The sequence below is a fragment of the Tachypleus tridentatus genome, chromosome 6, assembly GCF_004210375.1.
Source record: "Tachypleus tridentatus isolate NWPU-2018 chromosome 6, ASM421037v1, whole genome shotgun sequence".
NCBI classification, from domain to species: domain Eukaryota; kingdom Metazoa; phylum Arthropoda; class Merostomata; order Xiphosura; family Limulidae; genus Tachypleus; species Tachypleus tridentatus.
In genome coordinates this window covers 3,440,865-3,512,953 of record NC_134830.1, presented here as the reverse complement: position 1 = coordinate 3,512,953, position 72,089 = coordinate 3,440,865, and the positions used below count along the sequence as shown (strand labels likewise).

General features: G+C 34.9%; 1 protein-coding gene and 2 long non-coding RNA genes across 4 annotated transcripts; 2 read left to right on the top strand and 1 right to left on the bottom strand.

The window, feature by feature from the left end:
- The first annotated feature begins 40,962 nt into the window (after positions 1 to 40,962).
- Positions 40,963 to 44,295, top strand: LOC143254471 (uncharacterized). Its single transcript, XR_013030210.1, has 2 exons — positions 40,963 to 41,145; positions 43,869 to 44,295. It is a non-coding gene; the product is annotated as an uncharacterized LOC143254471 (long non-coding RNA).
- Positions 44,296 to 46,578: 2,283 nt separating this feature from the next.
- LOC143251848 (uncharacterized) lies at positions 46,579 to 58,653 on the top strand. 2 transcript variants are annotated; one of them, XM_076503122.1, is made up of 4 exons: positions 46,579 to 46,913; positions 53,314 to 53,431; positions 54,408 to 55,010; positions 57,352 to 58,653. In XM_076503122.1, exons 1-4 carry the CDS (start codon positions 46,885 to 46,887, stop codon positions 57,370 to 57,372), a joined length of 771 nt encoding a protein of 256 aa, XP_076359237.1. In that variant the 5' UTR covers positions 46,579 to 46,884; the 3' UTR covers positions 57,373 to 58,653. The 2 variants fall into 2 exon arrangements, with proteins under 2 accessions (XP_076359237.1, XP_076359238.1); XM_076503123.1 differs by having other exon boundaries at positions 46,604 to 46,913; positions 54,408 to 54,575.
- On the bottom strand, positions 58,427 to 71,860 carry LOC143251849 (uncharacterized). Its single transcript, XR_013028669.1, has 3 exons — positions 71,632 to 71,860; positions 67,586 to 67,675; positions 58,427 to 58,564 (listed from the first exon to the last, which is right to left on the bottom strand). It is a non-coding gene; the product is annotated as an uncharacterized LOC143251849 (long non-coding RNA).
- Between the last annotated feature and the right edge of the window lie 229 nt (positions 71,861 to 72,089).

Here is a 72,089-nt window from a genome sequence, read left to right as displayed (position 1 = left end):
TTTAACATCAGGCTCTTCTGGTGCCATGAACTGTTCCGTTGAATCAGTTCCTGAGTTTTAGTTTTAACTGTTGGTTTTAACATCAGGCTCTTCTGGTGCCGTGAACTGTTCCGTTGAATCAGTTCCTGAGTTTTAGTTTTAACTGTTGTTTTGAGTATCAGGCTCTTCTGGTGCCATGAACTGTTCCGTTGAATCAGTTCCTCAGTTTTAGTTTTAACTGTTGTTTTAACATCAGGTTCTTCTGGTGCCATGAACTGTTCCGTTGAATCCGTTCCTCAGTTTTAGTTCTAACTGTTGTTTTAGTATCAGGCTCTTCTGGTACCATGAACTGTTACGTTGAATCAATTCCTCAGTTTTAGTTTTAACTGTTGTTTTTAACATCAGGCTCTTCTGGTGCCATGAACTGTTCCGTCGAATCAGTTCCTCAGTTTTAGTTTTAACTGTTGTTTTCAACATCAGGCTCTCTTGGTACCATGAACTGTTCCTTTGAATCAGTTCCTCAGTTTTAGTTTTAACTGTTGTTTTAACATCAGGCTCTTCTGGTGCCATGAACTGTTCCGTTGAATCAGTTCCTCAATTTTAGTTGTAACTGTTGTTTTCAACATCAGGCTCTTCTGGTACCATGAACTGTTCCTTTGAATCAGTTCCTCAGTTTTAGTTTTAACTGTTGTTTTTAACATCAGACTCTTCTGGTACCATGAACTGTTCCGTTAAATCAATTCCTCAGTTTTGGTTTTAACTGTTGTTTTTAACATGAGGCTCTTCTGGTGCCATGAACTGTTCTGTTGAATCAATTCCTCAGTTTTAGTTTTAACTGTTGTTTTGAACATCAGGCTCTTCTGGTGCCATGAACTGTTCCGTTGAATCAGTTTCTCAGTTTTAGTTTTACCTGTTGGTTTTAGTGTCAGGCTCTTCTGGTGCCATGAACCGTTCTGTTGAATCAGTTCCTCTGTTTTAGTTTTAACTGTTAGTTTTAATGTCAGACTCTTCTAGTACCATGAACTGTTCCGTTGAATCACTTCCTCAGTTTTAATTTTAACTGTTCGTTTTAATATCAGGCTCTTCTGGTGCCATGAACTGTTCCATTGAATCAGTTCCTCAGTTTTAGTTTTAACTGTTGTTTTTAACATCAGGCTCTTCTGGTGCCATGAACTGTCCCGTTGAATCAGTTCCTCAGTTTTAGTTTTAACTGTTGTTTTTAACATCAGGCTCTTCTGGTGCCATGAACTGTTCCGTTGAATCAGTTCCTCAGTTTTGGTTTTAACTGTTGTTTTTAACATCAGGCTCTTCTGGTGCCTTGAACTGTTCCGTTGAATCAGTTCCTCAGTTTTAGTTTTAACTGTTGTTTTTAACATCAGGCTTTTCTTGTGCCATGAACTGTTCCGTTGAATCAGTTCCTCAGTTTTAGTTTTAACTGTTCGTTTTAATATCAGGCTCTTCTGGTGCCATGAACTGTTCCATTGAATCAGTTCCTCAGTTTTAGTTTTAACAGTTGTTTTTTAACATCAGGCTCTTCTGGTGCCATGAACTGTCCCGTTGAATCAGTTCCTCAGTTTTAGTTTTAACTGTTGTTTTAACATCAGGCTCTTCTGGTGCCATGAACTGTTCCGTTGAATCAGTTCCTCAGTTTTGGTTTTAATTGTTGTTTTTTTTAACATCAGGCTCTTCTGGTGCCTTGAACTGTTCCGTTGAATCAGTTCCTCAGTTTTAGTTTTAACTGTTGTTTTAACATCAGGCTTTTCTTGTGCCATGAACTGTTCCGTTGAATCAGTTCCTCAGTTTTAGTTTTAACTGTTCGTTTTAATATCAGGCTCTTCTGGTGCCATGAACTGTTCCATTGAATCAGTTCCTCAGTTTTAGTTTTAACTGTTGTTTTTAACATCAGGCTCTTCTGGTGCCATGAACTGTCCTGTTGAATCAGTTCCTCAGTTTTAGTTTTAACTGTTGTTTTTTAACATCAGGCTCTTCTGGTGCCATGAACTGTTCCGTTGAATCAGTTCCTCAGTTTTGGTTTTAACTGTTGTTTTTTAACATCAGGCTCTTCTGGTGCCTTGAACTGTTCCGTTGAATCAGTTCCTCAGTTTTAGTTTTAACTGTTGTTTTAACATCAGGCTTTTCTTGTGCCATGAACTGTTCCGTTGAATCAGTTCCTCAGTTTTAGTTTTAACTGTTGTTTTTAACATCAGACTCTTCTGGTGCCATGAATTGTTCCGTTGAATCAGTTCCTCAGTTTTAGTTTTAACTGTTGGTTTTAACATCAGGCTCTTCTGGTGCCATGAACTATTCCGTTGAATCAGTTCCTCAGTTTTAGTTTTAACTGTTGTTTTTAACATCAGGCTCTTCTGGTGCCATGAACTGTCCCGTTGAATCAGTTCCTCAGTTTTAGTTTTAACTGTTGTTTTTAACATCAGGCTCTTCTGGTGCCATGAATTGTTCCGTTGAATCAGTTCCTCAGTTTTGGTTTTAACGGTTGTTTTTAACATCAGGCTCTTCTGGTGCCTTGAACTGTTCCGTTGAATCAGTTCCTCAGTTTTAGTTTTAACTGTTGTTTTAACATCAGGCTTTTCTTGTGCCATGAACTGTTCCGTTGAATCAGTTCCTCAGTTTTAGTTTTAACTGTTGTTTTTAACATCAGGCTCTTCTGGTGCCATGAACTGTTCCGTTGAATCAGTTCCTCAGTTTTAGTTTTAACTGTTGGTTTTAACATCAGGCTCTTCTGGTGCCATGAACTGTTCTGTTGAATCAGTTCCTGAGTTTTAGTTTTAACTGTTGTTTTTAGTATCAGGCTCTTCTAGTGCCATGAACTGTTCCGTTGAATCAGTTCCTCAGTTTTAGTTTTAACTGTTTGTTTTAATGTCAGGCTCTCCTGGTACCATGAACTGTTCCGTTGAATCAGTTCCTCAGTTTTAGTTTTAACAGTTCGTTTTAATATCAGACTCTACTGGTGCCATGAACTGTTCCGTTGAATCAGTTCCTCAGTTTTGGTTTTAACTGTTGTTTTTAACATCAGGCTCTTCTGGTGCCATGAACTGTTCCGTTGAATCAGTTCCTGAGTTTTAGTTTTAACTGTTGGTTTTAACATCAGGCTCTTCTGGTGCCGTGAACTGTTCCGTTGAATCAGTTCCTGAGTTTTAGTTTTAACTGTTGTTTTGAGTATCAGGCTCTTCTGGTGCCATGAACTGTTCCGTTGAATCAGTTCCTCAGTTTTAGTTTTAACTGTTGTTTTTAACATCAGGTTCTTCTGGTGCCATGAACTGTTCCGTTGAATCCGTTCCTCAGTTTTAGTTCTAACTGTTGTTTTTAGTATCAGGCTCTTCTGGTACCATGAACTGTTACGTTGAATCAATTCCTCAGTTTTAGTTTTAACTGTTGTTTTAACATCAGGCTCTTCTGGTGCCATGAACTGTTCCGTCGAATCAGTTCCTCAGTTTTAGTTTTAACTGTTGTTTTCAACATCAGGCTCTCTTGGTACCATGAACTGTTCCTTTGAATCAGTTCCTCAGTTTTAGTTTTAACTGTTGTTTTTAACATCAGGCTCTTCTGGTGCCATGAACTGTTCCGTTGAATCAGTTCCTCAATTTTAGTTGTAACTGTTGTTTTCAACATCAGGCTCTTCTGGTACCATGAACTGTTCCTTTGAATCAGTTCCTCAGTTTTAGTTTTAACTGTTGTTTTAACATCAGACTCTTCTGGTACCATGAACTGTTCCGTTAAATCAATTCCTCAGTTTTGGTTTTAACTGTTGTTTTTAACATGAGGCTCTTCTGGTGCCATGAACTGTTCTGTTGAATCAATTCCTCAGTTTTAGTTTTAACTGTTGTTTTGAACATCAGGCTCTTCTGGTGCCATGAACTGTTCCGTTGAATCAGTTTCTCAGTTTTAGTTTTACCTGTTGGTTTTAGTGTCAGGCTCTTCTGGTGCCATGAACCGTTCTGTTGAATCAGTTCCTCTGTTTTAGTTTTAACTGTTAGTTTTAATGTCAGACTCTTCTAGTACCATGAACTGTTCCGTTGAATCACTTCCTCAGTTTTAATTTTAACTGTTCGTTTTAATATCAGGCTCTTCTGGTGCCATGAACTGTTCCATTGAATCAGTTCCTCAGTTTTAGTTTTAACTGTTCGTTTTAATATCAGGCTCTTCTGGTGCCATGAACTGTTCCATTGAATCAGTTCCTCAGTTTTAGTTTTAACTGTTGTTTTAACATCAGGCTCTTCTGGTGCCATGAACTGTCCCGTTGAATCAGTTCCTCAGTTTTAGTTTTAACTGTTGTTTTTAACATCAGGCTCTTCTGGTGCCATGAACTGTTCCGTTGAATCAGTTCCTCAGTTTTGGTTTTAACTGTTGTTTTTAACATCAGGCTCTTCTGGTGCCTTGAACTGTTCCGTTGAATCAGTTCCTCAGTTTTAGTTTTAACTGTTGTTTTTAACATCAGGCTTTTCTTGTGCCATGAACTGTTCCGTTGAATCAGTTCCTCAGTTTTAGTTTTAACTGTTCGTTTTAATATCAGGCTCTTCTGGTGCCATGAACTGTTCCATTGAATCAGTTCCTCAGTTTTAGTTTTAACTGTTGTTTTAACATCAGGCTCTTCTGGTGCCATGAACTGTCCCGTTGAATCAGTTCCTCAGTTTTAGTTTTAACTGTTGTTTTTAACATCAGGCTCTTCTGGTGCCATGAACTGTTCCGTTGAATCAGTTCCTCAGTTTTAGTTTTAACAGTTCGTTTTAACATCAGGCTCTTCTGGTGCCTTGAACTGTTCCGTTGAATCAGTTCCTCAGTTTTAGTTTTAACTGTTGTTTTTAACATCAGGCTTTTCTTGTGCCATGAACTGTTCCGTTGAATCAGTTCCTCAGTTTTAGTTTTAACTGTTCGTTTTAATATCAGGCTCTTCTGGTGCCATGAACTGTTCCATTGAATCAGTTCCTCAGTTTTAGTTTTAACTGTTGTTTTTTAACATCAGGCTCTTCTGGTGCCATGAACTGTCCCGTTGAATCAGTTCCTCAGTTTTAGTTTTAACTGTTGTTTTTAACATCAGGCTCTTCTGGTGCCATGAACTGTTCCGTTGAATCAGTTCCTCAGTTTTGGTTTTAACTGTTGTTTTTAACATCAGGCTCTTCTGGTGCCATGAACTGTTCCATTGGATCAGTTCCTCAGTTTTAGTTTTAACTGTTCGTTTTAATATCAGGCTCTTCTGGTGCCATGAACTGTTCCATTGAATCAGTTCCTCAGTTTTAGTTTTAACTGTTGTTTTTAACATCAGGCTCTTCTGGTGCCATGAACTGTCCCGTTGAATCAGTTCCTCAGTTTTAGTTTTAACTGTTGTTTTTAACATCAGGCTCTTCTGGTGCCATGAACTGTTCCGTTGAATCAGTTCCTCAGTTTTGGTTTTAACTGTTGTTTTTAACATCAGGCTCTTCTGGTGCCTTGAACTGTTCCGTTGAATCAGTTCCTCAGTTTTAGTTTTAACTGTTGTTTTTAACATCAGGCTTTTCTTGTGCCATGAACTGTTCCGTTGAATCAGTTCCTCAGTTTTAGTTTTAACTGTTGTTTTAACATCAGACTCTTCTGGTGCCATGAATTGTTCCGTTGAATCAGTTCCTCAGTTTTAGTTTTAACTGTTGGTTTTAACATCAGGCTCTTCTGGTGCCATGAACTATTCCGTTGAATCAGTTCCTCAGTTTTAGTTTTAACTGTTGTTTTTAACATCAGGCTCTTCTGGTGCCATGAACTGTCCCGTTGAATCAGTTCCTCAGTTTTAGTTTTAACTGTTGTTTTTAACATCAGGCTCTTCTGGTGCCATGAATTGTTCCGTTGAATCAGTTCCTCAGTTTTGGTTTTAACGGTTGTTTTTAACATCAGGCTCTTCTGGTGCCTTGAACTGTTCCGTTGAATCAGTTCCTCAGTTTTAGTTTTAACTGTTGTTTTTAACATCAGGCTTTTCTTGTGCCATGAACTGTTCCGTTGAATCAGTTCCTCAGTTTTAGTTTTAACTGTTGTTTTTAACATCAGGCTCTTCTGGTGCCATGAACTGTTCCGTTGAATCAGTTCCTCAGTTTTAGTTTTAACTGTTGGTTTTAACATCAGGCTCTTCTGGTGCCATGAACTGTTCTGTTGAATCAGTTCCTGAGTTTTAGTTTTAACTGTTGTTTTTAGTATCAGGCTCTTCTAGTGCCATGAACTGTTCCGTTGAATCAGTTCCTCAGTTTTAGTTTTAACTGTTTGTTTTAATGTCAGGCTCTCCTGGTACCATGAACTGTTCCGTTGAATCAGTTCCTCAGTTTTAGTTTTAACAGTTCGTTTTAATATCAGACTCTACTGGTGCCATGAACTGTTCCGTTGAATCAGTTCCTCAGTTTTGGTTTTAACTGTTGTTTTTAACATCAGGCTCTTCTGGTGCCATGAACTGTTCCGTTGAATCAGTTCCTGAGTTTTAGTTTTAACTGTTGGTTTTAACATCAGGCTCTTCTGGTGCCGTGAACTGTTCCGTTGAATCAGTTCCTGAGTTTTAGTTTTAACTGTTGTTTTGAGTATCAGGCTCTTCTGGTGCCATGAACTGTTCCGTTGAATCAGTTCCTCAGTTTTAGTTTTAACTGTTGTTTTAACATCAGGTTCTTCTGGTGCCATGAACTGTTCCGTTGAATCCGTTCCTCAGTTTTAGTTCTAACTGTTGTTTTAGTATCAGGCTCTTCTGGTACCATGAACTGTTACGTTGAATCAATTCCTCAGTTTTAGTTTTAACTGTTGTTTTTAACATCAGGCTCTTCTGGTGCCATGAACTGTTCCGTCGAATCAGTTCCTCAGTTTTAGTTTTAACTGTTGTTTTCAACATCAGGCTCTCTTGGTACCATGAACTGTTCCTTTGAATCAGTTCCTCAGTTTTAGTTTTAACTGTTGTTTTAACATCAGGCTCTTCTGGTGCCATGAACTGTTCCGTTGAATCAGTTCCTCAATTTTAGTTGTAACTGTTGTTTTCAACATCAGGCTCTTCTGGTACCATGAACTGTTCCTTTGAATCAGTTCCTCAGTTTTAGTTTTAACTGTTGTTTTTTAACATCAGACTCTTCTGGTACCATGAACTGTTCCGTTAAATCAATTCCTCAGTTTTGGTTTTAACTGTTGTTTTTAACATGAGGCTCTTCTGGTGCCATGAACTGTTCTGTTGAATCAATTCCTCAGTTTTAGTTTTAACTGTTGTTTTGAACATCAGGCTCTTCTGGTGCCATGAACTGTTCCGTTGAATCAGTTTCTCAGTTTTAGTTTTACCTGTTGGTTTTAGTGTCAGGCTCTTCTGGTGCCATGAACCGTTCTGTTGAATCAGTTCCTCTGTTTTAGTTTTAACTGTTAGTTTTAATGTCAGACTCTTCTAGTACCATGAACTGTTCCGTTGAATCACTTCCTCAGTTTTAATTTTAACTGTTCGTTTTAATATCAGGCTCTTCTGGTGCCATGAACTGTTCCATTGAATCAGTTCCTCAGTTTTAGTTTTAACTGTTGTTTTTAACATCAGGCTCTTCTGGTGCCATGAACTGTCCCGTTGAATCAGTTCCTCAGTTTTAGTTTTAACTGTTGTTTTTAACATCAGGCTCTTCTGGTGCCATGAACTGTTCCGTTGAATCAGTTCCTCAGTTTTGGTTTTAACTGTTGTTTTTAACATCAGGCTCTTCTGGTGCCTTGAACTGTTCCGTTGAATCAGTTCCTCAGTTTTAGTTTTAACTGTTGTTTTTAACATCAGGCTTTTCTTGTGCCATGAACTGTTCCGTTGAATCAGTTCCTCAGTTTTAGTTTTAACTGTTCGTTTTAATATCAGGCTCTTCTGGTGCCATGAACTGTTCCATTGAATCAGTTCCTCAGTTTTAGTTTTAACTGTTGTTTTTAACATCAGGCTCTTCTGGTGCCATGAACTGTCCCGTTGAATCAGTTCCTCAGTTTTAGTTTTAACTGTTGTTTTTAACATCAGGCTCTTCTGGTGCCATGAACTGTTCCGTTGAATCAGTTCCTCAGTTTTGGTTTTAATTGTTGTTTTTAACATCAGGCTCTTCTGGTGCCTTGAACTGTTCCGTTGAATCAGTTCCTCAGTTTTAGTTTTAACTGTTGTTTTTAACATCAGGCTTTTCTTGTGCCATGAACTGTTCCGTTGAATCAGTTCCTCAGTTTTAGTTTTAACTGTTCGTTTTAATATCAGGCTCTTCTGGTGCCATGAACTGTTCCATTGAATCAGTTCCTCAGTTTTAGTTTTAACTGTTGTTTTTAACATCAGGCTCTTCTGGTGCCATGAACTGTCCCGTTGAATCAGTTCCTCAGTTTTAGTTTTAACTGTTGTTTTTAACATCAGGCTCTTCTGGTGCCATGAACTGTTCCGTTGAATCAGTTCCTCAGTTTTGGTTTTAACTGTTGTTTTTAACATCAGGCTCTTCTGGTGCCTTGAACTGTTCCGTTGAATCAGTTCCTCAGTTTTAGTTTTAACTGTTGTTTTTAACATCAGGCTTTTCTTGTGCCATGAACTGTTCCGTTGAATCAGTTCCTCAGTTTTAGTTTTAACTGTTGTTTTTAACATCAGACTCTTCTGGTGCCATGAATTGTTCCGTTGAATCAGTTCCTCAGTTTTAGTTTTAACTGTTGGTTTTAACATCAGGCTCTTCTGGTGCCATGAACTATTCCGTTGAATCAGTTCCTCAGTTTTAGTTTTAACTGTTGTTTTTAACATCAGGCTCTTCTGGTGCCATGAACTGTCCCGTTGAATCAGTTCCTCAGTTTTAGTTTTAACTGTTGTTTTTAACATCAGGCTCTTCTGGTGCCATGAATTGTTCCGTTGAATCAGTTCCTCAGTTTTGGTTTTAACGGTTGTTTTTAACATCAGGCTCTTCTGGTGCCTTGAACTGTTCCGTTGAATCAGTTCCTCAGTTTTAGTTTTAACTGTTGTTTTTAACATCAGGCTTTTCTTGTGCCATGAACTGTTCCGTTGAATCAGTTCCTCAGTTTTAGTTTTAACTGTTGTTTTTAACATCAGGCTCTTCTGGTGCCATGAACTGTTCCGTTGAATCAGTTCCTCAGTTTTAGTTTTAACTGTTGGTTTTAACATCAGGCTCTTCTGGTGCCATGAACTGTTCTGTTGAATCAGTTCCTGAGTTTTAGTTTTAACTGTTGTTTTTAGTATCAGGCTCTTCTAGTGCCATGAACTGTTCCGTTGAATCAGTTCCTCAGTTTTAGTTTTAACTGTTTGTTTTAATGTCAGGCTCTCCTGGTACCATGAACTGTTCCGTTGAATCAGTTCCTCAGTTTTAGTTTTAACAGTTCGTTTTAATATCAGACTCTACTGGTGCCATGAACTGTTCCGTTGAATCAGTTCCTCAGTTTTGGTTTTAACTGTTGTTTTTAACATCAGGCTCTTCTGGTGCCATGAACTGTTCCGTTGAATCAGTTCCTGAGTTTTAGTTTTAACTGTTGGTTTTAACATCAGGCTCTTCTGGTGCCGTGAACTGTTCCGTTGAATCAGTTCCTGAGTTTTAGTTTTAACTGTTGTTTTGAGTATCAGGCTCTTCTGGTGCCATGAACTGTTCCGTTGAATCAGTTCCTCAGTTTTAGTTTTAACTGTTGTTTTTAACATCAGGTTCTTCTTGTGCCATGAACTGTTCCGTTGAATCCGTTCCTCAGTTTTAGTTCTAACTGTTGTTTTTAGTATCAGGCTCTTCTGGTACCATGAACTGTTACGTTGAATCAATTCCTCAGTTTTAGTTTTAACTGTTGTTTTTAACATCAGGCTCTTCTGGTGCCATGAACTGTTCCGTCGAATCAGTTCCTCAGTTTTAGTTTTAACTGTTGTTTTCAACATCAGGCTCTCTTGGTACCATGAACTGTTCCTTTGAATCAGTTCCTCAGTTTTAGTTTTAACTGTTGTTTTTAACATCAGGCTCTTCTGGTGCCATGAACTGTTCCGTTGAATCAGTTCCTCAATTTTAGTTGTAACTGTTGTTTTCAACATCAGGCTCTTCTGGTACCATGAACTGTTCCTTTGAATCAGTTCCTCAGTTTTAGTTTTAACTGTTGTTTTTAACATCAGACTCTTCTGGTACCATGAACTGTTCCGTTAAATCAATTCCTCAGTTTTGGTTTTAACTGTTGTTTTTAACATGAGGCTCTTCTGGTGCCATGAACTGTTCTGTTGAATCAATTCCTCAGTTTTAGTTTTAACTGTTGTTTTGAACATCAGGCTCTTCTGGTGCCATGAACTGTTCCGTTGAATCAGTTTCTCAGTTTTAGTTTTACCTGTTGGTTTTAGTGTCAGGCTCTTCTGGTGCCATGAACCGTTCTGTTGAATCAGTTCCTCTGTTTTAGTTTTAACTGTTAGTTTTAATGTCAGACTCTTCTAGTACCATGAACTGTTCCGTTGAATCACTTCCTCAGTTTTAATTTTAACTGTTCGTTTTAATATCAGGCTCTTCTGGTGCCATGAACTGTTCCATTGAATCAGTTCCTCAGTTTTAGTTTTAACTGTTCGTTTTAATATCAGGCTCTTCTGGTGCCATGAACTGTTCCATTGAATCAGTTCCTCAGTTTTAGTTTTAACTGTTGTTTTTTAACATCAGGCTCTTCTGGTGCCATGAACTGTCCCGTTGAATCAGTTCCTCAGTTTTAGTTTTAACTGTTGTTTTTAACATCAGGCTCTTCTGGTGCCATGAACTGTTCCGTTGAATCAGTTCCTCAGTTTTGGTTTTAACTGTTGTTTTAACATCAGGCTCTTCTGGTGCCTTGAACTGTTCCGTTGAATCAGTTCCTCAGTTTTAGTTTTAACTGTTGTTTTTTAACATCAGGCTTTTCTTGTGCCATGAACTGTTCCGTTGAATCAGTTCCTCAGTTTTAGTTTTAACTGTTCGTTTTAATATCAGGCTCTTCTGGTGCCATGAACTGTTCCATTGAATCAGTTCCTCAGTTTTAGTTTTAACTGTTGTTTTAACATCAGGCTCTTCTGGTGCCATGAACTGTCCCGTTGAATCAGTTCCTCAGTTTTAGTTTTAACTGTTGTTTTTTTAACATCAGGCTCTTCTGGTGCCATGAACTGTTCCGTTGAATCAGTTCCTCAGTTTTGGTTTTAATTGTTGTTTTTTTTAACATCAGGCTCTTCTGGTGCCTTGAACTGTTCCGTTGAATCAGTTCCTCAGTTTTAGTTTTAACTGTTGTTTTTTAACATCAGGCTTTTCTTGTGCCATGAACTGTTCCGTTGAATCAGTTCCTCAGTTTTAGTTTTAACTGTTCGTTTTAATATCAGGCTCTTCTGGTGCCATGAACTGTTCCATTGAATCAGTTCCTCAGTTTTAGTTTTAACTGTTGTTTTAACATCAGGCTCTTCTGGTGCCATGAACTGTCCCGTTGAATCAGTTCCTCAGTTTTAGTTTTAACTGTTGTTTTTTAACATCAGGCTCTTCTGGTGCCATGAACTGTTCCGTTGAATCAGTTCCTCAGTTTTGGTTTTAACTGTTGTTTTTAACATCAGGCTCTTCTGGTGCCTTGAACTGTTCCGTTGAATCAGTTCCTCAGTTTTAGTTTTAACTGTTGTTTTTAACATCAGGCTTTTCTTGTGCCATGAACTGTTCCGTTGAATCAGTTACTCAGTTTTAGTTTTAACTGTTGTTTTTAACATCAGGCTCTTCTGGTGCCATGAATTGTTCCGTTGAATCAGTTCCTCAGTTTTAGTTTTAACTGTTGTTTTTAACATCAGACTCTTCTGGTGCCATGAACTGTTTCGTTAAATCAGTTCCTCAGTTTTGGTTTTAACTGTTGTTTTTAACATGAGGCTCTTCTGGTGCCATGAACTGTTCTGTTGAATCAATTCCTCAGTTTTAGTTTTAACTGTTGTTTTGAACATCAGGCTCTTCTGGTGCCATGAACTCTTCCGTTGAATCAGTTTCTCAGTTTTAGTTTTACCTGTTGGTTTTAGTGTCAGGCTCTTCTGGTGCCATGAACCGTTCTGTTGAATCAGTTCCTCTGTTTTAGTTTTAACTGTTGGTTTTAACATCAGGCTCTTCTGGTGCCATGAACTGTTCCGTTGAATCAGTTCCTCAGTTTTAGTTTTATCTGTTGTGTTTAACATCAGGCTCTTCTGGTGCCATGAACTGTTCCGTTGAATCAGTTCCTCAATTTTAGTTGTAACTGTTGTTTTCAACATCAGGCTCTTCTGGTACCATGAACTGTTCCTTTGAATCAGTTCCTCAGTTTTAGTTTTAACTGTTGTTTTTAACATCAGACTCTTCTGGTACCATGAACTGTTCCGTTAAATCAATTCCTCAGTTTTGGTTTTAACTGTTGTTTTTAACATGAGGCTCTTCTGGTGCCATGAACTGTTCTGTTGATTCAATTCCTCAGTTTTAGTTTTAACTGTTGTTTTGAACATCAGGCTCTTCTGGTGCCATGAACTGTTCCGTTGAATCAGTTTCTCAGTTTTAGTTTTACCTGTTGGTTTTAATGTCAGGCTCTTCTGGTGCCATGAACCGTTCTGTTGAATCAGTTCCTCTGTTTTAGTTTTAACTGTTAGTTTTAATGTCAGACTCTTCTAGTACCATGAACTGTTCCGTTGAATCACTTCCTCAGTTTTAATTTTAACTGTTTGTTTTAATATCAGGCTCTTCTGGTGCCATGAACTGTTCCATTGAATCAGTTCCTCAGTTTTAGTTTTAACTGTTCGTTTTAATATCAGGCTCTTCTGGTGCCATGAACTGTTCCATTGAATCAGTTCCTCAGTTTTAGTTTTAACTGTTGTTTTTAACATCAGGCTCTTCTGGTGCCAAGAACTGTCCCGTTGAATCAGTTCCTCAGTTTTAGTTTTAACTGTTGTTTTTAACATCAGGCTCTTCTGGTGCCATAAACTGTTCCGTTGAATCAGTTCCTCAGTTTTGGTTTTAACTGTTTGTTTTAACATCAGGCTCTTCTGGTGCCTTGAACTGTTCCGTTGAATCAGTTCCTCAGTTTTAGTTTTAACTGTTGTTTTTAACATCAGGCTTTTCTTGTGCCATGAACTGTCCCGTTGAATCAGTTCCTCAGTTTTAGTTTTAACTGTTGTTTTTAACATCAGGCTCTTCTGGTGCCATGAACTGTTCCGTTGAATCAGTTCCTCAGTTTTGGTTTTAACTGTTGTTTTTAACATCAGGCTCTTCTGGTGCCTTGAACTGTTCCGTTGAATCAGTTCCTCAGTTTTAGTTTTAACTGTTGTTTTTAACATCAGGCTTTTCTTGTGCCATGAACTGTTCCGTTGAATCAGTTCCTCAGTTTTAGTTTTAACTGTTGTTTTTAACATCAGACTCTTCTGGTGCCATGAACTGTTCCGTTAAATCAGTTCCTCAGTTTTGGTTTTAACTGTTGTTTTTAACATGAGGCTCTTCTGGTGCCATGAACTGTTCTGTTGAATCAATTCCTCAGTTTTAGTTTTAACTGTTGTTTTGAACATCAGGCTCTTCTGGTGCCATGAACTCTTCCGTTGAATCAGTTTCTCAGTTTTAGTTTTACCTGTTGGTTTTAGTGTCAGGTTCTTCTGGTGCCATGAACCGTTCTGTTGAATCAGTTCCTCTGTTTTAGTTTTAACTGTTGGTTTTAATGTCAGACTCTTCTAGTACCATGAACTGTTCCGTTGAATCACTTCCTCAGTTTTAGTTTTAACTGTTCGTTTTAATATTAGGCTCCTCTGGTGCCATGAACTGTTCCATTGGATCAGTTCCTCAGTTTTAGTTTTAACTGTTCGTTTTAATATCAGGCTCTTCTGGTGCCATGAACTGTTCCATTGAATCAGTTCCTCAGTTTTAGTTTTAACTGTTGTTTTTTTAACATCAGGCTCTTCTGGTGCCATGAACTGTCCGTTGAATCAGTTCCTCAGTTTTAGTTTTAACTGTTGTTTTAACATCAGGCTCTTCTGGTGCCATGAACTGTTCCGTTGAATCAGTTCCTCAGTTTTAGTTTTAACTGTTGTTTTTAACATCAGGCTCTTCTGGTGCCTTGAACTGTTCCGTTGAATCAGTTCCTCAGTTTTAGTTTTAACTGTTGTTTTTAACATCAGGCTTTTCTTGTGCCATGAACTGTTCCGTTGAATCAGTTCCTCAGTTTTAGTTTTAACTGTTGTTTTAACATCAGACTCTTCTGGTGCCATGAATTGTTCCGTTGAATCAGTTCCTCAGTTTTAGTTTTAACTGTTGGTTTTAACATCAGGCTCTTCTGGTGCCATGAACTGTTCCGTTGAATCAGTTCCTCAGTTTTAGTTTTAACTGTTGTTTTTAACATCAGGCTCTTCTGGTGCCATGAACTGTCCTGTTGAATCAGTTCCTCAGTTTTAGTTTTAACTGTTGTTTTTTAACATCAGGCTCTTCTGGTGCCATGAATTGTTCCGTTGAATCAGTTCCTCAGTTTTGGTTTTAACGGTTGTTTTTTTAACATCAGGCTCTTCTGGTGCCTTGAACTGTTCCGTTGAATCAGTTCCTCAGTTTTAGTTTTAACTGTTGTTTTTAACATCAGGCTTTTCTTGTGCCATGAACTGTTCCGTTGAATCAGTTCCTCAGTTTTAGTTTTAACTGTTGTTTTTAACATCAGGCTCTTCTGGTGCCATGAACTGTTCCGTTGAATCAGTTCCTCAGTTTTAGTTTTAACTGTTGGTTTTAACATCAGGCTCTTCTGGTGCCATGAACTGTTCCGTTGAATCAGTTCCTCAGTTTTAGTTTTAACTGTTCGTTTTAATATTAGGCTCTTCTGGTGCCATGAACTGTTCCATTGAATCAGTTCCTCAGTTTTAGTTTTAACTGTTGTTTTTAACATCAGGCTCTTCTGGTGCCATGAACTGTTCCGTTGAATCAGTTCCTCAGTTTTAGTTTTAACTGTTGTTTTTAATATCAAGCTTTTCTGGTTCCATGAACTGTTCCGTTGAATCAGTTCCTCAGTTTTAGTTTTAACTGTTGTTTTTAATATTAGGCTCTTCTGGTGCCATGAACTGTTTCATTGAATCAGTTCCTCAGTTTTAGTTTTAACTGTTGTTTTTAATATCAGGCTCTTCTAGTGCCATGAACTGTTCCGTTGAATCAGTTCCTCAGTTTTAGTTTTAACTGTTGGTTTTAATGTCAGGCTCTTCTTGTACCATGAACTGTTCCGTTGAATCAGTTCCTCAGTTTTAGTTTTAACTGTTCGTTTTAATATTAGGCTCTTCTGGTGCCATGAACTGTTCCATTGAATCAGTTCCTGAGTTTTAGTTTTAACTGTTGTTTTTAACATCAGGCTCTTCTGGTGCCATGAACTGTTCCGTTGAATCAGTTCCTCAGTTTTAGTTTTAACTGTTGTTTTTAATATCAGGCTCTTCTGGTTCCATGAACTGTTCCGTTGAATCAGTTCCTCAGTTTTAGTTTTATTTGTTGTTTTTAACATCAGTTTCTTCTGGTGCCATGAACTGTTCCGTTGAATCAGTTCCTCAGTTTTAGCCAATGATGTAGATATATTTGCCTTTCGCACCTGTTGTTCTGATGTTGTACAAACTTATTCGCTAACGTATTAATTGAATAGAAATATATACTTAGAATGACGTATTTGTAATACTGTAACTTATATTTAGTGTTTACTGTCACATAACTATGTCTTACGTATTGTTTTAATCGTATCCATGCTTAAGTGTTATGTTCGTTTATCACTCTTCTTACCAGTATTGTTTAGTTTTATATCCGCTGATTTATTGTTCCAACTTACGTTTTCGAGTATTTTTGTTGTTTCTTTCTTTATGTTTCTCTAGAATCACTTATTTAAAGCAATTTTAATACTATTATCACATAATGTTATTTTCGTTTCATGTTCCATAACGAGCACCCGGTTACAATCTTTAATTTTTAGATCTTGTGTTCTCACCAGCATTGATTTTCTAACTCTTATTTAAAAAAACAAAAACAAATTCTAAATAATAGAAAGACACATCTCAGTTTCATTCAGTAAGTTGTTGTGAATAATAAGAAATATGTAGTTTTAATTTTATGTATCACTGAGGTGTGGGAATAAGGCAAGTTTCATGTATCTCTATATTTCTAAGGTAATATATCATTGTGGTAAGTTTCATGTCTATTTATATTTCCAGTGTAATATATCATTGTGGTAAGTTTCATGTCTATTTATATTTCCAGGGTAACATATCATTGTGGTAAGTTTCGTTTATCTCTATATTTCTAGGGTGATATATCATTGTGGTAAGATTCGTGTATCTCTATATTTCTAGTGTAATATATCATTGTGGTAAGTTTCGTGTATCTCTATATTTCCAATGTAATATATCATTGTGGTAAGTTTCATGTATCTCTATATTTCCAGTGTATATATATCATTGTGGTAAGTTTCGTGTATCTCTATATTTCTAGTGTAATATATCATTGTGGTAAGTTTCGTGTATCTCTATATTTCTAGTGTAATATATCATTGTGGTAAGTTTCGTGTATCTCTATATTTCCAGTGTAATATATCATTGTGGTAAGTTTCATGTATCTCTATATTTTCAGTGTAAATATATCATTGTGGTAAGTTTTCGTGTATCTCTATATTTCTAGTGTAATATATCATTGTGGTAAGTTTCGTGTATCTCTATATTTCTAGGGTGATGTATCATTGTGGTAAGTTTCGTCTATCTCTATATTTCCAGGGTAATATATCATTGTGGTAAGTTTCATGTATCTCTATATTTCCAGTGTAATATATCATTGTGGTAAGTTTCGTGTATCTCTATATTTCTAGTTTATATAAATCATTGTGGTAAGTTTCGTGTATCTCTATATTTCCAGTGTAATATATCATTGTGGTAAGTTTCATGTATCTCTATATTTTCAGTGTAATATATCATTGTGGTAAGTTTCGTGTATCTCTATATTTCTAGTGTAATATATCATTGTGGTAAGTTTCGTGTATCTCTATATTTCTAGTGTAATATATCATTGTGGTAAGTTTCGTGTATCTCTATATTTCTAGGGTGATGTATCATTGTGGTAAGTTTCGTGTATCTCTATATTTCCAGGTAATATATATCATTGTGGGAAGTTTCATGTATCTCTATATTTCCAGTGTAATATATCATTGTGGTAAGTTTCGCGTATCTCTATATTTCTAGTGTAATATATCATTGTGGTAAGTTTCATGTATCTCTATATTTCCAGTGTAATATATCATTGTGGTAAGTTTCCTGTATCTCTATATTTCTAGTATAATATATCATTGTGGTAAGTTTCGTGTATCTCTATATTTCTAGTGTAATATATCATTGTGGTAAGTTTCGTGTATCTCTATATTTCTAGGGTGATGTATCATTGTGGTAAGTTTCGTGTATCTCTATATTTCCAGGGTAATATATCATTGTGGTAAGTTTCGTGTATCTCTATATTTCTAGGGTGATGTATCATGTTGGTAAGTTTCGTGTATCTCTATATTTCCAGTGTAATATATCATTGTGGTAAGTTTCGTGTATCTCTATATTTCTAGGGTGATGTATCATTGTGGTAAGTTTCGTGTATTTCTATATTTCCAGTGTAATATATCATTGTGGTAAGTTTCGTGTATCTCTATATTTCCAGTGTAATATATCATTGTGGTAAGTTTCGTGTATCTCTATATTTCCAGTGTAATATATCATTGTGGTAAGTTTCGTGTATCTCTATATTTCCAGTGTAATATATCATTGTGGTAAGTTTCGTGTATCTCTATATTTCTAGGGTGATATATCATTGTGGTAAGTTTCGTGTATCTCTATATTTCTAGGGTGATATATCATTGTGGTAAGTTTCGTGTATCTCTATATTTCTAGGGTGATTTATCATTGTGGTAAGTTTCGTGTATCTCTATATTTCCAGTGTAATATATCATTGTGGTAAGTTTCGTGTATCTCTATATTTCTAGGGTGATGTATCATTTTGGTAAGTTTCGTGTATCTCTATATTTCCAGTGTAATATATCATTGTGGTAAGTTTCGTGTATCTCTATATTTCCAGTGTAATATATCATTGTGGTAAGTTTCGTGTATCTCTATATTTCCAGTGTAATATATCATTGTGGTAAGTTTCGTGTATCTTTATATTTCCAGTGTAATATATCATTGTGGTAAGTTTCGTATATCTCTATATTTCTAGGGTGATATATCATTGTGGTAAGTTTCGTGTATCTCTATATTTCCAGTGTAATATATCATTGTGGTAAGTTTCGTGTATCTCTATATTTCTAGGGTGATGTATCATTTTGGTAAGTTTCGTGTATCTCTATATTTCCAGTGTAATATATCATTGTGGTAAGTTTCGTGTATCTCTATATTTCTAGTGTAATATATCATTGTGGTAAGTTTTGTGTATCTCTATATTTCTAGTGTAATATATCATTGTGTTAAGTTTCGTGTATCTCTATATTTCTAGGGTGATGTATCATTTTAGTAAGTTTCGTGTATCTCTATATTTCCAGTGTAATATATCATTGTGGTAAGTTTCGTGTATCTCTATATTTCCAGTGTAATATATCATTGTGGTAAGTTTCGTGTATCTCTATATTTCCAGTGTAATATATCATTGTGGTAAGTTTCGTGTATCTCTATATTTCTAGTGTAATATATCATTGTGGTAAGTTTCGTGTATCTCTATATTTCCAGTGTAATATATCATTGTGGTAAGTTTCGTGTATCTCTATATTTCTAGGGTGATATATCATTGTGGTAAGTTTCGTGTATCTCTATATTTCTAGGGTGATGTATCATTGTGGTAAGTTTCGTATATCTCTATATTTCTAGGGTGATATATCATTGTGGTAAGTTTCGTGTATCTCTATATTTCCAGTGTAATATATCATTGTGGTAAGTTTCGTGTATCTCTATATTTCTAGGGTGATGTATCATTTTGGTAAGTTTCGTGTATCTCTATATTTCCAGTGTAATATATCATTGTGGTAAGTTTCGTGTATCTCTATATTTCTAGTGTAATATATCATTGTGGTAAGTTTCGTGTATCTCTATATTTCTAGTGTAATATATCATTGTGGTAAGTTTCGTGTATCTCTATATTTCTAGGGTGATATATCATTGTGGTAAGTTTCGTGTATCTCTATATTTCCAGGGTAATATATCATTGTGGAAGTTTCATGTATCTCTATATTTCCAGTGTAATATATCATTGTGGTAAGTTTCGTGCATCTCTCTATATTTCTAGTGTAATATATCATTGTGGTAAGTTTCATGTATCTCTATATTTCCAGTGTAATATATCATTGTGGTAAGTTTCCTGTATCTCTATATTTCTAGTATAATATATCATTGTGGTAAGTTTCGTGTATCTCTATATTTCTAGTGTAATATATCATTGTGGTAAGTTTCGTGTATCTCTATATTTCTAGGGTGATGTATCATTGTGGTAAGTTTCGTGTATCTCTATATTTCCAGTGTAATATATCATTGTGGTAAGTTTCGTGTATCTCTATATTTCCAGTGTAATATATCATTGTGGTAAGTTTCGTGTATCTCTATATTTCCAGTGTAATATATCATTGTGGTAAGTTTCCTGTATCTCTATATTTCTAGTATAATATATCATTGTGGTAAGTTTCGTGTATCTCTATATTTCTAGTGTAATATATCATTGTGGTAAGTTTCGTGTATCTCTATATTTCTAGGGTGATATATCATTGTGGTAAGTTTCGTGTATCTCTATATTTCCAGTGTAATATATCATTGTGGTAAGTTTCGTGTATCTCTATATTTCCAGTGTAATATATCATTGTGGTAAGTTTCGTGTATCTCTATATTTCTAGGGTGATGTATCATTGTGGTAAGTTTCGTGTATCCCCATATTTCCAGGGCAATATATCATTGTGGTAAGTTTCGTGTATCTCTATATTTCTAGGGTGATGCATCATGTTGGTAAGTTTCGTGTATCTCTATATTTCCAGTGTAATATATCATTGTGGTAAGTTTCGTGCATCTCTATATTTCCAGTGTAATATATCATTGTGGTAAGTTTCGTGTATCTCTATATTTCTAGGGTGATATATCATTGTGGTAAGTTTCGTGTATCTCTATATTTCTAGGGTGATATATCATTGTGGTAAGTTTCGTGTATCTCTATATTTCTAGGGTGATATATCATTGTGGTAAGTTTCGTGTATCTCTATATTTCCAGTGTAATATATCATTGTGGTAAGTTTCGTGTATCTCTATATTTCTAGGGTGATGTATCATTTTGGTAAGTTTCGTGTATCCCTATATTTCCAGTGTAATATATCATTGTGGTAAGTTTCGTGTATCTCTATATTTCCAGTGTAATATATCATTGTGGTAAGTTTCGTGTATCTCTATATTTCCAGTGTAATATATCATTGTGGTAAGTTTCGTGTATCTCTATATTTCCAGTGTAATATATCATTGTGGTAAGTTTCGTATATCTCTATATTTCTAGGGTGATATATCATTGTGGTAAGTTTCGTGTATCTCTATATTTCCAGTGTAATATATCATTGTGGTAAGTTTCTGTGTATCCTCTATATTTCAGGGTGATATATCATTTTGGTAAGTTTCGTGTATCTCTATATTTCCAGTGTAATATATCATTGTGGTAAGTTTCGTGTATCCTATATTTCTAGTGTAATATATCATTGTGGTAAGTTTTGTGTATCTCTATATTTCTAGTGTAATATATCATTGTGTTAAGTTTCGTGTATCTCTATATTTCTAGGGTGATGTATCATTTTAGTAAGTTTCGTGTATCTCTATATTTCCAGTGTAATATATCATTGTGGTAAGTTTCGTGCATCTCCATATTTCCAGTGTAATATATCATTGTGGTAAGCTCTGTGCATCCCTATATCTCCAGTGTAATATACATCATTGTGGTAAGTCTCTGTGTATCCCCATATTTCTAGGGTGATGCATCATTGTGGTAAGCTCGTGTATCCCTATATTTCCAGTGTAATATATCATTGTGGTAAGCTTCGTGTATCTCTATATTTCCAGTGTAATATATCATTGTGGTAAGTTTCGTGTATCTCTATATTTCCAGTGTAATATATCATTGTGGTAAGTTTCCTGTATCTCTATATTTCTAGCATAATATATCATTGTGGTAAGTTTCTGTGTATCTCTATATTTCTAGTGTAATATATCATTGTGGTAAGTTTCGTGCATCTCTATATTTCTAGGGTGATGTATCATTGTGGTAAGTTTCGTGTATCTCTATATTTCCAGTGTAATATATCATTGTGGTAAGTTTCGTGTATCCCTATATTTCCAGTGTAATATATCATTGTGGTAAGTTTCGTGTATCTCTATATTTCTAGGGTGATATATCATTGTGGTAAGTTTCGTGTATCCCTATATTTCCAGGGTAATATATCATTGTGGTAAGTTTCGTGCATCTCTATATTTCTAGGGTGATATATCATGTGGTAAGCTCGTGCATCTCTATATTCCAGTGTAATATATCACTGTGGTAAGCTCGTGCATCCTATATTCCAGTGTAATATATCATTGTGGTAAGTTTCGTGTATCTCCATATTTCTAGGGTGATATATCATTGTGGTAAGCTCGTGTATCTCTATATTTCTAGGGTGATATATCATTGTGGTAAGCTCGTGTATCCTATATTTCTAGGGTGATATATCATTGTGGTAAGCTCGTGTATCTCCATATTTCCAGTGTAATATATCATTGTGGTAAGTTTCGTGTATCTCTATATTTCTAGGGTGATGTATCATTTTGGTAAGTTTCGTGTATCTCTATATTTCCAGTGTAATATATCATTGTGGTAAGTTTCGTGTATCTCTATATTTCCAGTGTAATATATCATTGTGGTAAGTTTCGTGTATCTCTATATTTCCAGTGTAATATATCATTGTGGTAAGTTTCGTGTATCTTTATATTTCCAGTGTAATATATCATTGTGGTAAGTTCTGCATATCTCTATATTTCTAGGGTGATATATCATTGTGGTAAGTTTCGTGTATCTCTATATTTCCAGTGTAATATATCATTGTGGTAAGCTCGTGTATCTCTATATTTCTAGGGTGATGTATCATTTTGGTAAGCTCGTGTATCTCTATATTTCCAGTGTAATATATCACTGTGGTAAGCTCTCGTGTATCCCTATATTTCTAGTGTAATATATCATTGTGGTAAGTTTTGTGTATCCTATATTTCTAGTGTAATATATCATTGTGGTAAGCTCGTGTATCTCTATATTTCTAGGGTGATGTATCATTTTAGTAAGTTCTCGTGCATCTCTATATTCCAGTGTAATATATCATTGTGGTAAGCTCGTGCATCCCATATTTCCAGTGTAATATATCATTGTGGTAAGCTCTGTGCATCTCTATATTTCCAGTGTAATATATCATTGTGGTAAGTTTCGTGCATCTCTATATTTCTAGTGTAATATATCATTGTGGTAAGCTCGTGCATCTCTATATTTCCAGTGTAAATATATCATTGTGGTAAGTTTCTGTGTATCTCTATATTTCTAGGGTGATATATCATTGTGGTAAGCTCTCGTGCATCTCTATATTCTAGGGTGATATATCATTGTGGTAAGTTTCGTGTATCCCTATATTTCTAGGGTAATATATCATTGTGGTAAGTTTCGTGCATCTCTATATTTCCAGGGTAATATATCATTGTGGTAAGTTTCGTGTATCTCTATATTTCCAGTGTAATATATCATTGTGGTAAGCTCGTGCATCCTATATTTCCAGTGTAATATATCATTGTGGTAAGCTTCGTGTATCTCTATATTTCCAGTGTAATATATCATTGTGGTAAGTTTCGTGTATCCCTATATTCCAGTGTAATATATCATTGTGGTAAGTTTCGTGTATCCCTATATTTCTAGTGTAATATATCATTGTGGTAAGTCTCGTGCATCCCTATATCCAGTGTAATATATCATTGTGGTACGTCCCGTGCATCTCCCATATTCTCAGTGTAATATATCATTGTGGTAAGTTTCTGTGTATCTCTATATATATCCAGTGTAATATATATCATTGTGGTAAGCTCCTGTGTATCCCATATATTTCCAGTGTAATATATCATTGTGGTAAGCTCGTGTATCCCATATTTTAGGGTAATATATCATTGTGTTAAGTTTCGTGCATCTCATATTTCCAGTGTAATATATCATTGTGGTAAGTTCTCGTGTATCCCCATATTTCTAGTGTAATATATCATTGTGGTAAGTTTCATGTATCTCTATATTTCCAGTGTAATATATCATTGTGGTAAGTTTCGTGTATTTCTATATTTCTAGTGTAATATATCATTGTGGTAAGTTTCTTGTATCTCTATATTTCCAGTGTAATATATCATTGTGGTACGTTTCGTGTATCTCTATATTTCCAGTGTAATATATCATTGTGGTAAGTTTCGTGTATCTCTATATTTCCAGTGTAATGTATCATTGTGGTAAGTTTCGTGTATCTCTATATTTTTAGGGTAATATATCATTGTGTTAAGTTTCGTGTATCTCTATATTTCCAGTGTAATATATCATTGTGGTAAGTTTCGTGTATCTCTATATTTCCAGTGTAATATATCATTGTGGTAAGTTTCGTGTATCTCTATATTTTTAGGGTATTGTATCATTGTGATGTGAAAATGTCGCACGTTTCATCGAAGGAAACCTGTGTAAAAGAAGTTGATTTTGAAGATGAAAACGAGGTAAGTGAATACTGCGCCACCTTTCGTCAGTTTGTGTTGGATGTTGTTAAGAGACATCCACTGATTTGTTATAATGAGGAACACAGGTAAAAACACACGTGTTGACTGTTTTGTTTGTTTTCACATCCATCCACAAAGGACTATGAGCTTTAGCCGCTCCTAATTTTAAAATTATAACCAATACAGATCGCCATTATATGGATTTAACTGTCACTCTTATAACACATCCATATCCCTTTATCATTGTAGCAATGACTAATACTTCGTTGTCTATCACACTGACGATGTAACGATGTTAGGTCACAGGTAGCATGTTACAACATTGTAACGATGTCAGGTCACTGGTAGCATGTTACAACATTGTAACGATGTTAGGTCACTGGTAGTATGTTACAACATTGTAACGATGTTAGGTCACTGGTAGTATGTTACAACATTGTAACGATGTTAGGTCACTGGTAGTATGTTACAACATTGTAACGATGTTAGGTCACTGGTAGTATGTTACAACATTGTAACGATGTTAGGTCACTGGTAGTATGTTACATTTTAACGATGTTAGGTCACTGGTAGTATGTTACAACATTGTAACGATGTTAGGTCACTGGTAGACTGTTACAACATTGTAACGATGTTAGATCACTGGTAGTATGTTACAACAGTGTAACGACGTTAGATCACTGGTAGACTGTTACAACATTGTAACGATGTTAGATCACTGGTAGACTGTTACAACATTGTAACGATGTTAGGTCACTGGTAAACTGTTACAACATTGTAAAAATGTCAGGTCACTGGTAGTATGTTACAACATTGTAAAAATGTCAGGTCACTGGTAGTATGTTACAACATTGTAACGATGTTAGGTCACTGGTAGACTGTTACAACATTGTAACGATGTTAGGTCACTGGTAAACTGTTACAACATTGTAACAATGTCAGGTCACTGGTAGCATGTTACAACATTGTAACGATGTTAGGTCACTGGTAGCATGTTACAACATTGTAACGATGTCAGGTCACTGGTGGTATGTTACATTTTAACGATGTTAGGTCACTGGTAGTATGTTACAACATTGTAACGATGTTAGGTCACTGGTAGACTGTTACAACATTGTAACGATGTTAGGTCACTGGTAGTATGTTACAACATTATAACAATGTCAGGTCACTGGTAGTATGTTACAAACATTGTAACGATGTTAGGTCACTGGTAGTACATTGCAACGATGTTACTGGTAGACTGTTACAACATTGTAACGATGTTAGGTCACTGGTAGACTGTTACAACATTGTAACGATGTTAGGTCACTGGTAAACTGTTACAACATTGTAACAATGTCAGGTCACTGGTAGCATGTTACAACATTGTAACGATGTTAGGTCACTGGTAGCATGTTACAACATTGTAACGATGTCAGGTCACTGGTAGTATGTTACAACATTGTAACGATGTTAGGTCACTGGTAGTATGTTACAACATTGTAACGATGTTAGGTCACTGGTAGTATGTTACAACAGTGTAACGATGTTAGGTCACTGGTAGCATGTTACAACATTGTAACGATGTTAGGTCACTGGTAGTATGTTACAACAGTGTAACGATGTTAGGTCACTGGTAGTGTTATCACTGTTACAGTGTAACATGTTAGGTCACCGGTAGTATGTTACAACATTGTAACGATGTTAGGTCACTGGTAGTATGTTACAAACATTGTAACGATGTTAGGTCAGCATATGTTAAATAACTAACGACGTTAGATCATTCATAGACTGTTACAACATTGTAACTATGTCAGGTCACTGGTAGACTGTTACAACATTGTAACGATGTTAGGTCACTGGTAGCATGTTGCCAACATTATAACGATGTTAGGTCACTGGTAGACTGTTACAACATTGTAACGATGTTAGGTCACTGGTTGCAACAACATTGCAACGATGTTAGGTCACTGGCAGCATGTTACAACATTGATGTTACAACATTGTAACGATGTTAGGTCACTGGTAGCATGTTACAACATTGTAACGATGTCAGGTCACTGGTAGTATGTTACAACATTGTAACGATGTTAGGTCACTGGTAGACTGTTACAACATTGTAACGATGTTAGGTCACTGGTAGTATGTTACAACAGTGTAACGATGTTAGGTCACTGGTAGCATGTTACAACATTGTAACGATGTTAGGTCACTGGTAGTATGTTACAACAGTGTAACGATGTTAGGTCACTGGTAGTATGTTACAACAGTGTAACGATGTTAGGTCACCGGTAGTATGTTACAACATTGTAACGATGTTAGGTCACTGGTAGTATGTTACAACATTGTAACGATGTTAGGTCACTGGTAGTATGTTACAACATTGTAACGACGTTAGATCATTCATAGACTGTTACAACAGTGTAACAGTGTCAGGTCTTTAGTAGACTGTTACAACAGCGTAACTATGCCAGGATATCAGATATATGCTTGAGGATTTAATGTTTAAATTTATGGTTCAATTCCCGTGATGTTACTGTGTAGATATATTATTGTGTAGATGTTTGGTGTATAGTCAACATGAGGTCAGGCTTGACGATTTGTTGTTTTAATCAGAACTAATACAATGTGATTTGTTCTTTAGTTATGTTTAATATCGTAACAAGCTATATAGGAACGACTCTCATCCTTTAACAAGATTTACCTATTAATATCATAACTAGTTTTATATGAGACTCTGGATTCTTTGTTCAGGTATTAATATCATAACTAGTAATATATGAGTCTCTTGATTCTTTGTTCAGGTATTAATATCATAACTAGTAATATATGAGACTCTGGATTCTTTGTTCAGGTATTAATATCATAACTAGTTTTATATGAGACTCTGGATTCTTTGTTCAGGTATTAATATCATAACTAGTTTTATATGAGACTCTGGATTCTTTGTTCAGGTATTAATATCATAACTAGTAATATATGAGACTCTGGATTCTTTGTTCAGGTATTAATATCATAACTAGTAATATATGAGACTCTGGATTCTTTGTTCAGGTATTAATATCATAACTAGTAATATATGAGACTCTGGATTCTTTGTTCAGGTATTAATATCATAACTAGTAATATATGAGACTTTGGATTCTTTGACAATAATTTATTTTTTTGACACTCACAAGTCTACACGAAGCACATTCTACATCCAAAGGATATCTGATGAGTCATACAATGAGTAATCTTCCACAGTATCAGAGATAAATATGATATTATCTTCTGATGTCTGATATTCAACTTCCTTGGGGCTACCATAGTATTTCGAGATGGCTGTCAGTACAAAGTTCCATACAGACGTACAAAATTCAGTTTTTGTTTCAGTTATAGTTATGACAAATTTCGTATTGTTTGTAGCAAGCCATTTTAAATAAAATATGAATTGTATATTCAGATGTATTGCTTATTTTGTAAATAAAAATTGTATGATTGTTTAGATTTTATTACAATATAATTAAAAACAAATGATTATTGGAAGCTGCGTTTGTAACTGGAAAAGAATATATCGAACAGAATATATTTACGAGTAGACAATAAATGGTGTGAGATGAGCGGGAAAAGTAGACAAGACAGAGAGACAAATATAGAACAGACGAAAAACAAATGTAAAGTCACGACAAAGAAGAAAGAAGGCCTAACGGTTGATATATTAGAGTTAAGAAAGAAGGCCTAACGGTTGATATATTAGAGTTAGACTAAAGGTGTTAAAACAGATACGAAGTATAGGTTATTTCATGAGATATTAATAAAAAACACTAATTCCATTGAATACTAACACAAATTATGGTAACACATACAAATAACAGCACAAATTATGGTAACTGATACAAATACTGACACAAATTATGGTAACCGATCAAATACCAGCACAAATAATGAGCTAATACATTGTATGGTAAGGATAGTGTAGTGTCAAGTATCCTACAGTGAATGGTCAGGATCTGGATAGTATATTGTGTAACTTTGTAACCAAAGTTTGGGAACTAATTATGGTAGATGAACACGTTTAATGTTAGTGTAATAACCATGTTTGTAGATTAACAGTGTGTCTCATAAAGTTTATTTAGCTAACCTTATCGAACTATGAGATGGTTGTAGTTACCTTTGTTTATGATGAAGTGTCTTTATCCCAGTTGTTAAAGTCAATCATTTCTCTCTCCTTGACAGCATTTACCGGTATCCAGTATTTTGTTCTACTTTAATATATATTTCAATGTAAGTTTATTAGACAGTTATAAGTGTCTATTATTTTCAGCCACTCATATGTCTCTCAGTTCTTTAAACATCATTTTAAAGAGTAAATATGGGTAATCTCTTTCCAAACAAAGACATCTTCCTAAGTAACATGTCGTATATTTTATTCACATAATTTGTTACACTAGAAAGATGAATTTACTGTATATTTTATTGACAAGTGTATTGTACTTGAGACGTTGTTAGTGATGTATTCATGCTACCAATTTTCATCGAACTTTGCGTCACAAACTCGTAATATGAGGTAAGTCACGTGGTTGCATAATATCTGTATCAGCATAATGGAGGTAATTAAAGAAAAAATAACATAATTATAATAATTATCGTTTAGAAGGTAATGTTGTATTATAAACAATATACACATTTATTAGATGTTTTTACCAAAGTACGTGTTTTTGGTTAAAACTATTTCTCAAGTTTCTATTGTTAAAAATAATAATATATGAACTGTGTTTCCCGGTAAGACAAAAATTATAATTTTTTGACAAATGTCTTTCTCTGTGGTTCTGTTCCTTATGCACGGCCATGTTCTGTTAAAAATACAAAATTCAAACTCCATTACTGATGTTATTTTAGGAGAAATAGCATGAACCTCAAAGTGATCTATATAGCAATTTTGAGCAAACAGGACGACCACTATATCAAAGGTTGGTTTAACATGCGCACACACTTGCTCAGGTGAATAGTCTTCTTTCAGCAATATCTTTTTCTTAGCTTGCGTGTACTCGCAAGAATCAGCTATACAATGACTTTACAAAAACGTTTAATATTGATAAATTTTCATTTAAGTTGTTTTTCAACAAGAAGAGAATAAATCAGTTGTTCGTTAAATGGCTTTACAAAACATCAATCATTAAGCATCCAAACAGATAACTAAATCAGATACAGCCATTTTCATTCGAGCAACGCTGGTTCTCTGCTTGTGTAAAATAAATAAAACATAGATACTTTTTATACCTCTATGTTGTGTTTATTTATTTGTTGTGTTGAATTTCGCGTAAAACCGCATAAGGGCTATTCGCTCTAGTCCTTAATTTTGATGTATTATACTACAGGGAGAATAGCTAATCCCACAGCCAACTTTTGGCCTACTCTTTCAGACTGAACAATGGGATTTGACTGTCACACTTACAACGCACCACAGCTTTGAAGTACAGACCGAACCATGGAACCTCAGATCTATAGTCACACACTCCAGTTCATAATGTTTGGAAGAAAGTAATAAGTCACCAGATATTCTCGGCTGGCTAGAATAAACTAGTTGAGGTATTACTATTTCTATCTCATCATGGCAGGGTGGTTAAAGCACTGGACTAGTAATCCGAGGGTCGCGGGTTCGAATCTCCGTCGCACCAAACATGCTCGCCCTTTTAGCCGTGAGGGCGATATAATGTTATGGTCAATCCCCACTATTCGTCAATAAAAGAGTAGCCCAACAGTTGGCGGTGGGTAGTGATAACTGCCTGCCTTCCCTCTAGTCTTACACTGCTAAATTAGGGACGGCTAGCGTAGATAGCCCTCGTGTAGATTTGGGCGAAATTTAACAAACAAACAAGGTCTAACACTTGTAAAATAACAGAATTAATAAAATCAAGTAAATACAATGTCTTATCGAATCATTGTGTATGTACAAACAAAGCCAAGCTAGGATAAATGGGTTAGCCATAACAATAAGTTGTATAAAAAGAACCAAGTTATACAAAGACTGAGTTGAGTCAATATAGCCACGTCCGGACATGCTCTGTTTTACGACTGTGGATTTTAACAATAACCCTGCAACATCAGCAAATTGACAACAGCTACGTATATAACAGAATGAATAGAGGTTTTCAGCTGTATGACGTATGCGACTGTTGAAAGTGAAGCATAACCACAAGTCTTACTTTGGTGAACCAATACCCTGTTGTTTTCTTAAATAAAGGTTTTATATTATATCCATTACTTACTGTCGCTCGGGATAGTTAGACTGCTTTTGTCACTGAATTTTATTTTTGTGGATTCTCATGTATCACAGGAAGGCCTTAGCAACGCTGTAATAAATACGACTGGTAGCGACATTTATGTTTAGACTAATTAAGTATATTAGTATATAGCAGCTTTAAGAACATACAAACTTGAATGAAGGACCTCAATGCATCTTTCTTAAGGTATCCTATGATACATATATTGTGCCGTCAACATCATTGTTTCAGCATCAAGGTCCTCTGTAGACATCTAGTGGGTTGACGAAGTACTATTATTACACCGTGTAGTCCTGAACGTTATTTATATAAGCTTACAGATCTGTCTATTTATTTTTATGAAAGTGCGTCTAATTCTAACACTTATTGTTGTAGGTTTTTGTCACATTCATCACTAAGATGTTTAGGAATGACTGTAGAAAAATGAGAATCTACAAACTCAGAGGTCTCAGATATTCCTTCTTTGTTACTTGTCAGTGTACCGACAATCTGAGGACACCGTGTGTGGACTTCTTCAAAAGAGAACCATTGCAAATTAATAAAAAAGGTCACTGTCAGGTCAAAGAGAGAAGTCAGTACGAGTACTGATACTATTGAAAACTTTCCAAAATTATCTGACCTGGGTCGTGACCTTTTAGAACGACTCGCCTCATCTCTGTCTTTCTGTTACTATGCAGAATGAAGAACACTCTTCCATGTAAGTTTTAAGTGGGAACTTTACAGCATCTGGGTTCTAAAAGAAGTTGATCCACTTTCAAGTGGAATGCAGCATATGGGTGTATGAGAATGGTTCTAAAAGAAGCTGATCCACTTTCAAGTGGAATGCAGCATCTGGGTGTATGAGGATGGTTCTAAAAGAAGCTGATCCACTTTCAAGTGGAATGCAGCATCTGGGTGTATGAGGATGGTTCTAAAAGAAGCTGATCCACTTTCAAGTGGAATGCAGCATCTGGGTGTATTATAATGGTTCTAAAAGAAGCTGATACACTTTCAAGTGAAATGCAGCATCTGGGTGTATGAGGATGGTTCTAAAAGAAGCTGATCCACTTTCAAGTGGAATGCAGCATCTGGGTGTATGAGGATGGTTCTAAAAGAAGCTGATCCACTTTCAAGTGGAATGCAGCATCTGGGTGTTTGAGAATGGTTCTAAAAGAAGCTGATCCACTTTCAAGTGGAATGCAGCATCTGGGTGTATGAGGATGGTTCTAAAAGAAGCTGATACACTTTCAAGTGGAATGCAGCATCTGGGTGTATGAGAATGGTTCTAAAAGAAGCTGATCCACTTTCAAGTGGAATGCAGCGTCTGGGTGTATGAGGATGGTTCTAAAAGAAGCTGATCCACTTTCAAGTGGAATGCAGCGTCTGGGTGTATGAGGATGGTTCTAAAAGAAGCTGATCCACTTTCAAGTGGAATGCAGCATCTGGGTGTATGAGGATGGTTCTAAAAGAAGCTGATCCACTTTCAAGTGGAATGCAGCATCTGGGAGTGTGAATATGGTTTTAATGGACGCTGATTCACTTTCACATAATTTTCAAGTGGTATACTTTATAGCACCAGCGTGTGTGGACGGTTCTAACGGAACTGGATCCAGTTTCACGTGATGTTCAAGTGATAAACCCTATAGCATCTGGATGTGTCATGCCACGAAGGTTCTATGGGAAGTGTATCTTGTTTCATGCACGTTTCAATTGATATACTTTATAGCATCTGGGTGTGCGAAAACAGTTTTAACGATCCAATGTAACGTAAGTTTTAAGTGGTATACTTTACAGCATCACGGTGCGTGGGGATAGTTTTAACGGAAGCTGATATAATTTCATATAAGTTTTAAGTGTCTGTTTTACAGCATCTGGAAGAGTGAGGATGGTTCTAACGGAATATGATCCAGTTTTATGTAAGTTTATAGTAACATACTTTATAACATCTGGGAGAGTGAGGATGGTTCTAACGGAATGTGATCCAGTTTTATTTAAGTTTATAGTAACATACTTTATAACATCTGTATGTGTGAGGATGGTTGGAACAGAAGATTATCCAGTTTCACATAAATTTTATGTGGTACACTTTACAGCATCTGAGTGTATGAATATGGTTCTAAAATGCTGATCAAATTTCACGTACGTTTCCAGTAGTATATTTATAGTATTTGGATGTTTGAGGATGGTTCTGACAGATGTTGATCCAGTTTCACGTAAGTTTTATGTGGTGTGCTCTACCGTCTCTGAGAGTTTCAGATAGTTCGAACAGAAATTCATCCAGTTTCACGTCAGTTTTAAGAGGAACAGTTTATAGCATCTGACTTTTTTTATGACGGTTCTTAGTGAAATGGATACAATTTCAAGTAAGTTTCAAGTGGTATACGTTACAGCATCTGGGTGTGTCAAGATGGTTATAATGGAATATAATCCAGTTTCATGTACGTTTAAGTGTTATCCTTTATTGTGTGAGGATGGTTCTAACAGAAGTGGATCCAGTTTCATGTAAATTTTAATTTGAATACTTTACACCAATTGAGTGACTGCGGATGGTTTTAACGGAAGATGATCCACTTTGATATAAGTTTCAAATGTTATCCTTTAAAGCATTTTGGTGTGTGACAATGGTTCTAATGAAAATGGATCCAGTTTCATGTACATTTTAAGTGGTATACCTTATAGCATCTGAGTGTATTAGGACGGTTCTAACAGAAGTTGATCCAGTTTCACGTACGTTTAATTTGGTATACTTTATAGCATCAGGGTGTATGTGGATAGTTCTAACGGAATACGTTCTAGCTTCATGTAAGTTTTAAGTGCTATAGTTTACAGGGTCCGGGTGTTTGAGGGTGGTTCTAACGGAAATTGATCCAATTTTACTTAAGTTTTGAGTGGTATGCTTTACACCATCTTGGTGTGTGCGGATGGTTTTAACAAAAGAATGTCCAGTTTCACATAAGTTTTATTTGGTATACTTAACAGCATCTGGGTTTGCGAGGAGGGTTCTACCGGAATATTGTCCAGTTTCATGTAAGTTTGAAGTGGTATACTTTATAGGATCTGGGTGTTTGAAGATGGTTCTAACGAAAGTGGATCCAGTTTCATGTAAGTTTGAAGTGGTATACTTTATTACGTCTGAGTGCACGAGGATGGTTCTTACGAAAGAATGTCCAGTTTCACGAAAGTTTAAACAGTCAGTATAAATGTTATGTTTACAAACGATTTTTCTCTGAACATTTTTTCAGTTTACTCAGGTCTGCTTCCTGATGGACATTATAGAACATTCTTTCAGTTTACTCAGGTCTGCTTCCTCTTGGACATTATACTATAATTCCGAAATTCTCGTTATTTACAAGAAATGTGACCAGCTGTTAATAAAACAAAAATCATGCGTGAGAAAAGTATTCATACTAAAGATATCTGTGATATGATGACGTCATCTGACAAGCTGATGATGTACACGTAAGGAATAGAATACTATCCATCGCATAACTGTATACTGATGTCACCTGGAATCCATATGTATAACGCTTTTTCAGTATCCCTGTACACTGTATCTCGTATTTACTCTCCTCTACCAGAACTGTTGCTAAATAGGACTAAATGAATAACTCATAGCTCTGAGATATTACTATATAAATGGCACTCTCTAAAAGTTAGCCAGCCATGGCCACTTCGTTAGGATGCTTTATTCGTAATGTGAGGGTCGCGAGTTCGAAATCTCTTCCCACTAAACATGTTTGCCCTTCCAGCGTTATAATCATAAGTTCAATCTCACTATTCGTCGGTAAAAGAATAGCCCAAGAGTTGGCGGTGGGTGGTGATGACTGCCTTCCTTCCCTCTAGTCTTACACTGCTCAATTAGGGACTGCTAGCGCAGATAGCCCTCGAGTAGCTTTGCGCAAAATTCAAACAAACAAACATACTTACATTATTGGATGGCCCCTAAAAATTAAATAACTAACACGAATGCTTTTAATATACCAGAGTTCACGACTACATCTTTATGACTTTAGTCTAACTTACCAGAGTTCACGACTACATCTTTATGATTTTAGTCTAATTTACCAGAGTTCACGACTACATCTTTATGGCTTTAGTCTAATTTACCAGTTCACGACTACATCTTTATGACTTTAGTCTAATTTACCAGAGTTCACGACTACATCTTTATGACTTTAGTCTAATTTACCAGAGTTCACGACTACATCTTTATGACTTTGACTTTAGTCTAATTTACCAGAGTTCACGACTACATCTTTATGACTTTAGTCTAATTTACCAGAGTTCACGACTATATCTTTATGACTTTAGTCTAATTTACCAGAGTTCACGACTATATCTTTATGACTTTAGTCTAATTTACCAGAGTTCACGACGATATCTTTATGACTTTAGTTTTCCTGACGAGACATTTATTTCAATATTCGGCCGGAAATGACCATGATTAAGAATACGATTCTGGGAATACGGGGATTTGTTGTTAGCATCTCGTCGCCGGAATATTGTTGTTAGCATCTCGTCGCCGGAATATTGTTGTTAGCATCTCGTCACCGGAATATTGTTGTTAGCATTTCGTCACCTGAATACTGTTGTTAGAATCTCGTCACCGGAATATTGTTGTTAGTATCTCCTCACCGTAATATTGTTGTTAGCATCTCGTCACCGGAATATTGTTGTTAGTATCTCCTCACCGTAATATTGTTGTTAGCATCTCGTCACCGGAATATTGTTGTTAGCATTTCGTAACCGGAATATTGTTGTTAGCATCTCGTCACCGGAATATTGTTGTTAGCATCTCGTCACCGTAATATTGTTCTTAGCATTTCGTCACCGTAATATTGCTGTTAGCATCTCGTCACCGGAATATTGTTGTTAGCATCTCGTCACCGGAATATTATTGTTAGCATATTGTTGTTTATTTTCCATGCTAATCCATTTTGGACTCCAACCCCCTCACTTAAGTAGCACAGAATGTTGCATTCTTGTTTCAAATTTATTAGAGAAAGCGTGGTTTTAAATTCAGGAAGAAACTGTCGTAAAAGGTTATAACACTGGAGTGACCACCTCTAAATGAACTGTCGCAAAAAGTTATAACACTGGAGTGACCACCTCTAAATGAACTGTCGTAAAAAGTTATAACACTGGAGCCACCACCTCTAAATGAACGTGTAATCACCATTTTAATCCAGAAGCAGTCCTAGATACATCTAACAAGTTAGTAATCCGTACAGTATATTATTTAAACTAAAATGTGTCTGTCTTAGTGCACGTGTTGTAAAGAAAGACCTTACTAAAGCTAGTGTAATTTTTAATTATTTTATTATTCTTTGAATAGAGACATGGTAAATCATAAATAAGCATTACATTTTTTGTTACGTATTACACATTCAAATAGTTTCAAACTGAGTTAAGTATAGAAGTTAATTAAATGTCAATATATCTAATTTATGATACTTGCCAACAAGATTGATAGACAGAGTTTTAGTGTTTCTATATAAATATGTTTTAGTATTTAATAATTTATATACAAAAGTTTTAGAAACAATGTTGAGTCGTCTATCTGATCCTGAAATAACTTGATATTTTATCGAGGGTTAACGATAAGAGAATTTATTTTGCGTTGGTGAAAGTACAATTCTTTTCTCCGGTAAAGTTACGCAATGTCTTTGTAAAAATACTAATGTCCAATATGAATCCACTGAGGTTAAATTTTGTAACGTTCGAAATCTATCAACTTCCCTTGTCAAATATCTCAAGTTACCATTAATAAGCGTTAATCACAGTTACAGCTTCCTAGGTTTATAGTAGACCAACTAAAACAAATCAGTAATATATATATATATGTACTGTCTCTTGCTCGTCAAGTCTGTTACATTTATGAGCGTGAGGAGAGGTTCTAGAAATATCAGCCTGCACAACAATATAGACGATACACTTGTGTTTACGTACACACACATATATTGTTGATCCTTACACTCTAGAATTTTCTACAACTTTAATGAATAAGCGGAAATTTCGCAATATGCAGATTCAACAGAATAATTTATTTAAATTTCTATAAAGTTAACTTAAACAAACATTGATTTTAAAATAGATATATGATAGTAAATCCGTCACAGTTTGTAATTAAAATATTTACGATACTGTAATATTAAAACTATTTATAGACGTCAATAAATAAAATATTGTTAAATCAACATAATTAGCTTTGAAGTTAATGTATGTATGTTTAAATGTGAGTGAGTGGTAAAATAAATACCCTATATTTTTACATACAAGGTATTAAAAACCCAACAAGTCGTAAGAGAAGGGCTCTGGCTTATAAAGTCAGAAACTCCCTACATAAGAAGTCAGTTATAAACCCTCGTCACAATGGCAAGTCTGTGAAGGTATAAAACTAGAAACCAGATTTTGACACCCACAGAGGGAACAAGGGCACAGTCCGTGTATATTTTTGTTTAGTTACAGAGAAAATAAGAACAGTTTTCAAAATACACTACAAACTTGTGCAATCCTGTTTAATTACAAAAACATCAAAATACACTACAAACTTGTGCAATCCTGTTTAATTACAAAATACAAACTTCATTACAAACACACGCATAGAAAACCGGGAAATAAATTCACTTCTTCATATATATAGTTTTACATAAAAACTAAACCTTATTTTCACGTGATTTTCTTCGAGATCTTACTGTCATCTGAGCCTCTAACAAACAAATAAATACTAATGAAGTGGCTCGACAAGGTCTTAAGGGATTTTGGGAACCTGCGCCATCTATCGTTCTAAAATGACTTAATTGTTTTCTTATAAGGATTTTAAATGCTGCGTATTCTCCTTTACAATATAAAAACAATTTTTTTTAATAATGAAAAAATCTAAATTGTTAATTAACTGTAGAATTAGATAACCGAAACCAACATCTAAGACGATAAGTTTTACAATGATGATTTTTATAAAACTGAAATTTTCAGTTTGAGTTTTTACTAATTTTTTTTCTAATTTCGCGCAAAGCTACACGGGGGCTATCTGCGCTAGACGTCCTTAATTTATCAGGACTAGAGGGAAGCCAGCTAGTCATCACAACCCACCGCCAACTCTTGGGCTACTCTTTTACCAACGAAGAGGGGGATTGACCTTCACATTATAACGCCCCCACGGCTAAAAGGGCGAGTATGTTTGCTGTGACGGGGATTCGAACCCGCGAACCTTAGATTACGAGTCGAACGCCTTAACCTACCTGGCCATGCCGAGCCTTTACTAGTGTTAAAAGTAACATATTCTAATTGTGTGAGATAAATGAACACTAGCTCTTACTTGAGTTTTTGAGCATTTAATTACAGACTTCCCTATGACTGCGTTGAATAATTAATAAGTATGTTAAATGTATAATAACATGTTCTATCGAACACTAAATTTCTTGTTTTTGGATTGTAAGACAGGAGTATCAGTGAATATTGAAGTGGCTGTTCTTGTTCAGTTTAGGTAGTTCGAAGGAACGTCAGTCATTCTCGAACTGTTTCTTTCTTTCAAGTTCTTCCAGTCAGAGCGATGGGGTAGAGAAGAAACTACGTTTTTATAGTTGTAGTAGGAACTTTATCGACCTTCCTTCCTACCTTGTTGTTCCGATTAATATCGTATGTATACACGTTTTATTATGGATCGAAACAGTTATAACAACATAATTATATTTATTTATTTATTTTTAGTTTTGCTGCTATTCAGATTGGTTTCTCGTCTTTTAAATATTACGTTCTGACGAGACCGCGTGCTAAAATTAATGGAATTTATCAATGGCAGAGTAGGGGTGAGAAGATCGTGTCTCAAAACTGCACGCGCCTCGAACGTGACAGAATGCAGGCCGGTTCAGAAATCCTGCACGATTAACAGATTAATGGAAGAAAAAATGTTATTGAGGCATACATTCAAAAATTAAAGTAATATTTTCTCATCTTTTGTATTCAGAATAAATATTTCTCTTGACATGTGGTTTAATAAAAAATCATGAAATGGCGTATTGAACACGGAAAAATTCTCAGTTAATTGTCCGTGTATCTGGTGTTGGGGCGATTAACTTGCAATATGAGGGTCGCGAGTTCGAATCTCCTTCACACCGAACTCATCCGCTCTTTCAGCCGTGGATTGTTATAATATGACGATCAATCCCACTATTCGTTGGTAGAAAAGTAGACAAAGAGTTGACGGTGGATAATGTTTACTAGTTGCCTTAGTTTTAGTCTGTTGCTGCTAAATTACGGACGGCTGGTGCGGATAGCTTTTGTGTAGCTTTGCGCGAAATTCAAAACAAAACAAACTAGTGTTTAGCAAAAGGCTTCGTTAGCACTTGATATGGCAGATGTGATTGACATGTCTTAACATGTTCTTTGGTTTCATTTGTGGGTGTTTGGGATTACAGATGCAGTTGATGATGTGGTTACATCACGACCGATCTGTTAGTTCATCAGTTCTAATAAAGTAATGATAATAAAAATTAATCAATGTTAAAATATAATAAGTTATGTTGTTTTTTTAAAATTCTGGTTTTTAAGTCATTTAAATAAAAGTTGATAATAATTACAATTATCTTGCTTGACCTAAAGTTATATTATATGTTTAAATATCTTGCACCACTGTCATGCTTGTCGTATTCTAGTCGGTGTAATGAAATATGATACTAGAAGACAGGCCTCTCCGGCACAACATATGGCAGGTGTAGTGTGGGTGACATATTTTAACATTTCTCCTTTGTTTTTACTTGTTGACTCTAAGAATGCATAACAAGATAAACTTGTCTTCTTTATATCGATAAAGTTAATTCATTGTCCACCACTGGCTACAGTAAATCCTGACACTTCTCAGATGTAACAGACTTACTCTACATTACCTTGTGGTTATCTTCCTATTGTTTGGCTACCTCATGAGACGTGATATTTAGCGAAAGTCCTCGTCGGCAGTAGGATGTATTATTTTAAGAATAACTCACTTTTTTTCTCCTTCCAGTAATACAAATATGTCCAGTTTATTTGCCTCGTTATCGGTTGCCTTAAGGAACTGATTTATTTATATATTATGATTTAGAATATTTAATCAGATACTTTTTCTTTCAACCCATAGAAGAAACAATTCACACCATCGTCAGGGAAGTATCCGAGGGAGGCTACTTTAGCCAGGTGGCACTACTGGAAAATGGTCTTAGAATCTCCACCGTCACGTGTCTGGGTGAGTTATGTCTAAAGAAACTATGTAAATTATCCTGTTTACTATGGTGGACGACATACTGGTTATAACTGGACAATAGTTGTTTAAAATTGTATATTACAAACAGAGATGAATGTTACACGTATTACAACGCACTTATTTCTGTATATTACAAACAGAGATGAATGATACACGTATTACAACGCACTTATTTCTGTATATTACAAACAGAGATGAATGATACACGTATTACAACAGAGATGCACTTATTTCTGTATATTACAAACAGAGATGAATGATACACGCATTACAACGCACTTATTTCTGTACATTACAAACAGAGATGAATGATACACGTATTACAACGCACTTATTTCTGTCATTTTTCTTTTGTGTAAGACTCACAAAGCTAAAAAGTCTGCGATTCGATTCTTCGCGGTGGGCAGAGAACACGATGTGTAGCTTTGCGCTTAAAATAAATAAATAACATTAAAATAACAAACAATGATTTATAAGCGTAATTAAAATGATTTGATACAGGGAACAGTAATTTTTTAAACAGAACATAAGTTTGTCTTCTTCGGGTATTATTTATGACTAAGTAAATGAAATTTATGTTCAAAAGCAATAAATACAAACACGCTATACTATAGAAATCCAGCTATAGCAGTGAAACTTAGCGCAGTTCTATGACTTAAAGAACATGTCATGGCTGTATAAGTGTGCGAACGAAAACTAAGTAAATACTTTCCGTCGAACTGTGCTAATATGACTTTGGCCAGTGTCACAATTTAGTGAAAAATCACCTTATTTGTCAATCTTTATTGTTTCCAATCAATCATTCTTTGAAGGGGAAAAAAGAGACATTTCTCAGTTGCCATGCGTGCTTATAACGGTATAAAAGAGGTTTCGATACCCTTAGTGAGTATTGCAGAGATAGCCCAGTATGTATCTTTGCGTTCTAGAAACGCCCCTAGTGGACTCACACTGCTAAAAACCGGGTTTCGATATCTGTGGTTGGCAAAACACAGATAACCCATCGTGTAGCTTTGTGTTTAATTCCAAACAAACAAACAAAGTTTTAAAACATTTTTGTTCAAAAATGTGCTACCTATAAAATTGTAATGCGCTCGTATAAGTTTCAGACAAAATATTTTTCCACAAAATTCTGTTGTTTCAGAAAAGTCCGGTACGGTTTCGAGTTCCTTTAAGATTACGTTTGAATACATTTCTCCTGATTTAGTGCACTGAATTTAGGGCTCGTGTGTGAAACACACTCAAAGCATCAGCCTGCGACGTCAATACGGAACGTGCGTGTATGAAACGCCACTAATACCTCGTGACACCATTACCAAAAGTTAGTAATTGATTTAATAATGTCTAAATGTCACGCTAGTGTGACATGACATGTTATATATTTTATTAACCAAATCTGAGCATGTTTCACAAACCCTACATACAAACCCTATCATTACTATAGTATAGAACATACGGTGTCACCAGGTTGGTTGAAGGTAAGTTAATAATAGCAGTAAATACCAGTGACTGTCCAGGTAGAAAATCTAAACAGAACCGATATGGAAGTGATCACTAGGTTGTTGTAATCTGTGATTTTTGGACCACCTTTTAGTGTTAAAAACCTAAACACATTGGTAAGTTAACTTTATTCTAGAAAGTATTTTATTCGTCGTTAAAACACTTTGTAAATCTCGTTGTTTTAGAACCACGGCTCATTTATTTGGACGAAAAACTACTTTTGTGTTGAGTATCTTTTCAACTACCTAAGTACGTAAAATGAAGAGTTAAAAACGTAACTAATATGAAACTATTAATGTTCTAACATTAACACAAGTGGTTTCATTGTTTTAGATGATTCCGAATTGTTACGATTGGAGAAAGAAGATTTCAATATTTTGCTAAAACGAAAAATGGAAAATGAACACAATGCTCGAAAGAGGGCACTTGAATCTCTTTCATTTCTCCAAGGTTTGAAGTGGACCGAAGAGGAAAGTGCCGAAATTGCTTCTTTATCTGAGACCAAGAATTACAAGAAAGACAAGGTTGAATGTACTTGCATGTAACTTTTGCTAGTGTCATTTTCCCTTTGCTCTTTTATTAAGAAAGTATAATATTAAATACTTTTGTAATAAAACATTAGTTATTAGGCCTATTATATTTTTAAACACTGCATTATTTTCCCCCTTAGTGCCTGAAGAATATTTATGAATTAAAAGAGTTATAATGATAGAAGTTTTACCACCCCATATTTTATCATATCCTCAACCAACGACACGTTCGATCAATTCTGTTCGGAACACTATTTGTATAAGCTATTTGTTACATCAAATATTCGTGTTGTGTGTAAACTTTTTACAAAGTGGCAAATAAACGGTTACGGTTTTACTTCTAATAAAACATAGCTGTTAGGCTTATTTCAGTTTTCCACACTACAACCTTGATATATATAATCCCTTTAATGGTTGGTAAAAGAACAGCCCAAGAGCTGGTGGTGAGTAGTGCTGACTAGCTGTCTGACTTACTCTACTATATTAAGGACGGCTAGCACAGATGGCCCTCGTGTATTTTGGCGCGAAATTCAAAACAAACGAACTTCAAAATTTGTGCTACAGATAATTGCATTTTGGTTATAGTTTGTTTGGTTTTTATATATGATTGTGCCATTTATGATTATAAAATTAAGATTCCCGGATGTCTGGCCACAGCTTATTTTAGGGGATCTACCAGAGCCACCAGAAATGATGTATTTTATAATGTCGGGAGAATGCCGATACTTGAGAGAGATCGAGTTTATGGCATCAAAAGATTCGCAAAAACAACACCAATTGCTTAAAGTATTAACTGGTACGAAGGAAAGTGTTTATGATGAAGCGCCATCTAAGGAGCGAGAAAATTTCAGTCATAAAGAAGCAAAAATAGAAAAAGTGATTGTTCAGATTTGTATTCTATCAATTGTAAACTATTTTGCTGTAGGAAAGTGAAACTAGTTTTATATATGTTCATCGTACATATTGATAAAATACTATACATTGAATATTATCTCGTCAGTTGTGAATTAAATATTATATCGTTATTGTTTCTTAAAAGTTCTTAAAAGTTATATTGTCCATTGTTTCTTAAAAGTTATATTGTCTATTGTTCATCAAAAGTTATATTGTCTGTGGTTGATTAAATGCTGTTTTATTCACTGTTGATAAAACATTATAATGGTTAATGTTCATTAAAAGTTATAATGTGTATACATTTCTCGATACCATCGCTAATATGGCATGGCCAGGTGGGTTAAAGCGTTCGACTCGTAATTTGAGGGTCGCGGGTTCGAATCCGTGTCGCACCCAACATGCTCGCCCTTTCAGCCATGGGGGCGTTTTAATGTGACGGTCAATCCCATTATTCGTTGGTAAAAGAGTAGTCCAAGCGTTGGCGGTGGGTGGTGATGACTAGCTGCCTTCCTTCTTGTCTTACATTGCTAAATTAGGGACGGCTAGCGCAGATAGCCCTCGTGTAGCTTTGCGCGAAATTCAAAACCTTCAACAAATTGTTTCACTTCTGAATTACGTGGCGCTTTCTCTTAGTAAACGGCATAATGTGTTCTTGATTTTAAGTTAATTAACACAACTGTATGTTGCAACTACTTTAATTAGTTACCACAAAGTAATTATTGACTTCAATTAAACTGACAGATCTGCTGTAGTATATACTTTAACTAACACAGCCTGATGTAAAACTTACCTTAACTCACACATCTTTATGTATTACTTACCATAACTAACACAACATGATAAAGTACTTACCCAAGATAACACAATCCACATAGTCTAATTCTACACTCAAATTTGTGCGAACTGAAACTGTAGACGAACGTTTACCCTCTTATATTGATTTTCTAATTTTTTTTTGAATTGTGTTGTTCACTACCAGATGGCTCTCAGTAAAATCGGCTATTTATTTAGATTTGGTTTGGTTTGAATTTCGCACAAAACTACTCGAGAGCTATCTGCGAATTTATTTAGGAAAGAGGCATCTGGTTGGTTTTAGTGAAGGAATTACGGGAACAATAGCAATGTGTTACATAAAGAAAAACTTATCATTCTGGTGTAACAGCTTTATTTAATATATTTAAACAGATCAAGTTTATGTGTTACATAAAGAAAACTTATCATTCTGGTATAACAGCTTTATGTAATATATTTAAACAGATCACGTTTATGTGTTAAAGAAAAACTTATCATTCTGGTATAACAGCTTTATGTAATATATTTAAACAGATCACGTTTATGTGTTACATAAAGAAAAACTTATCATTCTGGTATAACAGCTTTATGTAATATATTTAAACAGATTACGTTTATGCCATACAGGATGTTCACTGTCTCATCTGTTGAATAACTACAATTTATCTGTATTAACCGACTTTTAAAACTCATTATTTATTGAACTTATTGGTTCAGAGGAATTCTTGTAGAGTTAAAATCAAGCATTTTATGTGTACAACATGTTAAGACATTCTACGGATATGATCTTAACAACAAACAATAATGTTGAAAAATTAACTTACTTTGTTTTTGCGTTGTTTTCAGTAAAAACAAACAAATTTTAATGTCTGGTGTTAAATTACTGATGTTGGTTCTTATATTATTAAGTGTAATCTAACATGCCTCTAGTGGGAGACGGTAAAGACGAAATCCAGTTGATAAAGTTAGTATAAATGGTTTAGGAGATACGAAGTTCTTGTTGTAGACATGCGAAAATGTCTTCCATTTAGGTGAGAACCTGAAGAGAACCTATATTATAACCAAGAATCAAGTCCGCTGTTTATTAATTCCTAGAATGTTGATGAGGGGCCGACACACACGAGATTACTGCTAAAGCTACGTGCTAATCTGGAATGTCAACTGCCCGATGATCAAGAAATCATGGAGAAGCACTTGGAGAACGACAGATGGCACCTGTATCGCCGTAATGTTTTTCAAGAAGTACTCTCCCAACAGCGTGCGAAAAAACGTCTATAATAACATTAGATTATTTTATACTTTATTCGGTGACATGTGAAAATAGTTATCTAGAGAACTTAAAAACATCGAAAGATCCTTTCAATTTAACTGTCCAGTTTCAAATGGTTTTCCTTTTGTGACATGAATAGAAATAATGATATTATGGAATATGTGAGCAATAAAAAAAAACGGGTTGGATTTCTTTGTTTTTGTTGAATTGCTTCTCATAGGGGTAATATGTTTAATACAGTTGTCAGTCTCGGTAGATGTGAGATCAGAACTGGTAATATGTTTAACACAGTTGTCTGTCTCGGTAGATGCGAGATCAGAACTGGTAATATGTTTAATACAGTTGTCTGTCTCGGTAGATGTGAGATCAGAACTGGTAATATGTTTAACACAGTTGTCTGTCTCGGTAGATGCGAGATCAGAACTGGTAATATGTTTAAAAAACCTTTAGCAACATTCATCTCCCTTTGGAGCATTTCTAGAGATCCGCTAATTGTTGCGGATTGAGTACAAAAACCATTAGATGTTAGAACTAATTGGTATAACGTCTGGTGGGTCCTTTTCAACCCACTCAAGCCTCAAATTATAATATTCTGTCGTAGTCTGAACTAAGATTTTCAAAAGTGACAAAAACAACAACTAAAACTGGCCAACATATACGTTAAAATAAACCCTAGTGACAAATTTCATGGTGTAATATTCAATAGAAAACGTACATGTTCAGTATACTTGAGAAAACTTGAAGAGTCAATTAGCAAGTGAATTAATCACTCACGAACCATCAGTGTACAAAATCAAGTCATAAAACAGGAACACTTTCAATATATCAAGTAATATTCCCAATACCTACAGCTTCTATAGAACAGAATCATAAGAAGCTATATCACTGTTAACAAAATAAGTAACATTCCTCCTAACAAACTAGCTCGTAATTACTGTGAAAAAGCAGAAACAAGAAACCTTCTCACGTGAACGCTAAATACAATTTCTAGCGCACTCTGTAATCTGTTATCTCTGTATAATTTATATCTCAAATTAATATAGATAATGTAGAATAACAGTCGTTTATTAACCGTGCTTCGCATCCATGTGTTGTATAATTATTATAATCATGTTTCGTCTTTCAGCCCAGGTGCTTGTCCTGTGAAAGTGAGTTTTCTCAAATGCTACTCTCCATATTCTGAGTCATATGATTTATAGTAACCCGCCACCTTGGGAAGGCACCATTTCTTTTATCCCCATGTTCACAGTTGAAATTAATTCAAACAAGTCTCGATGTTTGATAATTCACCTTCCTTAACACAGGACTTTTCCATCCTTTATCAACAAATCAAATCACCATTACTTATTATTTTTTCAGGTCAGTTGTAAAGACCTTTCTCCTGGAGAAGGGAAAAGAGGAAAAGCCACATTCGTGCACATCTCAGTTGAATTAGGTTCTCGAAGCTTGTCTTTAAACTAAATATTTGTCCAAGATAATTGGAAATAACATCACAAATACCTTGAGAGAAACCAAAGTTTATGAAAAGCTGACCTAGGACACTCGTGTTAATGTTTGTTTTGAAGAATTTTCACGTAAAGTTATATAAAAGGAATTATTGTGCATATACATCTTTGATTTCAACAGGATAAACTTAAAGGTTTGCTACTAGTAAACACCAACTCAGTTGTTTTTCAAGGTATATTATAATAAATATAATTTAACGATTTTTGAACAAGTTGACATAAGTGTGCATTGAGGAAAACTCTTTACAGAGTAGAGTCTTTTGTAGAGTAGCTACAATAGGCCTATCGTAAATAGGTTTATTGAAACTGTTCGCTTTTAACAGAATTTGTTCTAAGCCTTGCAGCATTAACTCAGGAACGACATTTCAACACTAGGCAAACTATTCTTTGTTATTTTAAAATATAAACCATTTACTGCGTAACAAATCCTTGAAAGAACAAATTTTAGATCTAAACTTTCATAAAACCCTATTTAATATATACACAAATTATATTATTTAATATTTTTTTATTTCTTGAAATATTCGCTGATATAAATTGTTAGGCGTGTATTGTAATTTACTCGCAGAACAATGTTTTGCGATTTTATTTACAATAAAATACAGTTTGACTGTTGATTTGGAAATTGCATAGTATTTCAGACAATACGGTATAATACTACTGTATTAAGTTGGTAATCGTACTGGCGGGATTATGGTATTTCTTTGACAAAGAAAATTAATCACATATGTATATAACAAGATTAAAGTTATCAACAAATGTTATGAAGATTGTTTTTAATGTGAAAAAATCCTCAAAAATATATTTAATATGTATGATGAAAAAATATTTATTTTTTTGAGTAATCTTGAGTGAGTAATTGCGATATATCAGTGCAATGAGTTAACTCGTACATGACAAACTGAAAAGAAGAAAAAATTGAACTTATAAATTCTGGGCATATTGGGCTAGTTTCATTGTCAGTGATTTTTTCCCGAGTTTCTTACAGTGATTTTGATCATTTCCAACAAATGTTACAGTGTCACTGTTTATTAAAGTATTAGAAGTCACCATTGATAATCAGTCGATACTCTTAAGATCAGTACAAGAAAGTTATATGTATGGAACTTCTCTGTGCTGAAGTGAATGAATTTATTCTTTTATGTTAAATCTAAAACTTTAGAGAGTATTATAAAAACTGTACCATATAATGAATTTTGAAGCAAAACCCTTTGGTTAAAATTTTTCGAATCTTTTCACGGCCTTTGAACTCGGCAGAGCTTGACGCGCGAGATGTCTAAAATGAAGCCGGAAGCAAACAGGTGATGAAACATTTTATTGATTTAGTGAAATAATGCTAATGTAATATTAAAATAATTATAAATCAAAATAAGCTTTAATAACTCGTTGACATGAATTTCGAAATTGCTTTATAAATAAAGTAGATTAGTAGAATAATAGCATTATTGTGTTCGATTTTCCAAGTTTAACCGAATATGATTTTTGTAAAAAGGATTGCTAATTTCTGTTAAGATATGTTAATCATTATAACCAGTTGTGTTAGAAATATTGTAAGGCTTATTTTTATGTTATTTTACTCTGATTAGGAGTAGGTAAAACTTCTCATTAAGTTTCATAATGACTTTGTTAACATTCTCGTAATTAATAAAAAATAAGAACGCATGTTAGGCCTAGGAAACAGTGCTGAGTCGTTGAATTTGTGTGCTTGTTACTGCCAACGTTAAGCCTACATTTGTATTAGTACTAATAGTAGTAATACAGCGTATGATATTCGGTGTTTGTGTGTGATTTAAACTCAATCCAAGTATATTGTTAGAATATCTCAAGAACAATATAGAAACCAAGTTAAAAAAAAAAAGTATTTTTTTCTAACCAACAATAAAGCTATTTGATGATACATAATTCTGAAGTGGTAGAAACGAATCAATATTATGTTCAAACTCAAACTATAAATCATAAATAATCAAGGTAGAATATATAAGATCTTTATAGCTACTATATCAGATATCACTACACAAGAAAATGGTAGGATAAAGATAATAGATCAGTAAATCCAAAATAAGACAGTGAACGTATACAATTTTTTGTATGGAACATGAAAACGTTTTTCAAAGTTAACGCTGATATCATAAGACTTTCTAAGTAATTTAGTTAAGAGTAAACATTTCAAATAAGCTTCTTAACCACTAAATAAAATACTTAATTTAAATAAACGTAGAAATAATCTAAATATTATGGAATCCTTAACTGAGAAAGAGTGATTGTGCAGTGGCTGTCTTTGATTGTGATGTGAGTTGAGGTATGGGTGATTTCCTCATCAAGAACTAAATTATTACAAATGAAGATAATATAGAATTAATGTTTCATTTGAGCTGGGATCTACTGGTTGCAGATAAAAACAAAAGAAACATAGAATATTTTTAGTGATAAATACAGTAATTGTACCAAAGTATATTAGCAATAATAAAGAAAAATGAAACCTATTTGGTTTAATAGACGTGCTGCTAAAGATGTCAGGAATAAGACCCGTGCTTGGCAAAGATTTAAGAATAACATGTACAAAAAAAAACAACAACTTGTTAAAGATATGAAGATGAATAGATCTCTTTTAAAAATAGTTACAGAGACATCAAAAACCTTTCAGCCAGGTAGTTAATGTAAATCCTACACTAAACACCACACTTGTATCTGTGTTTTAATTTTGAGTAAGACTGTATAGTCTTTGTTGAAACTGAAGAAGATAACTGAACACTTGATGTCAGTAAATGTACACACAAAATAAGCTTTCAGATTTTATTACAAATGAAGATGAGATATTTCAGTTGATGAAGCTGGTAAGTGAATTTGAGGCTGTAAGACCTGATAACATCTATCAACATATTACAACAGATCAAATAGCTAAATCTTAACCAATAGTTAATATTAAAGTCTTTAGAGTCAGTATAACTACCACGTGATTGGACGTCTGCTGTGATGACTGTACTTCATAAGAAAAGAAATGAGGAACTTGTGCCCAATTATAAACCAGTTTATCTTGCTTCACAGGTGGCTAAATTACTGGAGAAAGTTATTATAAAAAGGATAGTAGACCCGTTACAAAGGTTAAATATAATTTCACACTCGCAATATGGTTCTGTAGTGGAAAGATTGTCTTACTAATATAATTGAGACCTTGGAAGGCTGGACGTTGATGATGAGAGTACACCATTTGATGTTATATTTCTTGACTGCAGTAAGGTATCAGTTCTGTTCATCACTGAAAATTGCTGCATAAGTTAAAAGAGTATGCTATCACAGGAAATATGTGTAACTGAATTGAACCATATCTTTTAAAGATTTCAGTGTGTCTCAGTCAATGGAGAGAAGTCTGGGTGTAAAAAAGTTATTAGTGGTGCTTTCTAAGACTTAGTGCATGGACAGATCTTGTTTGCTATATTTATTCATGATCTCTCTGAGAATATTAAATAATTATGTCATGTTTTGATGATTCTAAAATATGTAATTCAGTAAGGACTAAAGACTACACTGAAAAATTAAAAGTCCAATCTCAAGATATTAAAGGAGTGGATGTTTCATATTGATACTGAAAAGTATTGAGTTATGCTTTCAGGAATAAGTAATATCCAAGAAAGATTTCTTCATGATTGGGGTGAAGCTAATTTTTACAGCTTATGAAAATGTTTACAGATATTACATTATTCAGACTTTGAAAGTCCAGTGACATATTTCAGAAGTTACTAGAAAGTCCAACCAAAATCATGGAATCATAAGATCTTCCTCAGCGTTTCTGGATACTGAGACATGTTTGATATAAGACCTATGTCAGACCGTATTTGAAATACACTGCACATTGTTGGTCATCATACCTTAAAGAAAAAAAGGTTTTGATATCTTAGAGTGCAGAGAAGAGTCATAAAACTGGTTCCAGAGGTAAATGATAAATCATACAAAGAGATACTGAGGAGATAAAATCTAATTACACTGGTGGAGAGGAGACATAATGAAGACCCTCATCATTATCGTGGAGGGAGAGGAGACGTAATGAAGACCCTCATCATTATCGTGGAGGGAGAGGAGACGTAATGAAGACCCTCATCATTATCGTGGAGGGAGAGGGGACGTAATGAAGACCCTCATCATTATCGTGGAGGGAGAGGAGACGTAATGAAGACCCTCATCATTATTGTGGAGGGATACTGTATACAGTAGTGGTTATTTGTTTTGCTGGTTTGCTGATGAGTAGGTCAAGAAACAATAGACTGTTTTGTTCCTCTGTTTCCATAGTGAAGTGGATTCTTTTGTCTATGGAATTGAAATGTACTAAAAAGTCTGGTAAGGACAACCAGTATAAATAGTGATACACTGTTAGTTGTGGAGAGGTGGAAACAAGGACTAAAGAGTTCAGAGTAACTTATTACATTTACTGTGAACATAGGGCTAAAACATTAGTTATGCCTAAGCATTTCTTTTCTTCCACAAAACAGAACATAAGAAAAGTCTAAGTAACAGACGGCTGCTCGACCTGTTTGAGTCATTGAACAAAGAAAACAGTTCATCATGAAGATTAAATTATTAAACAAAGATGAAACTCAAGTCCACATCATCTTATGATTTTTTTTAAATTTTGGTTTTAGCTTACCTGTGATTTTCTGTGTTGTGTAGAAAACAAGTTCATGTCTTTGAATCTATCTTCAAAGCTGAAAAGTTTCAAATTAAGAATCATGTGATAACTCATCTCTGAACTTTATTGACCCTTTCTTGATGGGCTTGGTATAACATAGGAGTTCTCCTACACCTTTGCTCACGTTAATTATTTAGCTATAACTTTTGGTACAGCATGTGTATCTTCAAAGTGTGGTAGACTTTTACTAAAGATTACAAGTTTTTAGCATGCAAAAAATCAGATTTTTTTAATGAAATATGTTTATTAAAGATTTGTTTGTGAAAATAGTATTTTGTTACTAATTTGAGTGTGAAGTGATGAATATGAAAACTATTCTTTGTCTCAGGGTATTTCAAATATTATCTGTGTAATCTGTAAAGCCTGCTGAATATGTTTCCAGTGTTTGTTTTGAGTGAGACTATATATTTTGTTATTTTCTGTACTCTAACTGTGTGGGGTCTGTCACTTGACCAACTTTGTAACGATCATAAAAAAAATCAGGAAATAAACATAAATTGTGCTTTTTACATGTTAGAATGACAACATATTATAACATGAAAATACAAATGTATAGTGGAAGTAGCTTATGTCCCATAATGCTATATATTTGTGTGTGTGTATATATATAATTTTTCTTATTATATTGACCGTCTAGTCATGCCTACGTTACATAACTTGCATTGATGTGGTGCATGTGTACTCGTCACGTATCTAATAATATAAAACTGACCCTTAGTCTTCCTTATGTTGCTGTATTTTAGTAAACTATCATTTTGTAATATACAGTCGCATTTCAGTTATTATACATTATATGTGTATGTAGATTATTACTATTTAGAAATAAATCATTAAACTTATTTTTCTTAAAATATAGAACAATAAATAAAAAGTAAAATAAATAATTGTCTCTTATCACTGTGATTTTTGAACTTGGTTGCTGCTGGATGCAAGTTGCTAAGCCTTTTAAAAGTTTACATGTGAAGGATATCAAACAATTGTTTTTTATAAGTGTAATAAGTACACTGACACTTTAGAATCTCATAATAAATTAAGCTTAGTAAGTAAGATGTCTTTAGATTTAAAAAATATTAAACTTTGAGCAGACTAAAGAAACTTCTTGAAATCTTGGTTCTAAAGAACATGGTAGTTTTTTCATGGATTAAAATGGCTTAAAAACTCAGTAAAGGTAAAGCATTGGTTATTCACATACTGTAGTGAGTATATGATGGACCTTTTCAAAACATAGAGTTGAACAAATGTTTGATTCAGTACACAAGCTACATCTCAACAATATTAAAAAGATATGAGGTTATCATTTCTTACACAAGCTAATGCTAATTTGAGTTCCTAATTTCTACAAAATTATAGTCTTGGTATTTTGACATTACAGACATCTTATTTTAAACAGTGCTGTATTCGGCATACCATGTGACTCTCAAAATTCTACATTTAAATGTGTTCTTTTAGTACTTACTATCAAATTAAGAAATTATCTCATATATAATATTAAAATTTGATTTATAATCTACAATTTGATTCCAAACTTATTGACAGAAATTCATCAAATAGTAGATCAATAAAATTTTGAATTCAAGTCAACAAATTCGATAACATGACCTTTAACCCATGATCATTGTGAACTACTTAGGTAGTTAGGCTTATGACCTCACTTGAACCATGACTTACCCAGACACTTAGGTTTATGTACCTTACTCAAACTACACATTTTATAGTAAAGAGGCACAAGAGGTCAAATTTTTAACGTTAAACCTTTAATAGTGGATGAGTTGTTGTTAACATGAAACATAAAATGTAGTAAGAACAATCATTTTAACTTTTCTTTCACTACAACCATCCAATATACACATCCTAACTGAAAGCCATGTACCAGCTCTCAGGTCAAAGTAAGGTCATAATGAACTAAAGATGGTCCACAGTTCAGTTATCTAAACACAAGATCTTGATACCATGCTCTTACAGTTAGAAACATTGTAGATAATTCATTAGGTATCAAAATATGTGCTTGAACAGATGGTCTAAATGTCCCCAAGATTCAAACCTAGTCGTCCATAATTTAGAAATTATTCCCAAAGAACTGTACATTGTACCTGAAGAAGACACCAATGACATATATCTTCTCTACATAGAATGTTCACTGTACTAATCTGCTGAAGAACTTACTGTAGTGTAATGACTGCTTGATGCAAAATGCTCTCTCATTCATTCTACACATTTGTTCACTGACATTCCACTATCAGAAGATGTAGTTAGACATATAGCTTTATTTTCTGTGGTGTAACTGCATGTTTCAAAAGTCCTAACTACAAATAGATGAAATGGTCATGAACTCTACATAATTTTACAAGGTGTTTTATTTGTTTAAAGTTTAGGTTTTATGTCTTCATGCAAATAAAACAACTAGTGACAGTTTCTGGAATTCATGGTTATTTCATTCATTTGTAATTATGTTCACTGTGTTCCAGTCAGGTTTAGTTAGAACTTCTAATTGTTGAACCCATATAATTGTTTTATTAGAGTAGGGTTTTTATCCTTAATTTTAATAGTAATAAAAACAGCTTCTTAGTTGTAGTTTGAAAATAATTCTCATGTCAATTTATAAATATGCTTCTTAAATTTTCCTTACTGTCATTAAGCTACTGGTTTATTTGTCTATATATACTAGAACAGTGGACAATGTGTAATATTGGTTGTGTTTTTCTTACTGTATTTACAACTTTAAACAAAGCTGTTTAAGTTTCACCTTAGTAATTTCCATGTGTCAGTCTTAATGTTCAGTTCAGAATACTGGTAAATGCCCTTTTAAACAGGGGGTTCTGTTGACTGACTATCCTTTGGTCGTAGTTCAAATTTAAAGGTAGGCTATACCTAAATAACTAGAGGTCTCTGGGCTATCCATTTATATCTATATTTGCATAGGTTAGTGTTTGTGTTAATTGTGAATCATTTTGATAAAATAACTAATTATTAAACACTAAAAAGAACTCTGATTTCATCTTGTATATTGCTTACACTTCTAGTGATGTTGACCGTGATGTGCTACGGGAAAGGGAACGCCAAGCTAGAGCCCGAGCTCATCTCACTGAGGATAAACATGTCAGTAGGTCACCACGACCTATATTTGGGGAACCAATCAAGGTTAGTTAATACTCTTGGTCAGAGTTTGCTAAACCATGTTATATGCTTATGATGTTTAGAATTTCACCATTATATTTAGATATTGTGTATAAAATCCATCCATCCACCCTTTAGAATAATGTTTATCACATTGTTTGGTTATGTAAAACATTAGCTGTTTTTGTGTTGAAAATTGGCCATATTAACCAGATTGTGTATGCTGTGCTTTCCTGGTATGATTTGTATCTTTACAAACTACTTTTTCAAGGAGTTTATTACTGGTGGAGTTAATAATAAACTTTTCCTAGTTTCCCGATCTGTCAATTTATCATTAGTTATAGAGTGTACTATTAGAATAATAAAGTTCTATTTGATGAGGTGGTTAGAGGTTAACTTGCACTCTATGGGTATTGGGTTTGAATCCCATTTATGGAACACTCTCCCATTTTCAGCTGCAGAGATGTTGTAATGTGACAGTCAACCTTGCTTTTCGTTGGTAAGAGTAGCCCAAGTGCTGGTAGGGGTTACTAGCTACTTTCTATCTTGAGGGAACTGATAACATTCATAGAAAATTGAAAGGATCCTAAAAAGTAAAATGATAGAATAGAGACGAGCTGTACTCCAGATGTGGAGAAAATAATTAATAAAAGATTTGAAAATGTGTCAGACAATAATAATATTATTACTATACATTTAGAACTATTGAATATTCTAGTGGAAGGAGACAAATTTATCTTTGTTCATGTCATATTATGTACTCAGATGAATGTGAAAAAGCACATTGAAAGTGTAATACTGTAATTATATTACATAGTATGAAATAATATCATTGATACTGTTAAACAGAGTGTAAAAAATAACAAGTGTTAATTTTGGCTGCCAACAACATGAATGTGCTGACATGTTCAAGATAAGAACTGACCTTTAGGGTTCATTAGTATCTTTGGGATCATATCTGGTTGTTTTAACATACATTGTTTATTATTACCTTAAACAGGTCTTTCCTCCCGTTGAAGACGAAACTTCTCGTCGCATTAAACGTACACTGGGGGACTTTAATCAGGTACAACCGTTATTGACAAAGGATCCAACACACCTGATTGGAATCTCTAAAGCAGTATCCAACACTAACAATACAGGATGCAGTCAAAATGGAAATGGATCAGTAAGTGAACATTTCCACCACTGTCCCATAAACCCACTGTCATCACTAGCTGTAAAAAAACAATGTGCTAATAATGAGTCTCACTTTGCAAATTCTCTATTATTAAAAAAGGAAAAGACCTCTACCAATAGTCACCATCACGGTTCTCTAAAGTTTGTTCAACAAAACCCCATTGGTGCTCGCCAACATAACAGAGTGGAAGTAGATGGAAAGAAATCTTACATTTTTTGTAAGACTTCGTCTGAAGATTCTAAACATAGGACCTCACAAGACAAATCTATTAGAGATGATACAATAAAAACAGTGTTGAGTTCTAAATCTCAGGACTTAATACATGCCAATAGATTACCATCCCATGCCTATCACCACCACAACAAGAGTGTTCAGGAGGTAAAGCAAAAACAGTCCAAACTCAATAACCAACAAGGTCATCAGGTCAAAACTGATTTTTACTAAATATTTTTGTTTCATAAGTTCATACATTTATTCATTACTACTGAAAACATTTATTGTTTATTTCAAAAGGTGGTACATTTATTCATTACTACTGAAAACATTTATTGTTTATTTCATAATGTGGTACATTTATTCATTACTACTGAAAACATTTATTGTTATTTCATAATGTGGTACATTTATTCATTACTACTGAAAATAAGTTCCATTTAGTGTAAATCAGAGTGATGGATAATTGTTTTGCAGACATTATTTTGTTTATTGTTCAGTTTTGTGACCAGATATGTTCCTAAATGTTAGAAAGTTACATTTGAATGTGTCCTAGTAGTTATGTGCACTGGAGTGTTAACTTGGAGGCATGAGATTCTTGTGACAGTTCATCTGACTATTTGGCTAAGAGTAGCTTTTTGGGTTGTTGTTGCCAGGTTACTTTGTGTTTGGATAATGATACTAAATTATGAATGAATAAGTAGAACAGGTGATAAATTAATAAATTAAGGAAATTGTGATGATAAATTGACTTTGAAAACTGAAAAAATAAATTAACACCATAGCTTTTAAATGTGATTTATCTCTGGAAGGCATATTTCTAAATTATGGACGATTAGATTTGAATCTTGAGTAGACCGTGTTTAAGGTGCTGTTCATGTTAATATTTTGATACCTAATGAATTATCTACAATGTTTCTAACTGTAAGAGTTTTTCAGAGTGTGATATCAAGATCTTGTGTTTAGATAACTGGACTGTGGACCATCTTCAGTTCATTATGACCTTTCTTTGACCTGAGATCTGGTACATGGCTACACTGACACCACTTTCAGTTGGGATGTGAATATTGGATGGTTGTAGTGAAAGAAAAATTAAAATGACTGTCTTTACTGGGTTTTATGTTTCATGTTAACAATAACTCATTCACTATTAAAGGTTTAACATTAAAAATTTGACTTCTTGTACCTGTTTGCTATAAAACTTATAGTTTAGTGAGGTACATAAACCTAAGTGTATAGGGGAGTCATGGTTCAAGTGAGTTACACAAGTGTTAAGTGTATGTGTAAATCGTGGTTCAAGTGAGTTATGCAAGTCTTAAGTGTCTGTGTAAGTCATGGTTCAAGTGAGGTACACAATTCTTATAGGTCTGTGTAAGTCATGGTTCAAGTGAGTTATGCAAGTCTTAAGTGTCTGTGCAAGTCATGGTTCAAGTGAGGTACACAAGTGTGTCTAAATTAATATGAAACAGGAGATTAAATTGAACATTTTGGTTCAATGAAAGGAGAATAAGTAATTCCTGGTACTGACTTTCAGTAGACTTTCACATCTGGTTCAGTGAAGGCAGATTAAATAAAACCTAGTACTGTCTTTCAGTAGACTCACATCTGGTTCAGTGAAAGGCAGATTAAATAAAACCTAGTACTGACTTTCAGTAGACTTTCACATCTGGTTCAGTGAAAGGCAGATTAAATAAAACCTAGTACTGTCTTTCAGTAGTCTTTCACATCTGGTTCAGTGAAAGGCAGATTAAATAAAACCTAGTACTGTCTTTCAGTAGACTCACATCTGGTTCAGTGAAAGGCAGATTAAATAAAACCTAGTACTGTCTTTCATTAGACTTTCACATCTGGTTCAGTGAAAGGCAGATTAAATAAAACCTAGTACTGTCTTTCAGTAGACTTTCACATCTGGTTCAGTGAAAGGCAGATTAAATAAAACCTAGTACTGTCTTTCAGTAGACTTTCACATCTGGTTCAGTGAAAGGCAGATTAAATAAAACCTAGTACTGTCTTTCAGTAGACTTTCACATCTGGTTCAGTGAAAGGCAGATTAAATAAAACCTAGTACTGTCTTTCAGTAGTCATTCACATCTGGTTCAGTGAAAGGCAGATTAAATAAAACCTAGTACTGTCTTTCAGTAGACTTTCACATCTGGTTCAGTGAAAGGCAGATTAAATAAAGCCTAGTACTGTCTTTCAGTAGACTTTTACATCTGGTTCAGTGAAAGGCAGATTAAATAAAACCTAGTACTGACTTTCGATAGACTTTCACATCTGGTTTAGTGAAAGGCAGATTAAATAAAACCTAGTACTGACTTTCAATAGACTTTCACATCTGGTTCAGTGAAAGGCAGATTAAATAAAACCTAGTACTGACTTTCAGTAGACTTTCACATCTGAACTGATGAAAGTAGAATGAGTTTGTTTTAATATTAGTAGTGTGTTCAGTTAAGAAAATGTTTAAAAAACACTTACATTCACTGAGTGTTAACACATGGATATTTTGTACTGATTGTTTCTTGTAAACATTGTATGTTAAATTTTCCTGTAGATAGTGACGACCAACTCGTGACAACTCCACGTGACTGGAGATTGTGAAGTGGTCTTGCACCTGATTCATCCAAGGTGTGATGTAGTCTTGAAGAATTAACTTTGACATGATTTATCTTCTGAGATGACCTACAGAGAACGGCATGTCTGTCCCATATCTCACACTCTCAAGTATAACATGATGTAACAACCTACTAAAGAACTGTGTATCTTGAAAACAAATTTATTTCTGCAGACTTCATCTGGTGTTGCCAATATTTTTATAGAAACGTAATTATGTATAACATCCAACATGGTGTGTTTCTTACTCATGTTTAATGTGACAGAACATCTTAGTAAATTGCTTTAGGTCTCATTCCTGTTAAAGAGTTACAATACTGTAAGACACCTGTTTTTATTATAGATTGCTGATTGATTGTAAGTATAAATGTGTTGTCATGTTTGAAGTGTGTGTTTGAGTACATTTAATTAATAATCAGGTTTTTATTGGACTGACAACCCTTGGTAAAATGTTAAGTATTATTTTCAATAAAGCATTCTTATGATTATATATATTTCTGCTTGAGGACATTTAAAGTTTTTACAAACTGTATAGTTCAAATATTTGTTGTTTCTAGAATCTTTAAATTGTGTATTGATTATTAACTGATAGTTAATAACTGATAGTATTTTTGAAATCATGTTTCGAAATACAGAGAGGCTGCACATCTGGAAGTACACGAAGGAAATGCATCTTTCTGGTTACATGTGTTGCTCCAGTTTAATTTATAAATATATCTTTCTATTTAAATAAAATATGTTAATAATGATAAATTAATGTTTAGTAGCAATTATGGTTCTTTTACATCTGACTATAAAAAATAATAGCATCATATTTTATGTTTAGTTCCTGTTACAGAACACACTTGGCCTTTTTCAGCTGAGGGAAAATTGTAATGTGATGGTTAATCATGTCATTTGATTAAAGAAACTCCATGGTTTGAAGGTAGGTGATGTTTACTACCTACCTTCGTTGTAGTCTATTATTTTTAACTTGGCAGTTTGCAAGCTTTGTGAAATTCAATGAAACAAAAACATTTTCCAAGAAAAAGACTAACAAGGCAGTTAGTTGGTGAGTCAATGTGGTCTAATGGCTATTGTGGCAAGCATTAGATTAGAGGGTCCAAGGTTCCAGCCGTGATATCTTTTTGCAATGTTGAAGCTGATTTCATCCACTGTAAGAAACAATAGAATTAACAACACTTTGTTTAAGGTAGTTATTGGAAATAGGGGTGAAAAAGGTTAAATAAACAGATAATTTTAACATCTTTGGTCCATTAGTTAGTCATAATTTGACCAATTTATATGCAGTTTGACACAAAGATATTTCCAGGTTTCAAACAGAGATACGGACAATTTTGGAATTTTTGGCTCTTGCTGTGAACAACTTGTATGTGTGTCAACTAATTTCCATTGTTATTTGGTACAAAGATATCTTGTAGCAGGTCATAAGCAGTAATTTAGACAGATTATGGTGTCCATGACATGTTGCATGATATCTTGTGTGACATGTTGTGTGGCATTGTATTTCTCTACGAATGTTGTCATATTTAATGTCTTTCCACTTCTTGACACTAGAGGTTTGTTGTATGATATCTTGTGTGACATTGTATTTCTCCACGAATGTTGTCATATTTAATTTCCTTCCACTTCTTGACACTAGGGGGTTCAGGATTTGTTCATTCTTACTTATATGTGTGACCTGTAACTCCCTTAGTGGCATAGTTTTATGACTGCTAAGTTATACTACTAGAAGTCAGGTTTAGATAACCATGGTGGGCAGAGCACAGATAGCTTTTTGTGTATCTTTATACTTAGTAACAAAACAAGATCACTGTAGCCACTGTCTCTAGGAAGTTTGGGAAAACGTGATGATTATATGCACATCAACAGTTGTTTTTATTAACAATAAAATATTGTAGTGAAGTGTGTGTAAGGTAAAGATGTTATTACACACACACACACATCTAATAATATTTAAATTTGAATAGAATTACAAAAGCCCCAAACATAGCTAGAAATATAATGGTTTGTGACAGTGTAAATATTTCTAATGACAAAGTGTTCTCAGTAGTTAAAGTTATTTCACCACTGAATATAATAGAGACGACATGGAAGTTGTATGTGGTTGGTTGGTTGATTTAGTGTTTTATAGCACAAAGCAGCTAGGCTATCTGCACCAAACGTCCGGTAAAAAGTTAAATGTAGATTTAATAAAACTCTTAAAAGGAAATTAAGGTAAAACAAAACAAATTTTAAACAAAACATAAATAGCATAAAATCAATGTTTACATCTAGTCTACAATGTCAAGAGAAAACTACAGTTATTCAAGTTGTAAAGGACTTTCTGTAACATAACTGTAATAATCATAACTAGCCAGGAAGACTAACAGGTAAGTACAAAAACCACTATCAGTCACCTGAAGTTGGCCTTTCCAGCCCTGGTTTTGAGTTACTTAATGTTACGGTCAGTTTCTAATTTCAAATCGAACTAGATGAACTGTGATTTTTAAAAGGGAGCCACATTAAAAATTTGTAATGTATAAATTAAAATTTAGATGGCATTAAAAAGATTAATAGACTTTAAAAAACTAAAAACATTACCAAGGTGGACAGTGTCACCATCACCACTAACACTTTGTAACATTATGGACAAACCTTGGAACAGAACATGTTTAAAATGGTGCCATCGTTGTGAATCATAACGATGACAAAAAAGTAAAATGTGGCTTATTGTGATTTGAGTGTTACACAAACTACACACTGGTTTATCAGTTCCAGATAAAAGAAAACTATGAGTTAAAAAAACTGTGACCAATGTGCAGGCTAGTTAGAACAACCTCCTCTTTCAAATCCTTATGGAAGCAATATGACCAAAGTCCAATACAGGGTTTTATTTAGAAAAGCTTGTTGTCACGTTGCTCATTCCAAGTCAACTGCCAACTGGTACAGAGCCGAGCCTTCAATACAGGACCACCATAAGTCCATGTATGGAACAGCACAGCGGCGTTATGTGCCAGAGCAGATACACTTAGCTGCGGTGTCAGTGAGCTCGTTCCCGCGAATACCAGTGTAGCCTGGTATCCAGAAAAACTGGACAGAAGTAATGTTAAAGAGAAATGGGCCAGTCAATTTTGAATATCAGTGAGAACTAACGTGAAACAATTCCAGGGCCAGTATAGAACTAAGCCAGTTAGTATAAATTGTACATTTTGAGTACTTTTTAGCTTCCCTGTGATGCAGGGCAAGAGAAGTGACATGCAGTTCAACAGTGAACACAGAAGCTGTACAGGGGATTCTGCACACAATCACCGAACCACAACATATCATGGCAGAGCTCACACAGTCACCTGATTTCGAACCATTTGTATAAATAGGAATGGAAAGATGGTTTGAAAGGTGTTAAGCAAATAGCAGACAGTATTTCCAATCAGGAGTGTCTACTTTTCTCAGATGACGTAAAGATAGGTCACAAATGGGGACTGTAAGAAGCCATGGTGGGATGGGTTGACAAGTGGATACAGCAATGTTATCCAAGGACAGACCCAATTCATCCAACTGTGCCTGGATACGAAGGCCAAAAGGAGCAATGACAGACTGTCTGGTCTGAAAAAGCATGGCCCATCAAGGAAGGAAAACACAACCCCAGGTGGGATGCTTTGGTAAGGAACAAAGTTTCAAAGCACATAGTAAAGACAGTTGCAAATGGCGGAGGTGCAAAGAAGGTTCATGAGACTTCGTATAAACTCTGAACTGGGGAAGTGTGAAAAGCCCCGGTAAAGAGCAGATGTCCTTGATGATGAATAGGTTCAAGCATCTTTAAGGGTGATATATCTTTACCACAAAACTTCGATCCACTCCCCAAGTGGTGGAAGAAAGGACACGGAAAATGTTCAGTGCTATTATACATTTGACCCGTAGCTGCAGACAAAGATAAGCCCCAAGAACTTTGTCTCAGGACCACAGCAGCACAACTTTACTGATACGGAGTTCAAGATCAGGATGAATTCCTCGTTGGCAGCAAAAGTGCATGCAAACAGTTTTAAAGAGAGAGGAAGTAAAGCCGTTTGCTGTGGTCTATTTCAGTAAACAACTGAGGGCAGTCTGTAGCTGCCGCTCACTATACCTCATATTCTACGACTGACATGAGATATGAAACTCGTTGACATAGAGCCTGCTTATAACAGTGATGAGTTGTTCAGTGATGGCATTAATTTTTATACTGAAAAGTGTGACACTCAGAACAAAGCCCTGAGGGACTCCAAGTGCCTGTAGAAAAGAAAGGGAAAGTGTTGAACCCACATTAACTTAGAATCTACTGTCCATTAAAAATATTTGATAAAAATGGGAAATGGCCACGTGACCCACATATACGGAGGTCTTGCAAAATGCCAAACCTCCATGTTGTGTCATAAGCCTTCTCAATGTCAAAGAATATTATTAAAAGATGTTGTCATTTGAGAAAGGCTTTTCTGATTGACATTTCAAGTCGAATCAGGTGGTCCATGGTGGAGCACTGTCGTCGGAGCCCACGCTGGGTAGGCGAGAGGAGGTTGTTGGATTCGAGGAACCAAACAAGACGTGCATTAACCATCCTTTCTAAGGTCTGACAGAGATGGATCGTCAAAGCAACGGTAGTTTGAAGGAACCTTGGGATCTTTCCCAGGCTTGGAGAAAGGTAGAACTATAGCCTGGCATCAGGAAAAAGATTTTCTTGCCAGATCTGGTTAAAAACAATCAGAAGGATATCAAGAGAAGCAGGAGATAGATGGTGCAGCATCTCGTAATGTATATCATCAGATCCAACTGATGTGCTGTCAGACTGATGAATGGCCAGTTTGAATTCCACCAGTGTAAAGGGAAGATTATAGTCATAGAGACAATCAGCTTGAAAGGAAAGAGGTGATTGCTCTGCTTGAGTCTTTATGGTTAAGAAGGTGGAAGAAGAAGCAGAAGTGCTAGATACCCAGCAAAAGCCTTAGCTAGTATTAGCGATGTTCTTGGTATCAGCCACTTCCTGGCCATCAGAGACCAAGATCGAGAGGGGAACAGAGTTATGTTGCCCACTAGCCTTTCGAATCTTGTCCATATAACTTTGGAACTTGTGGTAGAAGATATGCCAGTTGTGAACTTAATCCAAGATTCCTTCTGGCTTTGACGTCCTAACCCTCGATCATGTGCATGGGCACACTGGAAAGTGATGCGGTTTGAGAGTGTGGGATATCTATGGAAAGTATCCCAGGCTCGTTTTTGAGTCTTCTATGCCATGTGGCAGGCAGGATTCCACCATGGACGAGGATATAGTGGAAAAGGTGTCGAGGTTTTAGGAATACATTGAGCAGCTGCTTGTATAATACAGTTAGTTACTGCTGCCACACAGTTGATGGCTTACAGACAACAGAAGGATCAAGTTCTGCACGAGCAGTGAAGGAGGGCCAGTTTGCCTGATCCAACTTCCAATAGGACACGTGGGTCAGGTGGCATCGACCATGGCCAGTCTCTCTCAAGATCATAGAAAATGATCAATACTTCGTGGATTATTGTCAACCCTCCATGAAAAATGGGTAAATAATGAAGGGGAACAAACTGAGAGATCAATAGCAGTAAAGGATTGAGTAGGCACATGGAAATAAGTAGAAAAACCAGTAATGAAAAGAGAAGGGTTATGATCAGAGAGCATACACTCTGCAGAGCGATCTCTCCTATCAATATCATCACTTCCCCAGAGGGGATGATGTCCATTAAAGTTCCCCAGAATGAAAAAGGGAGACGGAAACTGTTCAATGAGAGCATCAAGGTCTGATTGGCCTTGTCACATATCTCTTCTTGTAATATATTGTCATATATCTCTCCAGGTGAGAGGTAGAGTGAACAGTGATGGTATGACCCAAGGAAACACGGATAACTACGGCCTTTAAGGGTGTGTCGAGTGGTAAAGACAGGGTGGGCACATGCTGATCAACCAACAGTGCCACCTCTCCATGCACTCGTCCGTCGCACAGCCTGTCATTTCTGTATAGAGAAAATCGCCGAAAGGTGACTATTGGCAGGTTTCAGAAATGTTTCCTGTAAGGAAAGACAAACAGGATGGTAGGAAGCAATCAGTGTTTTGATGTCATCCAGATTAGAACGTAAATCTCGACAGTTCAATTGTATCAGGGTGGTCATTTTTAAGAATGGGTAGGTGAAGTGGCTGGAGAACCCTTCGGTTTATGAACACTTCTTTTTTTCTTACTTTCCTTATTCGAGGAAGGTCTATCGACCTCCATGGATCCTGCCCTGGGTCGATTGAGCAGGTCTTTGCTGTTGGAAGGGGATTTTAGAGACTGAGGACGTGAACAAATGATTGTTTTGCATCTTGGGGTGAGAGAGGAAGATGTATACGAGGAAATACCTGAACCCAGAACCACAGGATATGGATCTTGGGGTTTGTTGGAATGTATATAAGGGACAGACATAGGTGTTGAAAATGATTCATCAACTTTTTTTAACCATGGAGGTCAAAAGACTTCATTTGTTTGGAGAACGATTTTTTAGGAGACACTGTTTGCACTCCCACTGTAGTTGTGGAACGAAGTGCAGCAGCATATGTCCGAGATGAGGTGGTGGACAGCAATTTTCGAGCCTCAGGGTAGGTAATGTTATGAATCGTTTTTAAATGCTGCATATCTTTTTTCTTCCAACCATTTAGGGCACGAACGAAAGTAGTACGGGTGAGAGCCATTGCAATTGATGCAATGAGAGTCCGTTTCACACTCATAGGCAACGTGATCCTTGCCACTGCAATGAGCATACCTCAAGGAACTACGACATGACGTCATCGAGTGACCGATCCGTTGACACTGGAAACATTGGAGAGGGTTTGGAATGTATGGCCATACTCAGCAATTAAGATAACTTGCCGTGACGGTGGCAGGCGGACGTGATGACGTAAATGTGAGAAAGAAGACATTGGTCGGCACCATAATTCCATCTTTGCGTGTGGAGATAAGCCTCACTGCAGAAACTTCTTGGGTGGAGAAACCAGCGAGAATCTCCCACTCTGGGATGTTCTTGAAATCCCTCTCAAGAATAACTCCTCGTGATGAATTCAAAGTAGCATGAGGTGTAACCTCAATAGGTATATCCCCAATTGCATTTGAATGCAACAGGATTTCACTGTGTTGAGATGTGGATGTTTCCATTAATATGTAACCAGATCGAAGCTTTTTTACTGACTTTGGAGAGCCAGCAAGTCCCTTCTGAATGAAAAAGGGAGACATTTGTTCTGAAGGTTTGTCTGAAAGTGAGTGCAGTATAAGAAAATGAGGTACAACAGGTGGTACAGATGGTGATGATTGCTGCTCAGAATCTTAAAGAAGTGGTCGTTTACCTGTAGACTTTTTCACTATTTTATTAACATTTTACTTGGAGTATCCATAATAAAGGAAGGGAAATTTCAGTGCCCACCTACCCCATCCACCATGGAGCTCTACGAGGGGATGCACTACAATGTCAAACAAGGACACTGCATCAACATCATGGTTTCGTGAGCACTATACCCAAACATCAGTATCAAATACAATGCCCACAATCCCTGTTGAGAATATCCAACACTGGTACTTGGTTGATCCTGAGTGGACCAGCTGTTTGACCCAAGTGGCCACTCCAAGGCTGCTCGACTACAGGAATACAAGGCCAAAGTGGTGTGTTAGGGTTGGACCCCTCAATCACCAGTATCCTCTCCTTCCCTTCACGGATTGCCATTTATGACAAACACATGGGTTAACTGAAAGAACAGAACCTTCCCTGGGATGTCCTCTCACCACGTACAGGAATTCACACGGAGGGGTCGTAAGTGAACAACTGTGAATTGAGTGTCACGCTCATGGATTGTTCTATATAAAAACACCTTAAGAAAATTTTAGAACATTTTCAGGATATCACTCTTATTGTTTAAACTAGAAATTCAATTATTGTCAATAGGTTTGATTTGAAAAGCATATTTAGACATTGCCGTCTCTAAATTATCTGTTATCCAGCTGAAAAATAGTTGGCAAATTTTATTTCTGTGTATTGTTTTTCAGGTACCTAGTTACATGGCTAGAAATCCAGAAAAAGACGTAAAAAGCAGTTATAATGAGAGGTAGATGTTAAGTGAATCCAGTGTTTCCAAAGTGTTAAACAAATTAATGATTAATTTCTACATGATTCAATGTTGAGAAAGAACTCAGCTGTGAAAATATAATTTATAGAGAAGATCCTGTAAGCAACACTAGAGTTGAACCAAAACATGATGAGATTGTGTGATGTTGATCCACCAGAAAATAACTGGTACAGGAAAAAGACTTGAGAGATGTTCTTCAAAGAGCAACTGTGCGTTCAGTTGGGTGATGTTCAAAATGGGCTGGACTCATTATTAGATTCTGTAATGTCCTCCAGTTTTGTAATATCTGTATAGAAATGAAGGAAGTAGTAATAGGTGGCACATCTCTAGTCTACTTGTGTATGGAAAAGATGGTGCCTGGTTTGATGATATGGCAATGATCAGTGCTTGGAAGCTCACTGTAGAAAAGTAGGAGCTTCTAGTGAAAGTTGTATGAATAATAATCAGTGATGTTGAGAAAACCCACTTGTAAAGAAAAAATATATATATGTAAATTGGCTCGTTTGGGTTGACGATGACCAAAGAAGGTCGAAACGTTTGCTCCTCTACGTAAATTTTCTCAACCCAAATGAGCCGTTTTTACATATAGTATGAGTGTTTATAAATTCATGGCAGTGGAAAGACAGAAAGGCCATATGTAGATCTAAAACCTGTGATGATGCTTATGGCTCAATATCTTCAATGTAGAATCTCTGAAAGAGGCATAGACCAAAATCTCATAGTATAGCTTAGATTGAATAAATACAATCCATTCTCAAAGAAATGGAAAATAATACGAGAATAATGTTTTACACCCATGTACAATTGACTTTAACATTGTAGGATGTGGGAGGAAAAAGGTAAGCCTATGGATGAAGTCTTGCTTAACTACAGGAATGTGTACATTTTCTATATAGAACCTATAATCAAGGTGAAATTGTAATCCAAACCCATGTGGATGACATAAGTCATTTAATTTTCAAATAATTAAAAGTTTTAAATTGTTCACTTGTCTAGTTTACTGGAGGAAGTTTACGTCTAGTAGCACTTCACAACTGATTACTGATTGGAAATCTGAAAGTCACTGGTTGTTAGCAATTGTAGGAAAAAGTTGTTCAGTCATGTAGTTGATGTTAATGCTATAAAGTGTGACACTCGACACAAACAGCCCTAAAGTACTCTTGAGTTCCTATGTGGAGGGTCAGGATAATGAAGATTCCTCCTCATGGATGCTGGGTGGCCACTGTACTCAAAATGTGTGGTTGAAAATTGGAAATGGTCACACAATATAAGAGTTCAGTGATATATCAATCACCAATGTAGTGACACATGCTTTCTCATGATAAAACACATACACACCATGCTTTCCCTAGCAAAGGTTTCCCTGGTTATTATTTCGTGTTGAATCTTCTGATCTTTAGTGGGATTTCTGTAATGTCACAGTGGTCTGTCAGAGGAAGTTATTGGATTTTGGTAACCAAGCAGGATGAGCTTTATCAATCCTCTCCAAACCTTTATTCAGACAACTATTATATATTAAATACCTTTCAGAAGTGGTTTAGAAACAGAAGATTGAGAGAGAAATAACATGTCGTATAACACTTCATTAGGTCTGATGTATTTATAAACCTATGGAGAGTTATTTAAATTCCATTAGAGAGAATGGCAAATTACAGTAAAAATACATCAGATAAAAAGAATGAAAATGTTTCAACCCATGCCATCTTAGCCATCAAGACAAGTAGAGTTGTTTAATTGTTGGTGAGGAAAACACTATTCAAAGGCATTGACAGTTTTGTAAATTAACCATGTCTTAGCCATTGGTGTGACAAGGGATGGGTCTATGTATCTTATTTACTTTTCTAATCTCGTCCCAGGTGACCTTGGAAGAAGAAAAGCTGGTAGTAATTAAACTCTTTACCAGAGTGCGCTTTTTAGTTGTGTAACGTATACCAATGTTCAATACTTAAGTGAAACTAATAATTCTTACTCTAACACTTGAATCTAACAAATTTGTTAGAATTGATATAACATTTATTTAATGGAGAAAGTTAAAAATGTTCAAACATACCTTTCAGTACGGCTCCACGTAATCACCTACAAACAGTTAACTTATAGCTTTTCTGCTCATCCCAAAATATTTGACAAGAAACTGCCACCCCTTCAGAATAAAATTAAACATATCTTATTTTTCTGTTGATTATTGCTTCACTGTATGATGATTGACCTTACAAATTCACGTTCAGAAGTTTCTATGATAGTTCGTGCTTTCATGTTAAATATACTTGTTTTGAAATTACATATGTTTTATTCCATATTGTTGGTTTTGCCTCTCAGACAAACTATATTCCATATTGTTGGTTAATTATACTAGGTGTAGTTGGCTGAGATAAAAATGTGAAATGTACCGTAGTAGAAGAGATGTATGAGGAAGTGGAACTCGCACATCGATGGAAATACACCATATGTCAAATAAAAATGTGAAATGTACCGTAGTAGAAGAGATGTATGAGGAAGTGGAACTCGCACATCGATGGAAATACACCATATGTCAAATAAAAATGTGAAATGTACCGTAGTAGAAGAGATGTATGAGGAAGTGGAACTCGCACATCGATGGAAATACACCATATGTCAAATAAAAATGTGAAATGTACCGTAGTAGAAGAGATGTATGAGGAAGTGGAACTCGCACATCGATGGAAATACACCATATGTCAAATAAAAATGTGAAATGTACCGTAGTAGAAGAGATGTATGAGGAAGTGGAACTCGCACATCGATGGGGATACACCATATGTCAGATTAATTTCTGCTCTTAAACCTTGGCTCGGCATGGCCAAATGATTGGGGAACTTGACTCGTAATCTGAGGATTGCGGATTCGAATCCCCTTCACACTAAACATATTCACCCTTTCAGCCATGGGGACGTTATAATGTAACGACCAATTCCATTATTCGTTGACAAAAGAATTGGCGATGGGTGGTGATGACAAGCTGCCTTCCCTCTAGTCTTTGCTAAATTAGGGATGGCTATCACATATAGCCCTTGTGTAGCTTTGCGCGAAATTAAAAAACAAAGAAACTATTGAACATCTGTAGCTGAATAAACAAACTAGCATAAGATATGAGTGATAAAGTTTATTCCACAGTTTTTATGTAAGGTTAGCTCGTTGTTGCTGATGATATACATGTATGAAAATGTTAGAACAAATAAATTACTAATATTAACTCCTGAACCTGATGTTATGTTTGTCTTCTAGTGGATCAACGGTAACCTCTATTTATCTTAGTAGACAGCCTATTGTATAGCTCTGTGCTCAAATAAAAACCACAATCATGTAACTATGGGTGCATTGTTGTATGTCACCAGTAGTGTTCTTCAGCGGTTGTAAGGTGTTATCTAAATGTTACAATAATACTGCATGTTATGTAGTGACGTCACCAGTGGTGTTCTTCAGCCGTTGTAAGGTGACATCTAAATGTTACAATAATATTGCATGTTATGTAGTGACGTCACCAGTTGTGTTCTTCAGCCGTTGTAAGGTGGCATCTAAATGTTACAATAATGCTCTGTTATGTAGTGACGTCACCAGTAGTGTTCTACAGCCGTTGTAAGGTGACATTTAAATGTTGCAATATCAACAACAATTACCAACTAAACATTGAACCCAAGTTTACAGTATCAACAACAATTACTAATTAACCATTAATCCCACACTTTACAACATCAACAATTACTAATTAACCATTAATCCCACACTTTACGATATCAACAATTACTAATTAACCATTAATCCCACACTTTACAACATCAACAATTACTAATTAACCATTAATCTCACACTTTACAACATCAACAATTACTAATTAACCATTAATCCCACACTTTACAACATCAACAACAATTACTAATTAACCATTATTCTCACAGTTTACAATATCAAAAACAATTAATAATTAACCATTAATCCCACAGTTTACAATATCAACAACAATTACTAATTAACCATTATTCTCACAGTTTGCAATATCAAAAACAATTAATAATTAACCATTATTCCCACAGTTTACAATATCAACAACAATCACTAGTTAACCATTAATCCCACAATTTACAATATCAACAACAATAAGAAATTAACTATTAATCTCACAGTTTACAATATCAACAACAATTACTAGTTAACCATTAATCCCACAGTTTACAATATCAAGAACAATTACTAGTTAACCATTAATCCCACAGTTTACAATATCAAGAACAATTACTAATTAACCATTAATCCCACAGTTTACAATATAAAGAACAATTACTAATTAACCATTAATCCTACAGTTTACAATATAAAGAACAATTACTAATTAACCTTAACACCACACTTTACAATATCAACAACAATTACTAATTAACCATTGATCCCACAGTTTACAATATCAACAACAATTACTAATTAACCATTGATCCCACAGTTTACAATATCAACAACAATTACTAATTAACCATTAATCCCACAGTTTACAATATCAACAACAATTATTAATTAACTTTAACACCACACTTTACAATATCAACAACAATTACTAATTAACCATTAATCCCACAGTTTACAATATCAACAACAATTACTAATTAACCATTATTCTCACAGTTTGCAATATCAAAAACAATTAATAATTAACCATTATTCCCACAGTTTACAATATCAACAACGATCACTAGTTAACCATTAATCCCACAGTTTACAATATCAACAACAATTACGAATTAACCTTAACACCACACTTTACAATATCAACAACAATAACTAATTAACCATTAATCCTACAGTTTACAATATCAACAACAATAAGAAATTGACTATTAATCTCACAGTTTACAATATCAACAACAATTACTAGTTAACCATTAATCCCACAGTTTACAATATCAAGAACAATTACAAGTTAACCATTAATCCCACAGTTTACAATATCAAGAACAATTACTAATTAACCATTAATCCTACAGTTTACAATATAAAGAACAATTACTAATTAACCTTAACACCACACTTTACAATATCAACAACAATTACTAATTAACCATTGATCCCACAGTTTACAATATCAACAACAATTACTAATTAACCATTGATCCCACAGTTTACAATATCAACAACAATTACTAATTAACCATTAATCCCACAGTTTACAATATCAACAACAATTATTAATTAACTTTAACACCACACTTTACAATATCAACAACAATTACTAATTAACCATTAATCCCACAGTTTACAATATCAACAACAATTACTAATTAACCATTATTCTCACAGTTTGCAATATCAAAAACAATTAATAATTAACCATTATTCCCACAGTTTACAATATCAACAACGATCACTAGTTAACCATTAATCCCACAGTTTACAATATCAACAACAATTACGAATTAACCTTAACACCACACTTTACAATATCAACAACAATAACTAATTAACCATTAATCCTACAGTTTACAATATCAACAACAATAAGAAATTGACTATTAATCTCACAGTTTACAATATCAACAACAATTACTAGTTAACCATTAATCCCACAGTTTACAATATCAAGAACAATTACAAGTTAACCATTAATCCCACAGTTTACAATATCAAGAACAATTACTAATTAACCATTAATCCCACAGTTTACAATATAAAGAACAATTACTAATTAACCTTAACACCACACTTTACAATATCAACAACAATAACTAATTAACCATTAATCCCACAGTTTACAATATAAAGAACAATTACTAATTAACCTTAACACCACACTTTACAATATCAACAACAATTACTAATTAACCATTGATCCCACAGTTTACAATATCAACAACAATTACTAATTAACCATTAATCCCACAGTTTACAATATCAACAACAATTATTAATTAACTTTAACACCACACTTTACAATATCAACAACAATTACTAATTAACCATTAATTCCACAGTTTACAATATCAACAACAATTACTAATTAACCACTAATCCCACACTTTACAATATCAACAACAATTACTAATTAACCATTAATCCTACAGTTTGCAATATAAAGAACAGTTACTAACTAACCATTAATCCTTCAGTTTACAATATCAATTCCTGGACACTCAATCTGTAGTTTTATAGTGTTTTTAAAAGTGATTTCTCATTCCTAGCGATATTTCACTCAGGTTAGTGGTTATAAAACATTTTTTCTTCATATGTGCTCGAGGTGCGATTTGTCGTGCATGTCGGAACTCACGTGCTTCTTGTACATTAGACTCGTAAGTTAATAACTAGCTTGATTCTTTGTAATACATCGTGCGAAAAATCGTGTGTTCATATGGAAGAGACGAAAAGAGGAAGTGGTAATTTTACGTCACAAGGTACACGAAGTTGTTTATAACAGAAAAGATTCGGAGTTAGCAGAGGCTTAAAGTACAATCGGTATCTGTATTATAAAGTATGCAGCATTCAAAGGGTTGTGTTTGTGTCTCAAATGCAGAAGAAAAAAAGTGCAGCGGTTTTCTCCTACCCTAAAGTAGTGC

Bases quoted from the DNA above. Each gene is read 5' to 3' on its own strand.
- LOC143251848 (XM_076503122.1), top strand. From the start codon at position 46,885: ATGTCTAAAATGAAGCCGGAAGCAAACAG. The intron at 53,432-54,407 runs GTTAGTTAATAC...TACCTTAAACAG, and splicing joins TATTTGGGGAACCAATCAAG to GTCTTTCCTCCCGTTGAAGA. The intron at 55,011-57,351 runs GTCAAAACTGAT...ATTTTCCTGTAG, and splicing joins ATAACCAACAAGGTCATCAG to ATAGTGACGACCAACTCGTG.